The 72,089-nt window shown below is 40.1% G+C and overlaps 4 protein-coding genes and 2 pseudogenes across 9 annotated transcripts; 2 read left to right on the forward strand and 4 right to left on the reverse strand.

The window, feature by feature from the left end:
- The first annotated feature begins 6,334 nt into the window (after window positions 1-6,334).
- Window positions 6,335-6,974, forward strand: LOC130135910 (uncharacterized). Its single transcript, XM_056305773.1, has 2 exons — window positions 6,335-6,550; window positions 6,711-6,974. Exons 1-2 carry the CDS (start codon window positions 6,335-6,337, stop codon window positions 6,972-6,974), a joined length of 480 nt encoding a protein of 159 aa, XP_056161748.1.
- Window positions 6,975-15,350: 8,376 nt separating this feature from the next.
- Window positions 15,351-18,548, reverse strand: LOC130135924 (uncharacterized). Of its 6 annotated transcripts, none has more exons than XM_056305813.1 (6): window positions 18,437-18,541; window positions 17,639-17,709; window positions 17,258-17,343; window positions 16,654-16,779; window positions 16,115-16,216; window positions 15,351-16,044 (listed from the first exon to the last, which is right to left on the reverse strand). In XM_056305813.1, the coding sequence occupies exons 5-6, from the start codon at window positions 16,184-16,186 to the stop codon at window positions 15,577-15,579; spliced, it is 540 nt and encodes a 179-aa protein (XP_056161788.1). In that variant the 5' UTR covers window positions 16,187-16,216; window positions 16,654-16,779; window positions 17,258-17,343; window positions 17,639-17,709; window positions 18,437-18,541; the 3' UTR covers window positions 15,351-15,576. The 6 variants fall into 6 exon arrangements, 5 of the variants coding, with proteins under 5 accessions (XP_056161788.1, XP_056161785.1, XP_056161786.1 ...); XM_056305810.1 differs by having other exon boundaries at window positions 16,891-17,343; XM_056305811.1 differs by lacking the exons at window positions 17,258-17,343; window positions 17,639-17,709 and adding an exon at window positions 16,891-17,173 and having other exon boundaries at window positions 18,437-18,546.
- A 1,457-nt stretch (window positions 18,549-20,005) lies between these two features.
- On the reverse strand, window positions 20,006-21,519 carry LOC130135923 (uncharacterized). Its single transcript, XM_056305809.1, has 2 exons — window positions 20,446-21,519; window positions 20,006-20,366 (listed from the first exon to the last, which is right to left on the reverse strand). Exons 1-2 carry the CDS (start codon window positions 21,507-21,509, stop codon window positions 20,051-20,053), a joined length of 1,380 nt encoding a protein of 459 aa, XP_056161784.1. The 5' UTR covers window positions 21,510-21,519; the 3' UTR covers window positions 20,006-20,050.
- Window positions 21,520-35,960: 14,441 nt separating this feature from the next.
- On the reverse strand, window positions 35,961-37,182 carry LOC130135925 (vacuolar iron transporter homolog 2-like). The gene has a single exon (XM_056305816.1). The coding sequence runs from the start codon at window positions 36,613-36,615 to the stop codon at window positions 36,199-36,201; it is 417 nt and encodes a 138-aa protein (XP_056161791.1). The 5' UTR covers window positions 36,616-37,182; the 3' UTR covers window positions 35,961-36,198.
- A 344-nt stretch (window positions 37,183-37,526) lies between these two features.
- On the forward strand, window positions 37,527-38,208 carry LOC115668490 (vacuolar iron transporter homolog 4-like; annotated as a pseudogene).
- Window positions 38,209-49,725: 11,517 nt separating this feature from the next.
- On the reverse strand, window positions 49,726-57,596 carry LOC115665671 ((-)-germacrene D synthase-like; annotated as a pseudogene).
- Between the last annotated feature and the right edge of the window lie 14,493 nt (window positions 57,597-72,089).

The raw sequence follows: 72,089 nt of genomic DNA on the forward strand, positions 1-72,089 counted from the left end.
CTCCCATTTCTATTCTGGTATTCCCAGCGGCTGCAGCAATCGACCAGGCTTACAATGCTGGGCCTTCACCTGTTGACACGTTAAATATCTAGCCACATGCTTGGCAATATCTCCCTTCATGCCATTTCACCAATAATATTGGCACAGATTCTGATAAATCTTTGTGCTGCCTAGATGGATACTATAGTTACTGCGATAAGTTTCTGCTAAAATTTCCTCCTTAAGTCTTTCATCATTGGGCACGTACAATCGTCGACGAAACTTTAAGATTCCATCCTTAGATACTTGAAAGTCAGGTTTTCTTTTGGTTGCATCCATTTGCAGAATCTTTTGAAGTTTAGGATCCGAAGATTGCGTTGCTTTAATCCTGATTTGCATTTTGGGCTCAATTCTAAGAGTAGCCATTAAATTCGAGAGGTGACTTACCTCGAACTTGAAATCCAAGTCTCGAATTTCTTCAAGTAAAATCCATTCTTGAACCATCATATGCGCAATCGAAGACTTCCGACTTAATGCATCGGCCACCTTGTTAGCCTTACCAGGATAGTACGGAATCTCATAGTCATAATCTTTAAGCCGCTCCATCCATCTGCGTTGCCTCATGTTTAATTCCTTTTACGAGAACAAATACTTGAGACTCTGATGATCCGTATAAATATGAAACCTTTCCCTGCACAAATAATGTCTCCAGATCTTTAGCGCGAAAATGATCGCTGCTAATTCCAAGTCGTGCGTCGGCTAGTTCAATTTGTGCGGTCTTAATTGTCGGGACGCATATGCCACAACTCTCCCATGCTGCATTAAAACACATCCCAATCCTTTGTATGACGCTTTGCTGTAAATCTCATACCCTCCTGAACCAGATGATAACGTTAACATAGGCGCAGTAGTTAGCTTTTGCTTAAGCTCTTGAAAACTAAGCTCACACTTATCCGTCCATTCAAACTTTGTGTCCTTTTTTAGCAAGCGTGTCAAGGGCATGGCTATAGCAGAAAATTTTTCCACGAACTTCCTATAATAGCCATCCAATCCCAAGAAACTTCGAACTTCAGTTACCGTCGTTGGTTTAGGCCAATTCATAACCACTTCAATCTTAGTCGAATCTACTGAAATTCCTTCCCCATAAATCACGTGTCCAAGAAAAGCTACTTGAGTTAACCAAACTCGCACTTGCTAAACTTGGCATACAACTTGTGGTCTCGAAGGGTTTGCAACATTGTCCTCAAGTGTTGTTTGTGTTCCTCATTACTCCTCGAATACACTAGAATGTCATCAATGAACACGATTACGAACTTATCCAAATACTCCTTGAACACCCTGTTCATCAAGTCCATAAAAGCTGCAAGCGCATTTGTCAGACCAAACGGCATCACGGTAAATTCATAGTGTCCATAGCGCGTTCGAAATACCGTCTTCGATATATCTTTCTTTCTAATCCTCAATTGGTGATAACCTGTCCTTAGGTCTATCTTCGAGAATACCGAAGTTCCTTGAAGTTGGTCAAACAAATCATCTATCCTTGGTAACGGATACTTATTCTTAACCGTCGCCTGATTGAGTTGCCGATAGTCGATGCAAAGGCGCAACGACCCGTCCTTCTTCCTTACAAATAGAACCGGCACTCCCTAAGTTGATGCACTAGGACGAATAAATCCTTTGTCCAACAACTCCTGCATCTAAACCTTTAACTCCTTCAATTCCGATAACGCCATTCTGTAAGGTGCCTTAGAAATCGGCTCCATACCAGGGACTAACTCAATCACGAATTCTACTTCTCTTTCTGGGGGCAACCCAGGTAATTCCTCAGGAAAAACATCCGAGAACTCTCATACTATAGCTATGTCTTGCACCTTCGATTCCTCTACCAGAGTGTCAACTACAGTTGCCAAATAACATTGGCAACCTTCATCCAACAATCGAGTAACTTCAAGTGATGCGATCAAAGGAATTGATGGTCCTCCTCGATTTCCGACAAACTCAAACCCAACACTCCCTAAAGGCTCAAATTGAATCGTCTTACGATAACAATTTACTGTGGCTGGTTGCTTGGTGAGCCAATCCATTCCAATAAGCACATTGAAGTCAAATATCGTCAAGATAATGAAATCTATGCTGTCCTCACGACCACCAATAGATAATTTACAATCAGCACATCCTACTGCAGACACTACGCTATCCTTTAAAGGGGTAGAAATACTATAGACCACTCTTAGCGGTTTCGGACTTAACCCCACTGGCTCCACAAATTACTTAGCCACAAACGAATACGTAGCTCCAGAATCAAACAAAGTATAAGCAGCATGGTCGTGTAATGAGACCGTACCTATAATTATGGCGGGCGAGTCCTCCACCTCCTTCCTTCTGACAGCATAGACCCTTCCTTGTACTTGGGGTCGGTTCAATTGGTTCGGTGGGGTGTTCCTCGCAGGTTGTCCTACCTGCTGCGCTGATCCTTGCGCTCCCGCGGCTTGGCATGGACAGTCCTTCATGTGGTGACCGTGCTGACCACATCCAAAGTAAGCTCCCGTTCTCACAGGACACGGGGTTGATCTATGGTTCATACGGCAAAAGTGGCATGTACTATTTTGATTGGGTGTCGGCTTCTTCACGCCACCTTTCCTGTTAGGAGGGACAGGGAACTTACTTCTTGTCATTGGTTTCTTCCCAAACCGATGATTATCCTTACTTGGAACAAACCGCGATCAAGACGCGGCTGTCGTGTCCACCAAGTTCCTCTCAATCAACTGTGCCCTCTCATACAACTCATCATAATCCTTCAGATTCAGAGGCACCACTTGATCCTTAATCTCAGGCTTCAGCCCATCCCTAAACCTCCTTGCCTTATCAACTCGATCTTTAACCAACCTCGGCGCATATTTGGACAATTCCACAAACTTAGCCTCGTACTGGTCTACGGACAATTGATTCTACTAGAGACGTTGAAACTCGTTCATCTTTTGTTCCCTGGTGCAGTATGAGAAATACTTGTTGTAAAAAGCTTCCACAAAGGTACCCCACACCTGGGCCGTACCACCGGGGAACATCCTCCTTTGGGTAGCTTCCCACCAAGTACTGGCGTTTTCTTGCAACTGGTAGATAGCCAGCGTCACCTTGTCTTCGTCCAAACATCTCAGCAAAGCGAACACTTTCTCTAACTCCCCCGATCTAGAGGGTTGTAGCCTCGGGATCACCCGCACTGATGAACTTGGGCGGTTTGAACTTCGAAATTGCCCCACCAACTTATGCATGGGTTGATTCCCATTTCCATTCCCAGCTAAAGAAATATCTACAGGTATAGGTACAGGTGCAGGTGCAGGCATAACGGCAGCGACGGTGCCGGCGGCAGCAGCTTGATTATGAGCTTGCTGTCCTACCAGGGTCTCTAAGGCCTCAAGGATCCGGTCTAATCTAGGATCCTTTGGTGCTCTCCTTCCGGCACCGGGCCTCCGACCTGGTTCGACTCTCCTCCTGGGCCCTCGGGTCGGGATTTCTCATCTTACTGGGATCTTTGGAGAAACCTGCTTTCTAATTCCAACAAGGAATTAGAAATCGTGAACAACCTGCTTAAGAACGAGAAATCTAACAATCAAACACAGGCACAAAGTGTTTTCCTAACTCACTATCCCAAAACCCATCGCACCTTATCACTCCAGGTCTTGACCAAATTTGGATCGAGCTGACCTTGCTCTGATACCAATTCAATGAGGATGTCAGGCCCCGAACCCTATGGACACGCAACATCCCGCTATGGTCGTTATGATGCGACGTCCCAGGACTCGTCGCCGACCCTTTCATTTTTATCTTTCTTTTTATTACGCATGCGGAAGCAATAACAACAAACACCTAGACAACAATCAACACCTAGACAACAATAATAAATAGGGATAGGTAGGAAAGCGATTCACAACAAACAAACAACAGCACCATTTTAATATTCACTTGATTAACCCCTGGGAAACTTTTCTTTACAAGCCCACTTCGGGCACTTCCACAAAAAGCCTATAAAAAGATACCAGGCTGGGGTCAATCTACTTCACCATCAGTGGGTCAGTCAAAAAGTCAGCTTTCAGTCAGGTCTCTCATGAGCTATCCATATAGAGGGTTGGTGAGTCAAAGTAGGATGAATCAGGGTCGTGCTCCGATGGCTTAAAATCCGACAGATCCTCGGGAACAGGGTCGGGCTCAGGCTCAGGATCTTCTACTAACCCATTAGGTGGGTCGATCTTCATAGGATCCCATATCTCGTACCCAGGACCCTCTTCCGGAGGACCGTCAAACTCCTTGATAGGTCCAAACAGATCCTCACCATCCCTAACAAACCAGGCCTGGAACTGGTGGGGAGCCCGATGATTCAGGCCCTCATCCACCCAAACTATCGTCCGATGGCGCTAAAAAACATATGGTTGGTCAGGGAACACGTGCGTAGAAACAACAGTCTCCATGTCCTGAGGTACCCCGAACCGAACCGGGTGCATCGACATGCTAAGGGCCTGAATATGTTTAACAATGACAAATGAGATAAAATCTCAGTAAGTTAACGGCCTAAACCCCGCTTAGGAGGCCAACTCGCCTCGAGGTTCCTAGTCAGGCAACCACACATCATATACTGATCAATCACATGCCGAATAACAATCGCAAGCATCTTTACCTCGCCTTGGCATACATGGCATGCATAACATTAGTCAACAAACATCACAACCATGCACACAGCATAACACGTACTCGGAACACATAAAGAGATTTCCCATGCATCATGCATCCACACTCGTGTGTGTCTCGATTATAATATAAAACCACTTGGGCACGACCCATACCATGCCTAGCAGTATTCAACCCATAATCAAACACTATGCAACATGCGTGTTCCATTTATCACGATCCCTCTGGGCCACTACTGTCACACCCCGAACCCTGACCGGCTCGCGACACCCCTTCGATGGCCGTATTGAACGCGACAACCCAGGATGCGTCGCCGACCCAAACGAAACACCCAACGATAAAGGCAAGCGGAAGCGAAATAAAAACGACCCAGATAATAAACAATGACAACGGGATAGCATAGGCACAAATCAACAAACGCACTTCATAAAACTGACAGTCACTTACAACATTCAATCTAGGCTACTAACTTCAAGCCACATTTATCAAAAGGGGGCGATGGTTAGGTATTCTACTTCACTAAACAAAAGAGGAGGGCATCCAAAGATGAAACAAAGCATCAAATGCCCAAGGTCACTCCCGGTCTCTGAACCGCACGTGATGACTATCCGTCACTCCAAACCTGAAAATGTTTAACAACAGGGGATGAGATAAATCTCAATAAGCAGACAACCTATACCCCACCTAGGCCAATGCGTACCCAGACGAGTCTAACATGCAATCTAACCACCGATATAGCAAACTTGCCAATTCACATTTACCTCGCACCGATTCACACGCCAGCTCTGCACAATAGATAATTCACCATAAAGCAATAATAATTCAAGAACATAACATCACCACTCAAACGCCATAACCACATATATTCAATCAATTTAATCACACTCAATTCGCATTCGTGGCCGAGCAACTTTCCACGACCCGGGTCAACACCCCACACATCAGCCCTCCGATCAATCCAGGCTCCGTCCCTCACTAGACCTTTCACACTTTCTCATGACCCGCGTAAACACACCTCAGGTCAGCCCTCCGATCAATCCGGGCTCCGTCCCTCACTGGACATTTCACACTTTCACATGACCCGCGTAAACACGCCTCAGGTCAGCCCTCCGATCAATCCAGGTTCCGTCCCTCACCGGACATTTCACACTTTCTCACGACTCGCGTAAACACGCCTCAGGTTAGCCCTTCGATCAATCCGGGCTCCGTCCCTCACTGGACATTTCACACTTTCTCACGACCCGCGAAAACACGCCTCAGGTCAGCCCTCCGATCAATCCGGGCTCCGCCCCTCACTGAACATTTCACATGCACATACACCACATCACAATTCGCCATCTCACACGTCACACGAATCCAATTCAAATCACAAACTCATCACACTAGTCCACCAATCCGACACTCAAGTCGGCCCAATCAAACATCAATTTCACCCACAAACACCACGACAATCCGGTCATTGTACCCACATAAACCAGCCACTAATCATGCCACATAATCATCACAACTTAATCTATCAATTAACCACATTCACATATTGATCCTAATCCAAGCTTAGCCACTAACCCGATACTAATTAATCCCTAAACAAGTCTAATAATACCCATAATACTAGGTAAGGTTTAGGGAGTCGCTTACCTAAATTTGGCCTGGGAAAAATCGGCACGGGCCCAAAATGGCCCGGGTGAACAATAACGGCTCGGCATGGGCCAGGGCGCGACGGGCAAGGGGCTCGGCCACGGCTCGGCACACCCTCGGCCACGGCCCGAGGCTCTCGACCACAACCGGGCGAGCAGCTAGGCGCGGGCACGGGCACGGTGGAGATGGGCAGCGGCTGGGATGGTTGAGCAACGGGCTAGGCGAGCTCGGGCACGGCCTGAGCAACGGCCAGGCAAGCTCGGCCATGGCCTAGGGTGAGTTGAACGAGCGGCCGACGGCGACGGTGATTGGACGATGAAGGCTCAGCCACGGCCGGGACAGTCTGGCCAAGGCTGAGCTGGGGTGGCGTTGGGCTATCCAGGTGAGCACGGCGGCTGCAAGTGGCTGGACAGGGTTGCTGGGAGCTAGGTGGTGGCGGATGGAGCAGCGGCGGAGGCCGGAACGGCGGCGCGCGGTGGCTGGACAAGGCGGAGCCGGGGAGAGCTCAAAACAGGGGAGAGGCTGGGGAAGAGAGAAACAGGGGGAAAGGGAGGTCGCGCAGCGGCCTGAGGAGACATGGCGGCGTTACGGGTGGCCGGGCGACGGAGGACAGGCCGGCGAGCGACTGGGCAGCGCTGGACTGCGGCGGACGCAATGGCGAGTTGTTGCTCGCGTGAAGTATGGGCAGGCCGACGACAGGCGGTTGCGGGCGACGAATGGCGGCGCGGCTCAGTCGGGGCAACGGTGGCGCGAGGCGGACAGCGAAGGGCGATCGGCAATGACTGGTCGAGCGAGCAGAAGCAGAAGCAAAAACAGTCGGGGCGGAAGAGAAAACCAGAGAAGAAGAAGAAGAGAGGAAGAAGAAGAAAAAGGACGAGAGAGGGGTGGGAGGGGACGTGCATGGGGAAAGGGAGGAGTGGACGGGCGCAATGGGGAGGGGACGCGGCAGAAGGGGGGAGAGAGAGAGAGAGTCAAAAGTCAACGCAATGATTGCGCGATCCAATGGCCCACGTTCAAACCAAAAATCGATCTAATGGTCCACGAAAAAACCTAATTATAAATTAGGAAAAAGGCTAGAAGATATTAATTAAAACACACTACGAGGGAGATGTACTAATCCAAATTTGCACCCAGTCCAAATTTCACTTTTCACTTATCTCGAGCAATATTGACGCTGGCCACAATAATATCGATACCGTTCAATTAAATTTATCACGAAACTTCAATAAATTCGACACCAAAGTTCGGGCTCTAAATAACGGCCAAATTCGATCGAGTGCGATTCTAGCGAAATCTCTAATTTAAAAATAACCCAAGAGTGATTAGTTCCGGGCGAGATTTTATTATAAGCGCACTGACGAAATACACGTTTTATAAATCCCAAAAATGGGCCGAAATTCGGAATGTCACAACTACACATCAAGCGATACGCAGCGAGATGGTAGTTTTCCGGCATGACCGGGTATCGTCCCGCCTCGTCGGGCACAGCAACGTCAAACGATCTATAGAATGACGACATTCCAATACGGCAACATCAAATGATCTATAGCAAGTGGTATCCCGTAAGGAGCATTGAATCCGCCATCGGGGGCCACGATTCGGCATTCGGAGTATCGGCTATCCAGATAATCTCCAAGCATTAGATAAAATCGAGCGCGATCTACAACAGACCTCAATAAATTGAGCATCGTCATGCGATCTACGGCAAGACGGCTTCGACATGGGACCACACGAACACACAAGCATTCAAGCCAATTCATATATTTTCAATTAGCCAATGCAAACATGAATTGTGCTCGAATTAATGCCACATAACCAATTTCTCGTGACCACATGTGCCAACAGTCACTCAATTTTGTAAATCATCATTTCGAAACACGCTTTTCATTCTCAAGCCTCAAATTCCTTTCTCGAACATAATAATAAAATAATTTATTTTTAAAGATTCAAAATATTTTCTCGAATCATAATCATTCAAATCATTTGTCCATATACGCCAACTTATACGGCGAAATCCAACATTGGTATTACAATCCAAGCATAAAACAATCACAATTCGGTACTAAAAATTATTTGAAAATAAGAATATTTGATTTTCGGAATTTGAATATTTTATTAATAAATAATTTTTGTAAGAATAAAATATTATTATTTAATTTCGAAAATTAATTTATTTAATAAAATAAATATCAATAATAAATTAATAGATAACTTATCGTCAAAATAGCGATAACTTATCGCGAACACAACAATAGCCTATCACACAAATAATCATAGCTTATTGAACATACCGATAACCTATCGCTAAAATTTACCAGTAACTTATCATTTAAACACCGATAACCTATCACCACATCCAATAATAACTTATTATCTGCCGATAACTTATCATCAACAATTATCTAATAATCTAATGTAACCTATCACCTAATCCCACTTAACTAGTCAATAAATTAATATAAACTAACCTAAGCAAGTTTAACACCCTAAACACGGGATTAGGGGTTAACTTACTCATCTAACTACTTTTACCGCGATTACACGAGGACGGCGGCGGCGGCGCGGTTATTTGCGGTGGTTTCCGGTTCAAGCTCGGCGGGAGGCGACCGGCGGCAAACGAGCGTGACAAAGAGAGCGGCTGCCAGGGGCTGTTCGGTGGCTATTTGGGGTTGAGTCAGGGATGGGATGCTGGCTGGTGATGGCGTCTTGCTGGCTAAAACGGCGGCGGCAAGTGGCGGAGGCGGATGGCAGCTGAACCGGCGAGAGGCGCAACTCGCCTTGGCTGGAATAGCTAGCGACGGGCTGTTCCGGGGCAGCAGAGGCGGTGCTGCGTGGCCAGGGGAAGAGTAGGGGTGGCGGTGGGGTGACGGTGGGGTGGAGCGGTCCTCGGTGATGGCTGGTTCTGCGAGGAAAAAGGCTGGTCGCTGGCTGAAAATAAGAAGCATAACAAGAAGCAAAAGCGAAGAAGAAGCAGCAGCAGCGAAGTAGGAGTAGAAGCGGCGAGGAAGGACGGTGCACGGTGGTGGTTGGTCCAGAACGCTGGTCCAGTCGGCGGTGGCAGCAAGAAGAAACAGAACGAGGAAGCAAAAGTAGAAGCATGAAGCAGCAGCAACAACGGTGATGCAGAAGCAGAAGTAGCAGCGGTAAAGCAGAAGCAGAAGGAGCAGCGGTGAAGCAAAAGTAGCAGCAGCGAAGGAAAAGTCAAGAAGAATAGGAAAAGAAGAAGAAAAGGAAGAAAAAGAAGAAGAGAAGAGAGAGAGAAAGGAGTTGGTGGAGTCGGTGGAGGGTGCAGCAGAAAATGGGGGAGTCAGCGGCGGGAGTCAGCCGGAGGAGGGAGGGGAGAGAGAGGGAGAGAGAGAAAGGGGAGGGTTGGGTTCATCATTACCCAAAAAATAAAGATCTTCCAAATTTCCTTTTTGAAATTTTCTTAAATTTTGTCCCCCAAAATCCATTTTGTCCTCGACCCGAGTATCGAATTACAGGCCAACTCATTCTTATGAGGTCTTGATGGCTGGGCCCCTCGGGCGCGAGGCCCAACAGGCTTTGCTCGGTTCACTTCCGTTTCTCGTGTCGAATTTCCGAATCTTCAATCCTTTTCCGAAATTGAAATTTTATACGGAAAACTCGTAAAATTATGAGACGACATCCTAAGGTTCGAGTGTGAAATTCTTGAGCATTCGACACTCAATATCAGATCATAATTCATGGCCGAAATCCATCAATCCCAACTATAGTTCATCTCGAACTAACGGGGTGGTTGTTAGAAATAAATTATTCGATAGCCTTTTCCATTTGATTAGTATTCCCTGAGTGATTAGGTCAGGGCGAGAAATAACTAATAGAGCGTCGACGAAATCACCATATGATAAATCACCAAATTGGGTCGAATTTTTAGGATATAACAACCAACCAATCACCATTTCGTCCCTAGTTTAGCCCTCAAGCCGCGCCGAACAGCCGCCCATAGCCGGCTAGTTTCTGCTGGAATGCTAGCTTCGTCGCTCACCGAACACGTCCGCTGCTGCAGCTGCTGGTCCACCACTGTCCGGCCACCTAGCTAACACCACAAGCCGCCATTTCACACTAGGAACAGCCCTGAGCAGCCTCCGAATAGCCCCACAGCAGCCGCTGCCTTAGCCGCCCTCATTTGCCGCCGTCCGTTGAGCCCAAATAGGAAACCACCGTCGACAGTCGCGTCGTCGCCGTTGTTCTCGCATAATCGCCGTAGTTAGACGAGTAAGTTAACCCCTAATCCCGTGTTTAGGGTGTTAAACTTGCTTACGGTAGTTTAATTTAGTTTTAGATTAAGTTAATGGTTGTTTAAATAGAATTAGTGGATAAGTTATCGACGAATTATTTGATAATCATGGATGATAGGTTATCGTTGGACTCATAAGTTATCATTGGAAATCGGTGATAGGTTATCGGTGAAATTGACGATAGGTTATCGGTGATATCGTGAAAGGTTATTGTTGTGTTCGCGATAAGTTATCGCTATTTTGACGATAAGTTATCTATTATTTTATTATTATTTATTTTATTAAATAAATTAATTTTCGAAATTAAATAATAATATTTTATTCTTAAAAATATATATTTATTAATAAAATATTTAAATTCGGAAAATTAAATATTAGTATTTTCGAATAATTTTTAGTACCAAATTGTGATTGTTTTATACTTGGATTGTAATGCCAATGTTAGAAATCGCCATATAAATTTAACTTATATAGCTAAATAAATTGCTTGATTATTTTCAAGAAAAGATTTTGTATCTTTGAAAATAAATTATTTTATAGTTATGTTGAATAAATGATTTTGATGCCTTGAGAAGGAAAGCATGTTTTGAAATGATGTTTTTACAAAGTCAAGCGACTGTTTGCATATGTGATCACGTGAAATTGTATGTGGCATTGATTCGAGCACGATCCATGTTTGCATTGGCTAATTGAAAAGATAAGAATTGGCCTGAATGCTTGTGTGTTCGTGTGGTCACATGTCGAAGCCGTCTTGCTGTAAATCGCTTGACGATGCTCGATTTATCGAGGTTTGTTGTAGATCGCGCTCGATTTTATCTGATGCCTGGAGATTATCTGGATTGCCGATACTTCGGATGCTGAATCGCGGCCTGATGGCGAATTTGATGCTTGTTATGGGATACCATCTTACTGTAGATTATTTGATGTTGCCATATTGGAATGACGTCATCTTGTACATCGTTTGACGTTGCCGTGCCCGACTGGGCGGGACGATGCCCGGTCATGCCGGAAGACTACCATCTTGCTGTGTATCGCTTGATGTGTAGTGGCCCAGAGGGGTCGTGATAAATGAAACACGCATGTTGCATAGTGCTTGATTATGGGGTGAAAACTACTAGGCATGATATGGGACGTGTCCAAGCGGTTTTTACTTTATAATCGAGACATGCGCGAGTGTGGATGCATGATGCATGGGAAATTTCTTTGTGTTCCGAGTACGTGTTATGCTAGATGCATTATTGTGATGTTTGATGACTACGATCATGCATGACACATGTGCCAAGGCGAGGTAAGGATGCTTGTGATTGTTAAACGGTATGTGGTTGATCCGTATTCTATGTGTGGTTGCCTATCTAGGAACCCCGAGGCGAGTTGGCCTCCTAAACGGGGCTTAGGCCGTTAACTTATTGAGACTTTCGTCTCATTTGGTGTTGTTAACATCTTTCAGGACCTTCGCATGTCGATGCCCTCAGTATGGTTCGGGGTGCCTAGAAGCTGGCTTTTTGGACTGACCTATTGATGAAGTAGATTGACCCCCAGCCTGGTATCGTTTTGTAGGCTCGTGTGAAAATGCCTGAAGTGGGCTTGTAAAGAAAATGTTTCCTAGGGGTTAATCAAGTAATTTTTAAAATGGTGTTGTTGTTTGATTGTTGTGAATCATTTTCCTACCTATCCCTATTTATGGTGGTTGTCTGGGTGTTGGTTGTTACCACTTCCGCATGTGTAATAAAAAGAACAATAAAAAATGAAAGGGTTGGCGACAAGTCTTGGGACATTGCATCATAACGACCATAGTGGGATGTTGCGTGCTCGTAGGGTTCGGGGCGTGACAACGCTGGTTGTCGCCTTTGGTCAGTTGTTTATGAATTGAAGGTAACGTAGAATTAATAAGCACATGCTCACTACTTAAAAAATTCATCTTAGGGTGTATTTGTTTCGAGGAAAATTTCATAATAAAAGAAAATGTTTTCCCCTTTTCCTATTAGGGAATTTATTCTCCTAACTTTAAGCCTACATATTTTCTTTTTCCTGCAAATAGTTTCCATTGACTAATCATTTTCAACAAACCAGACACGTGAAAAAGTCTAGAAATCAATTTGTGGAAACTTATTTCACTCAAACAAACATACCCTTAGAATATAGAGCTTAGAATATAGAGCATGTGACTTAGTACTTAACGACGCCATCAAAGGAGATATGTGATCAAGAAAAGAACACAGCTGCACAGCATCACTCAACGGAACCCCCTTTCTCTTTCCAGCTTGTGTTGTCCTTTAGTTCATGTATGTTCTTTCTTTCTAATTTATTTTCCTCTTTTGTTTGTCTTTTTTTTTACAATTTTTGTTGATTTGGCACTCACGTGTAAAAACACATCAACAAACACGAGTCCCATGACGAAGTTGGATTGCCATGTCAGATGCCAATCTTACCAAATCAAATTGAAGGAATAAATTGGCCCATTGAAAGAACATAAGGACCAAATTGAACATTGAAGAAAAGTACATGAACAAATTATGGCATTGTCCCTTTAATTTCCAACCATTAGCTTATCAATTAGTCTTTAAGTCTCTTTGATTTTTTAAAGAGCAAGGAAAATCTTTGAACAAAATTTTAGGTGCCAACAATAGCCAATACTTGTCGCTTTGATTTTACAAATTATGGTCTCTCATTGAAAAAAAAAAAGAAGAAAGTTATACTTTGCTACCTTCTTCATAATGGCAAGTATAGAAACCTAGACAATCTCGCTTCAATTCGAAACACAAACAGTCCAATTCATTATGGGTTCAATCACAAGAAAGGGCAAAAGGACACTATAAGTGCCATAACTTGTGTACGGCGCTCACTTTGGTGCCATAACTTTTTTTCGGATCACTTTGGTGCCAAGTCGGAGGAAAAACGATCACTTAAGTGTCATAACTTTTTTTTGGATCATTTCAGTGCTAAAATTTTTGAAAAACAATCACTTATGTGCTAAAATTTTTGAAAAACGATCATTTAAGTGTTAAAATTTTTGAAAAACGATCACTTAAGTGCCAATCTCCGGCGAGACTCCGGCGAGCCACGTCAGCTTCAGAAATTAATAAAAAAAATGCCACGTCAGATTTCCGGCGAAAAATTGTGTACGGCACCGGAGTTGGCACTTAAGTGATCGTTTTTCAAAAATTTTAGCACTTAAGTGATCGTTTTTTAAAAATTTTAGCACTAAAGTGATCCAAAAAAAAGTTATGGCACTAAAGTGAGCGCCGTACACAAGTTATGGCACTTGTAGTGTTCTTTTGCCCACAAGAAAGTGTACAAAACAAAGAAAAGTGCCACAAAAAGCAGACCCTAGACCAAACCCATCACCCCCACCATCATAGCTAGAGATACTGCTGTGATACAGTTTAGAGCTGCCAACGTATGTTGGGAAGTTGAGAGAGGGAAAGAAGGTGGTATGAAAAAACTTCCAATTTTTTAATGCTATGATTACTCTCGCGTTATGTATAATCACTACTTTTGGAGATTGAATTAATTGCCATATCAATTATATTTAACACAAGTATGCCAAGAGCACTCACTTTAAAATGACCCCAAAAACGTATATTATACGTTTGGCTAGAGTTACTATTGTTATCAGGGGAGGAAGTCCCTTCAATGTCACATCAATTTTCCTATATGTAAACATTTTCGATTTCATGTTCGGATTCTAGAAAATTCCTGGACAATTTTACTTCTGACATCGTTGCAGTTCATTCTCGTGTGAAGCACATTCACCGGCGTCGATTTTCACCAGAGAGACTTCCAGGACTTCCTCTTGATCGAAGAAAGAGCAAACCCAACACTACAAAAAAAGCCGGGTTTAGCGACGGAAAAAAATTTGTCGCTAATAGGCAGTCGCAAAATTTTGCCACGGAAAATTTTAATTTTCGTGGCTAATTTGTGACGAAAAAAATTCGTCGCAAAATTCGTCGCTAATTATTCGTGGCAAAATTCGTGGCTAATTTGCCATGAACATTATTCGTGGTAAACTTCCGTCTCTAATTTGCCACGAACATTATTCGTGCCAAAATTCGTCGCTAATTACTCGTGGCAAACTTCGGCTAAATATTCTTGGCAAAATTCGTCGGTAATTTGCCACTAGATCTATTCGTGGCAAAAGTCGTCGCTATTATTTTGATTATTTTTTTTGTTGGTCGCGAAATTGCGACAAAATATTTCGTGGCAAAAATCGTTGCTAATTATCCGTGGCAAAATTTCTCGCATTTCGTGGCAAAATTCGTGGCTAATTTGCCAAAAAAAAATTTCATTTTTTTTCGAAGAATTTATTCGTGGCAAAAGTTGTGGCTAATTTGCCACAAATTTTTTTTTTCAATTATTTGCGACGAACTTATTCGTGGCAAAATTCGTGGGTAATTTGCCACGAACACATTTAGTGGCAAAATTCGTGGCTAATTTGCGAGCAAAATTTATTTTTGAATTATCTGCGACGAAATTCTTCGTGCCTAAAATTCGTGGCTAATTTGCCACAAACAAAATTCGTGGCTAATTTGGGACCATATATATTTTTTTGTCGGTTTTTTGCGACGAACTTATTCGTTGCAAAATTCGTGGCTAATTTGCCAAAAAAAAAATTTTTGGTCATTATTTTGCCACGAAAAATTTTGACTTTTGCGACAAACATTATTCGAAAACGAATTTGGCGACGAATTTTAATGAATAATTTAGGGACGAATGTTGTTTAGGGACGATTTCGATTTGAAATCTAATTAACATTGATAGAAAATCACAGTCAAGACAAGAAGAAACCCAAAAAGGAAGAAATGAAACAAAGTTCTAAATTAGCCAGTTCACAAACTGTTGTGGCAAACTGTTGATCTTGCCAAGAAGTTCTTTCACGTTGTCTATAGTGTTCTCCAAGAATCGAAGTCCTGTCCATCTGCAGCGCAAACATCACAATATCAAACTCCTAACCCCTGTTTATTTTTTCACATCTATTCAACAGCAGAAGCATAAAGATATAAGTACCTCTTGGAAATTTAAACTAGCAAGGATCATCATCATCATCAGCATCATCATCAGGAATCTCATTATCATCATCACTGTGGCCATCACCTACTGGATTAGTAGGAGGTACAGGAGGAACGTCATCAACTTCGAGGTTGAGGTGTCGCATGATCAATTGCAAACGTTGTTTCACTCCTATCATTTCTTCGTCCTTCTGTACAAGTAATTGTCTCAGGCGGTTCAATGCTTGGTCCTGTCGCTCCTCGTGTTGTGCCCTTAAAAAAGCCGCACTAGAGGATGAAGTTCCAGCAGCCGGCGTTCTGTACATCCTTGACAAGGATCCCATCCCAAATATTTGACCTATTCTCATTCCACCCGATGCCTCCATCCATAATGCCATACTGTCAACCGATGGCTCGGACGCAGCAACACCATCACCATCACCATCACCATCACCATCACCACTAGCAGCAGCCGTGCTCATTACAAGTTCATCATATTTGTCCTACATTAACAATATAGATAAAAATAAAAAAAACTTAATATATATAAATACAAAATATAACCTTACATACCGTAATAGCTTTTGCTCGATTGCCAGTCCATGTCTTATCTTTTTTCTGAAAGGTGCGTTCAAATGTAGCCATAAATGTTGGTTCCGTCCCCAATTCATCTGCCTACAAAATATAGACATAATTACGACATAATTATTGATTTAACTTACAACATGATTAAAAGACTAACCATTCTTTTTCTACGCTCCTCGATGTTGATAGAGCCCCAGCATATGTGGCAGACCCTTCACTAGAACTAGAAGCTCGATTCTTCTTATTAATTTCACTGATTTGCTTATGCTTTTCATTGTCCCAAGTTCTCATAATTTCCGCCCAATTGTCAGCTGTAATAAAATCCGGCTTTTCTTGCTTTCTCTTTGCTTTATTCATCACATTTCGCATGTGATCACCAGCTTTCTTCTTAAAAATTCTTTTAACTTCTTTCTCTTCCGCTTCATCCCACCTGAACTTCCGCTGCATGCAATCAATAGAAAAATAATTGTACACTCAATATGCTAAATCGAACTTAGTTTGTGAGGAAATAGAAGGACAAAACTTACCTTGAACTCATTCCACCACAATTCCTTTACTTCTTTTGGAGCGGTGGTCCAACTACTATACTGCCCATCCAATAGTTATTGATTATTTTATTAAGTCTCCTCACAACATGCGTAGCATCCGTGAATCTGCAAACGGGTTATAACTTATTTCAACATACGTAGCATCCGTGAAGCATACGGACAATTCAGTTGACATCCATAAGAATTCACATATACTTAAAAAAATGAAATACTTACGAATCTCCAAATGGGGCTATCATGAATCGGGTATCTTCTTCATAATTCGAGTGTTGCGTTGAAGAAGAAGGTGGAACCGAAGGCGATGGAACTGAAGTAAATTCAGTTCGCATTTGAGGGTCGGAGGAAGGGCCAATGTGTCCATGTACTAGTTGAGGGTTAGATGAAGGGGCAGGGCAGGGGCAGGGGAAATGGAAAGGGACGGGGACGAGGATGAGGAAGTGGAAAGGCCTGGTCTTCTTTGTGAAGCATCACCACGACGCATGTGACCTCCACGTTTATACTAAAAGTTGCAAGGTTAGACAAAAATGTAAAAAATTATGAACATGTATTAAGGACACATAATGACGTATGTCGTGAAGCTTACCATTTTGTTATTGAGAGCAAGAGAGAAACGTGGCCCCTGAAAAAAAGGAAGCTGTCCGGAAATGTCTACGAGCTAAATTTCTAGTCCTACAACAGTAAAAAAGGGAGAACTCATCTAGCTGGTCAGGGTCATCAAATTTTCAGTTAATTGCTGTAATTCGACTTGTTTTAAAATTTAATTGCATGTTTTGAAAGCCTTAGAACTTAATAAGTTACACTTTCACAACAAATTTTATGATGCAAGGAAATCAGTAAGTTCTGTTCAACAAATTTTAATAAGTTTTGATTGCATGTTTTATGGTGCACATATCCCTTTAAAATGAATATATCAACTTCAACAAAGAAATCAATAAGTTTTGAACAAGTAATTATAAGGCTTTACCCCGAAGGGAGCCATTCCAGAAAACCCAAATGTCACGGAAATAGTTTTACCCCGATGGCCAAAGCTTCAACCTATGCCAAAGAAGGTTTGGAAATAGTTTTCAAAACCCATCTAAACGACTCCGAAAAGAAAAAAAAAACGCAAATGTCACGAAAAACACTATTCACCAGAATCGTTTTTTGCCAAAAAACCCATCTAAACGACTCCAAAAAGCCAAAAAACGACTTGCGACACGGCCATAGGCGGTGATTTTGGATCAGCGGGCCGTTTCCACTTGACCGACCAAATTTCAGCTCATTTCGACCACATTTCACCTCATTCCGACCAAATTTCAAATGAATTTCAACTAAATTTCAACCCAAATTTGACCAAATTTCAGCTCATTCCGACCAAATTTTAACCTAAATCCGACCAAATTTCAACTTAAATATGAGGAATTTGATTACGTTTCGTGGGCGAAACAGTTGGGTCTGTTTCGCCCACGACAGAATCAAATTCGTGGGCGAAACAAAGTCTGTTTCACCCACGAACGAACGAAGCGAGCGGACCCAACACGAAGCGAAGCGGACCCAACACGAAGCGAAGCACGAAGCGCCCACGAAACATAACTGTTTCGCCCACGAACAGAACGAAGCAGAAGCAGACCCAACACAGAAGCCAGTCAACACAGAAGCAGAAGCACAGAAGCATAAGCAGAAGCAGACCCAATCGTAGACCCAACACAAATATCAGAACAGAAGCATAAGCAGACGCAATCGCCTAGAAATAACGCCGAAAAGCAAACCCAAGCAAACGTACCTCTCGCTTCCCAACAGAAGCAGACCGAACACTCCCGGACGCCGCCGAAGAACCCAACAGAAGCAGACCGCGCGCTGGGTGTCCTCGCTTCCCAGCGTCCGCCGCCGAAGAAAGCGACAAAAATTCGTGGGATTTTTGTGGGATTTTTTTTACGAAATTCGTGGCTAAAATCCGTGGCAAATTTGCCACGAATTTCGTAAAAAAGCCGAAAATTATTCATGTTTGTGGATTTTTTTTACGAAATTCGTGGCTAAAATCCGTGGCAATTTGCCACGGATTTTAGCCACGAATTTCGTAAAAAGCCCAAAATTATTCATGTTTGTGGGATTTTTTTCAAGAAATTCGTGGCAAAAATCCGTGGCAAATTTGCCACGGATTTTTGCCACGAATTTCATTTCTACTATCCCACACCCGCGTAATTCATTTTTTTTTCCAGACAATAACGTTTCATTAACAATAATAGCAATAATAATATTCAACAACAATTACAATAATAACAACAACAACAACAACAATACTAATAATTACGACAACAACAATAAACTTTTGTCATAATAATAATAATAATAATAATAATAATTACAACATAATTAGTAAAAAGTCTCAAAAATCTAAATCTTGATCTTGATCTTGATCTTGATCTTCTTCTTGAGCATCATCGTCATCGTCGTCATCATCGTCGTCATCATCATCATCCTCATCATCCTCATCATCCTCTGTCTCAAAATCAGATTATGCAACACCTTCTAAATTTGATTCGCGAATTTCAGTTAGATCTACATCTATCATTGCTCCACATGGATCTCGTAAAGTAGGAATGTTATATTCCTCGGTTTGAACGCGTTACAAACTTCCTCTTGTTGATATCTTTGTATCCTTCCGGTGTTCCTCGATTTTTCTTCGTGCTTTGGTTTTACATACAGCCCACCAATCAGCTTTGTCACGTTTCAAACTAGGATATGATGCATAATATACTTGAATTGCTTGTTGTGCCAACACAAATGGTTCATATTTCTTATACATTTTCTTGTAATTTATTTCAACCAAATTAAACTTCGTATGCACCTTTATTCCTTTGACGGTGTCGAACCACATGCACTTAAATAACACAACCCGCATTAATGGTCCGGGGTACTCTATCTCAATGATTTCATCCAACAAGCCATAAAAATCATCTTTTGAACTACCACAATTGGATGACCGAACACACACACCACTATTCATTGTGGCTTTTCCCATTTCATATTCTTGAGTGTGAAAATTATACCCGTTTATGAAATAGGCTGGCCAAGTTCGTATGCTTGACTGTGGACCCCATGACAAATAATATAGCAATCCTTGCTCTTCAACTTGATCATGATTACTGTGAACCTAAGATTACACACGCAAAGTCAATAATATATATTTAAATGATGTATAAAATATTAATAACTTGGTTTTGGTCTATAGGCAACTTACATATGTTTTGAACCATGCTGCAAATTATTCATCGCACAAACGGTCGAACTCATTTAGCAGTAGTCCATACATTGAATTTTGAAAAATCCTATTAACATTTACATTTATATATTAGTAAATATTTGACACGCAATACATATATTTTCAAATATACACTTACTGGAAGTATGGCTCCACTTCTGGACAGTTCAGTAAAATATAGGTATGGCCTGCCTGCCGTTCTTCGCCTGTTAAGCAACGAAACTGACATGCGCCGCTTGGTCGATCAAGATAATTGAAAATAGAGAATGATTTGCAATTGGGATCGATGGGACCTTTATCATTTCTTCCTGCTCTCCGCCTCTTGCACTGCACGTGCGGCTCAAAATAGTATGATGCAAATATTGTCACTTCTTCCACAATATATGCATTACAAATTGAAGCTTCAACACATGCCTTATTCTTCACTTTTTTCTTCAAATGATATAAGAACCTTGTTGCAATAGAAAGAAGTTTATCATAACATAATATATAATAAAGTATTTTGAAATTTATTTTGAAAATTTTTTTACCTCTCAAATGGATACATCCATCGAAATTGGACGGAACCTGCAACTTTGGCCTCATAAGGCAAGTGAACTAAGAGATGCTCCATTGAATAAAAAAACGATGGAGGAAATATCCTTTCTAAATTGCAAAGAATAATTGGAATGTCTCTCTCCAGTTTCTCCATGTGTGATGCTTTTAACACTGTTGAGCAAATATCATGAAGGAAATTACTTAACTCTGTAATGGCGCCCCATACAAAGTTTGGTAGAAGTTCCTTCAAAGCTATTGGAATTAGTCTTTTCATAAATATGTGACAATCATGACTCTTTAATCCTGTCAACTTGCATTCGTTCAAATCAACACATCTCCCGATGTTCGAAGCATATCCATCAGGAAACCGCACAGATTTCAACCATTGACAAACGACTCGTCTATGCTCCTTATCCAATGTATAAACTGCTTTTGGTTTTGGTCCCCTGCTGCTTGCATCCACATCTAATGTTGGCCGATCACAAATATTTCTCATATCTTTTCTTACATTCAAGTTGTCTTTTATTTTTCCCGTGACATCCATCACAGTATTTATGACATTGTCGAAAACATTCTTTTCAATGTGCATGACGTCAAGATTATGATGAATAAGATGTGCCTTCCAATATGGTAGATCCCAAAATATACTGCGTTTAGTCCACTTATGTACACTTCCGTACGCAATAGTTGTGCCAGGAGGGTTTTCAACAACAGTTGGAAAGTCATGCACTTGCTCCCATATTTGATCACCGGTCAACCTCAATGGTGGAGGAGTTCTTTCAATCCTATTCTTGATGAACTCTTTTTTATTCCTTCTGAATGTATGATTCATCGGCAAAAATTGTCTGTGACAGTCAAAATAGCAGGGCTTCTTACCATGTCTTAATCTGAATGACTTCGATCTCTGCAAACATATCGAGCATCCTAAGATCCCAGCTATACTCCATCCAGATAACATTCCATATGCTGGATAGTCATTTATCGTCCAAAGAAGAGCAGCCTTCATTACAAATATTTGATTAGTAGAAACATCATACGTAACGAACCTTCGTTCCATAGCCGTTGTAACTCTTCAATCAATGGTTGCATATAAACATCTATCAACTTTTTCGGATTTTGCGGGCCGGTCACGATCAATGTCAAAAACATATAAGGTGTCTTCATGCACATACCGGGTGGAAGATTGTACGGAGTTAAGATAACTTGCCAACATGAATAACTTTTCCCTGATTTTCCAAATGGGGCAAATCCATCATCACAGAGACCTAACATGATGTTTCGAGGCTCTATCGCAAACTCAGGGTATGTTCTATCAAAATGTTTTCATGCCTCTGCATCTAAAGGATGACACATTAGACCCTCTTCTGTTTCATGATTTGCATGCCAAGTCATGTGTTCAGCAGTGGCTTGAGACGCATAAAGCCTTTGCAATCTGGGGATTAAGGGTAGATAAAACATTTGCTTGCATGGTCTACGCTTCTGATTACGACCATGCCTCCTGTTTATCTTGTACCTAAGTTGGCTACAGAATTTGCAAGATTCTGCATTTTCATCATCTCTCCAATATAACATACAACCCCTACTACATATATCAATCATTTCAACTGGAAGACCTAAGTTATCCACTAACTTCTTCATATCGTAAAAATCACTTGGCATGATGTTATCACGAGGCATTGTTTCTCGCATTACTTCAACAAAAGAGTTAAAACAATTTTCAGACACATTATGCTTTGCCTTGATATTTAACAATCTTGCTGTCACTGATAACTGAGTATGGTTGTCACAACCTGCCCATAAAGGTTCATCTGCTGCTTTCAACACTTCCCAGAACTGATTAGATGGAAACGTTTCATTACACACATTCTCATCAAAACCCGTTACTCCTATCTCTTCCAATTGTTCAAGTGTAGGAGTAAAACTAGTACTTGTACTTGCATGGTTCGGATCTGAAACAACATTCTGACCAGCTGCATCAATCACCATCCTCTGGTATGGGTTTAATTGATCATAATAGCTACATTCTTTCCTAACTGAAAATTGACCACTTATTCGCAAACCTTCATCAGATATAAATGGTTCACCATGACAAGTCCAATTATAGTAGTTCGGAGTAAACCCAAATCTACAAAGATGTTCTCTAACTGTATCACACACATGAAATTTACCATTACTGCACTTTCTACACGGACACCTTTACTTATTTCCATCCATCAACTCATATTTACTACTAGCAAAGTCCAAAAATAGTTCCAACCCAGTACGAAACTCATCGGTCAATCCCCAGGTAAGTTCTTATTATACCAAAATCTCGTAAAATATTAAAACCAAAAAATTTTCTTAATTAAAACCATAAAATTCTAAAAATTAAAATTTTGTTTTTGCCGAAACAATTACTTTGAAATTGAAAAAAATAAAACAATTACCATGTCAAGAAGACTTACCCAAGTATTTGATTGAAATCTTTGTAGTAGAAAGTCCTCAATTTGATGAGAATTGCAACGTTCACTTCATCTGCGAGACTTTCAAACGGATAAGTACCTACCAAAAAAAAATTGACTTCAGATTTTATTTTTTTATAATAATTTTTTTTCCCGAAATTTTTTTTAAATAAATTTTTTTTTCGAATTTTTTTTTCCCGAATTCTTTTTTCCTACATATTTTTCTCCGGTCGCCGGTCCGGCGACCTGCTGAGGCCGGCGAGTTGGACCTCGCCGACCATGGGCGAGGTCACTTCGCCGGCCAAATCTGGGCGGCGAGGTCGAGCTTGGGCCTCGCCATGGCCGCCGTTGGACCTCGCGGTGAGGCCAGCGGCGGCCATGTTGGACCTCTGCGGCGAGGTCGAGCAGCGGCCATGGCGAGGCCGAGCGGCCTCGCCCAGATCTAGGCGAGGTCCAGCAGCCCCGCCCATGGCCGGCGAGGTCTCACCGGTCGCCGGTCGCCGGTTGCCGGACTGGTGACCGGCGACGAAGTCAAAAAAAAAAAAAGAGAAGAAACAAAACTTAATAAAATAACAAAAATTCGACAATAGTTTTGCAACGAACCGTCTTCGTCGCAAATTAGTCACGCCACTTACCGGTAGAAAAGGTTTACCGAGACAGATTTTTGCGCATGCGGAGAGATTTATCGAGAGAAATGAAAGAGGGAGAGGAAGGGAGAACAGCGAAGAGGGATAAGAGGAATTAGCAGGGAGAGAGAGAAATTGGGTCTACAAGTAGCACGGACAATTAGCGACGAAAAAAAATCCGTTGCTAACTCCCTCGCAAATTAGCTACGAATTTTTTTTCGTCTCCAATTCCGTTGCAAATTAGCGACGGATTTTTTTCGTGGCAAATCCCTTCACAAATTAGCGACGAAATTTTTTTTCGTTGCAAATTAACAACGGAAAAAAAATTCGTCATTAATTCCGTCGCAAATTCGCCACGAATTTTTTTTCGTGGCAAATTCCGTCGCAAATTAGCGACGACATTTTTTTTTGTCGCAAATTAGAAACGGAAAAAAATTCGTCGCTAATTTCGTCGCAAATTTGCCACGAATTTATTTTCGTGGCAAATTCCGTCGCAAATTAGCCACGAATTTTTTTTCGTGGCAAATTCCGTTGCAAATTAGCCATGGATTTTTTTTTGTCGCAAAATTCGTCGGAAATTTGTGACGAATTCTTTTTTCGTCGCTAATTTGCGACGAATTCTTTTTTCGTCGCTAATTTGCGACGAATAATTTTTCGTGCCTAATTTGCTACGGAAAAAAAATTCGTCGCAAATTCCGTCGCAAATTTCTGTGGCTAAATCCTTGTTTTTTTGTAGTGCAAGATTTTGCCAACAGCTCGCACAACTCTTCCTTGTCGACTAACTGCGGGAGGCTCGAACTCTCTAGATCTGGCGAGGTCGAGCCTCCCCGCCTCGCCCAGCCACTGACAAATGTGTAATAAGTTTATAACTTTTTTGATAATTTCTCCTCTGAATAGATCCGGATAAAAACTCAAATAATTTATTCAGGCATTAAGGTAGGATATGATGCATAAATTAAATATGCAAAGGAAAAGTCGGAGAACGGCTTTGTCTATTCTTCTTAGTGCCCTACAGCAGGAGTTGTGCTGCCTTGTTCGGTGCACCTCTTAAATTTAGTCGTGTGATTTCTCTGTCTCTCTCTATGTTAAGGCTGTCGAAACTTAGACCGAAGCTACTGTAGTAGTCGTTGTCGACTATGTTGACCACAACAGGGCCATGTTAGTTAGGGTTTCTTATATTCATTTGACCATTTTGAGTTATCAATAAATTTCCTCGCTCTTGGATTCACGTAAATTCAACATTCCATCCCGCCCCTGTCGGTGCATTTTGTGGTCGAGCGTGAACCATGGAGCAATCTCGATCACTCTCCAATTGTTTTTGGTTCGGATAAGAGTTTTCGTTAACAATAGTAAATTAGTATTGATGCAAATAGATTTTCTATTGTATAATCTCGGACCAATATCCTAGAAAACTTTCTCCCTTTGGTATATTTTTCCACAATCCCCAGCATGTACATATTATGGTTAAATAATATTACCTCAATGGACAAAAATTCGGGTACTTATAGTGTTATTACCCCAATGGCAGAGCATAAACAGAATTTACTGGGATGAATTTCCAAGTAAATACACTAATCTAATAATTGAACTACAACTCGCACCACCGCAAGGTAGCGAATGATAACCATTCTGTTCCGGAATGAGTTCCTGAACCAGAAATAGATTTTTCTATTTCTGGTTCCTGGATGAGTTTCTGAGAAAAAAAACCCGTTTGATAATGAAAAAAAATTTCTATTTCTAGAACAGAAACCCGTTTGATAACAGCACAAAATTTTTATTTCCTGAAATAAAAACCCGTTTGATAAACAACAGAAAATTCTATTTTCAGGAACAAAAATCCATTTTTTTAGAAATGGAATAAAAATAATAAAAAATCCGAAAAATTCATAAAAATCTTTAAAAAAATTCAGAAAATCCCAAAAAATTGAAAAATTCCAGAAAAAATCATTAAAATGTCGAAAAAATAAAAAAATTTAGATTTCGGGAAAATAGGAAATTTCTTGAATTTTTTCAAAAAAAATCAAGAAATCAAAAATTTCAAAACTTCACAGAATTGCTTAGAATACCTGTGGCCACCCACTTTTAGTGAAATTTAAATTTTTTTAGGTGCCCGAAAAAAATAAAAAAATCAAAAATTTCAAAACTTCACAGAATAGTTTAGAATATATGTGGCCACCCACTTTGAGTGAAATTTAAATTTTTTAAGGTGCCCAAAAAAATTCAAAAACTCAAAAATTTCAAAACTTTACAGAATGGCTTAGAATACCTGTGGCCACCCACTTTGAGTGAAATTTTAATTTTTGGAGGTGAAAAAAAAGCAAAAAATCAAAAATTTCAAAACTTCACAGGATGACTTAGAATACATGTGGCATCCACTTTGAGTGAAATTTAAATTTTTTTAGGTGAAAAAAAACATAAAAAATCAAAAATTTCAAAACTTCACAGAATGACTTACAATACCTCTAGCCACCCACTTTGAGTAAAATTTAATTTTTTTTACATGCCCAAATGGTATTTTTTTTTTCTTGGTTCCTAAAGAAAATTAAATTTTACTCAAAGTGAATGGCCACATGTATCCTAAGCTACTCTGTGAAGTTTTGAAAATTTTTCTTTTTTGCTTATTTTTATTTTTTTTCGACACCTAAAAAAAATTAAATTTCACTCAAAGTGGGTGGCCACATGTATTCTAAGCAATTATGTGAAGTTTTTTATTTTTTATTTTTTTATTTTTTTCGGCAACTAAAAAATTTAAATTTTTAAAGTGGATGGCACAGTATTCTAAGCCATTTTGTGAAGTTTTGAAATTTTTTTTTTTTTTTTTTTTTTAAATTTTTTCGGCACCTAAAAAAATAAAATTTCGCTCAAAGTGGGTGGCCACAGGTATTTTAAGCCATTCTGTAAAGTTTTGAAATTTTTACTTTTTTGCTTATTTTTATTTTTTTTTGCATATAAAAAAATTAAAATTTCACTCAAAGTGGGTGGCCACAGGTATTTTAAGTTATTCTGTGAAGTTTTGAAATTTTTTATTTTTTTTATTTTTTTCGGCACCTAAAAAAATTTAAATTTCACTCAAAGTGGATGGCCACAAGTATTCTAAGTCATTCTGTGAAGTTTTGAAATTTTTGATTTTTTTGATTTTTTTCGGCACCTAAAAAAATAAAATTTCGCTTAAATTGGGTGGCCACAGGTATTCTAAGATATTCTGTGAAGTTTTTAAATTTTAGAATTTTTTATTCTTTTTGGCAAGTAAAAAAATTAAATTTTGCTCAAAGTGGGTGGCCATAGATTTTCTAAGCCATTTTGTGAAATTTTGAAATTTTTTATTTTTATTTATTTTTTTCGGTACCTAAAAATATTTAAATTTCACTGAAAAGTGGGTAGCCACAGATTCTAAACCATTCTGTTAAGTTTTGAAATTTTTGATTTTTTGCTTTTTTTTCTCACCTCAAAGATCGTGACTTCCATATGAATATGTGTGTTGAAGAAAATGAATTCCTCAGAAATGATTCTCACTTTTGTTCCAGAAATGAAAAACCAACTTTTTTTGTTCTCATTTCTGGTTTCAGAATCAGTTTTGGAAGCAAACTTATCCCGGAAATAAAAAAATGAAATTACGTTACCAAACGGGTTTCTGGTCCAAAACTGATTCTGGGAACAAAAAATCAGTTCTGGACAGAACCAGAATGGTTTTCATGCAGCACCAAGTTTAACCATTGCCGACAAGCTCTATCTTTGCTTTCCCAAGGGTTGTTGTAATTTTTTATTATACAGAGACATGAGGGCAAAGATGTGCGACCTAAAGAAGCATTTGCTATTGGATAATCAAATCATTTAATTTATTGTAAGCCACCCTATAAGGTTCGATCAGAAAATCATGGGGATAAGTACACTAGGAGTATCATAACTTTCGTACAACGCTCACTTGAGTGTCATAACGTATTTTTTTTCGCTCACTTAAGTGCCACAAATTTGAAAAATCGATCGCTTGAGTGCCATCGGCGATTTGCCAACTTGAAAGAATTGACAAAAAGCGGAGTCAACAATATTGGATGCAACCGTAAAAAGAGCAACCGTCAACGTAGTGAAATCGAAGAAACCATCGACATAGTGGAGTCAACGTAACCATTGATAACCGTTCGGTAACCATTCATAACCTCTATTTGTAACTTCTTTTTGTAACCTTTATTTGTAACTTCTTGTAGCCGTTAGAAAGTTATTTATTTTTTAGTAACCGTGTGTAACCTCCATTGATAACTGTTGATTGTAGGCTTTAAATAGCTACATTGTACTCTTCAGATAAGACCCCCGATAGATCAACCAAAATGTTATCTTTTAATTATCTTTACTTTCCTTTACTGCACTTGTCACGCCCCGGACCCTACGGACATACAACATCCCGCTATGGTCGTTAAGATGCGACGACCTAGGACTTGTCGCCGACCCAGGACTCGTCGCCGACCCTTTTCTTTTTATCTTTGAATTACACAAGTGGAAACGATAACCAACACGACAAACCCCAGACAATAATCAAATCTGGGATAGCAGAGGAAAACTAGTCATAACAAAAGCCATTTTTTTTTATCGATTAACCCTGGGAACATACTTACAAGCCCACTTCGGGCGTTTACACAAAAAGCCAGCAAAAGATAAAGGCTAGGGTTAATCTACTCCATCCAAAAGATCAGCTTCCAGGCCTAACCCTCAAGGACCAACCAAAAGCTACGGTACTCCAAACTGCATAGGGAGCAACGACATGCTAAGGTCCTGAAAAATGTTTAACAACAACAAATGAGATAAAATCTCAATAAGTTAACGGCCTAAGCCCCGCTTAGGAGGCCTACTCGCCTCGGGGGTCCCTAACTAGGCAATATAGCATCAACAACAACATCATTAAACAACCACATGCATCCTTACCTCGCCTTGATACACTCGTTGATGAAATGAACATGTCACATACTCGAAGCATTTAAATAGATTTCCCATGCATCAATGCATCACAGGCGCGCGTGTCTCGATTATAAGACAGAATCCACTTGGGCACGTCCCATACCATGCCTAGCAGTTTCTATCACATAATCAGGCACTATGCATCACACGTATTCCAATTATTATGCCCCCTCGGGGCCACCACACATCAAGCGATCTGCAGCAAGATGGCAGTCTTCCGGCATAACCGGGCTTCGTCTCGCCCCGTCGGGCACGGTTACGTCAAACGATCTACAGTAAGACGGCATTCCAATACAGTAACATCAAACGATCTACAGTAAGATGGTATCCCGTAAGGAGCATCGAATCCGCCATCAGGCCGCGATTCGGCATCCGGAGTATCGGCTATCCAGATAATCTCCAGGCATCCGATAAAATCGAGTGCGATCTGCAGCAGACCTCGATAAATCGGGCATCGTCAAGCGATCTACAGCAAGACGGCTCCGACGTGTGACCACACGAGCACGCAAGCATTCCGGCCAATTATTATCTCTTCAATTAGCCCATGCGTCCATGAATAGTGCTCACACAATGCCGCATAACAAACCAAGTGGTCACACATGCAAACGGTCAATCAATTTGTAAATCTCATTTCAAACATGCTTTCTTTCTCAAGACATCAAATTCATTTTGTAGACATAGCGATGACAAATATTCATTTTCGAAAACTCGAAATCCTTTCTTGAAAATAGTTATTATAATCATTTAGCTATACTAATTAATTAACACAATAATTCTTAGCATAAGCATCATAATTCAAGCATAAAAATCGCAATTTGCTATTAAAAATCATTCAAATATGCATATTTAATTTTCGGAAATAAATTATTTTTAATAGTATTTTTAATAGTATTTTTTTAATAATAAAATATTAATATTTAATTCCGAAAATTAATATATTTAATAAAATAATCAATAATAATAAAATAATTGATAACTTATCAACAAATACGCAATAGCTTATCGCAAACCCAACAATAGCCTATCACACAAATAATCATAGCTTATCGAACTTTCTGATAACCTATCGCATAATCCCACTTAACTAGCCATAAACTTAAACTAAACTGCCCTAAGCAAGTTTAACACCCTAAACGAGGGATTAGGGGTTAACTTACTCGTTTAACGATGGCGTTAACATGAGAATGACGGCGACGACGCGAGCTCGCTTATGGCGGCTCCGGTTTTGCGTTACGAGTGACGAACGGCGGCGATCCAGGAGCGGTGAAGGAGCGGTTGCTGTGGTGGCTGGTCGGGGCTGCTTGGGGGCTGATCTAGGCGTGAACGGCAGCTGGCGACGGCGGCTAGGTGGCCTGGACAGCAGCGGACCAGCAGCTGCAGCGACGAGGACGAACGGCGAGCAAGAACGGCGGTGGATGGCGCGACGGAGGAGCAGCTGTAGGTGGCTGTTCGAGTCGACTCGGGGGCTGATCTGAGGACGTAATGGCAGCTGGTGGTGGTGGTTTGGGGTGCCGGACAGTGGCGGCAAGCGGCGGAGGCGGACGGAGGGTGAGACCGGCGAGAGGTGCACTCGCCTTGGCTGGAAAGCAGGCCGGCGACGGGAGGTTCTGGGGGACCGGGGGCGGTGCTACACGGTCCGAGATGGAGTTGGGGTGGCAGTGGCTCGACGGTGGAGAGGAGCAGCGAACGGCGATGGCTGGTCCGATGAGGACAGGCCGGCGGTGAGCAGCAAAAATGGAGGAGCCGAGCGGAAAGGAGAAAGAACGAAGAAGAAGAAAGAAAAGAAGAAGAAGAAGAAGTGGGGGAAATGATGGGGAGTTGGTGGGGCTGGTCAGCAGGCGTGGAGTGTCAGCGGGGGAAGGGGGAAGAGAGAGAGGAGAAAGAGGGAGAGAGAAAGTGGGTCTAATTATTACCCCACAAAAATATCTCCCATTTTCTATTTTCTTTTGCAATTTCTCTAATTTTTATCCCCCAAAATTACAATCTTGACTTCGATCCGTGTACCAATTTACGGGCCGATTAAACTTTATCGGGTCTTGATGGCCAGCCTTTCTCAGCCGTGAGGCCCAACAGGCGTTGCTCGGTTCACTTTCATTTTTCGCATCGAATTTCCGATTCTTCGATCCTTTTCCAAAATTGGAATTTTCAATGGCCAATTCGTAAAAATTATGAGGCGATGTTCTATGGTTCGAGTGTGAAATCCTTGAGCATTCGACACTCAAAATCGGATCATACTTCGTGGCCGATCGATCAATCGCATCTATAGTACATCTCAAACTAACGGGCGGCTGTTAGAAGTAAATACCTCGATAGCCTTTCCCCTTTGGTTAGTATTCTCTGGGTGATCAGGCCAGAGTAAGAATTACTAATAGAGCAATCGATGAAATCACCATTTTATATATCACCAAAATGTGTCGAATTTTCGAGATATTATAGCACTTCATTTTCCCTTAGCTATAGCTTTCCGATTTGCATCGTCGATTAAATTCCGGCGCATATCTCTATCCCGGGTGTCGCGTATTTAATTAAATTCGAGCGTTACATCTTTGCATATTCTCAAGCTTTGTCGTCAATTAAATTCCATCATGGTTTGTACATACAGTTCGGTTCAAAGTTCAAAGTAAAAGTTTGCAATTATTTCTTGTATGCCCAGATATTTCCTGTCCGGAATCGCCACACAACCCGTCTCCGCTCATTAAAAGTCGAAGAGCGGCTTTCAGTGAAAGATATTTCATTATGGGAGCAATTTTGGCAAAACATCTTTTTGGCACGCCCAATGGGACCATTGTGGTTTATTTGAGGAGATACAATGGTGAGAACAACGAAAAAACTTGATCCTGATAATGCTGGTGGTAACAACTTGTCACCACAACTTGGAAATGACAGAGTGGGATGTTTTGAGTCATCGACTGCATAACCGATGGCAGAACAAGAGGAAGGTGGAGATGTCGACATCTTGAGACAACTCGCCGATGAGTAGAGAATGCAGTTAGAGCAAAGTCCTGTGATGTTGGTTACTATGAGGAGGATTCTCGACGAACACTAGAAAGAAATGACTAACTGCACTAGGTTAAACTCCCCATTTCCTGGGGAAACCAGATTAAGCCAACGAGCCACCTTTATCAGGTCGTTTGATGGGGCAAATCTTATCCCCATTTCCTGGGAAAATCAGATTAAACTCTGGCACTAGGTTAAACTCCGACTGGACAGCGACAGTCCAGAAATCTGTTAAGAGAAGTACCCTATGTCGTTTACTTATTATCTTCCTATACTTTTCTTTATGAATTTTTTAGTATGAGGGTTGTAAAACTGATAAAATGAAAATATAAAATATCAGCAGCTATGCACCATTGTGTAGATTAGTATCCAGAAAAAAACAATGAAACCTCTGACCTTCTTTTTTATTGCTGCGACTTCTGAACATTTAACTATCAAAACACCGGCCAAAATTCAAATGCAGCCGTTATGCACCTGATCAAGAGAAACAACTAAATTCAATGTCATTTGTGTTGAAACATTATAAGTAATTTGTGAATTGAATGGAATATGACATGATTCATATTCAAAGATCCTGCTGGTATAAACAAATTGAAAGAAAAATGCAGAAAGAAAACGTTTCTGAGGATCCTCTGAAAATGCAATAAAAGTTTCGGGCCATTTGGACTACTTCTCTTTCGAAAGCAAATCAATCAAATATTCAATGGGCAACGTCGATGAGATGAACTTATACATACCAGTTATAGGCTCGGGCTCTGGATACTGTGAGACATCATATCCAGGATGACGAGCGTCCATATCAGGAGGTGACCGGCTCCTATCTCTACAATGAGATTCTCAGGAAGTGCTTCTCTCCTCTCCATGACCACCCGTTGCACGTCGGTGGTCTTGTTCATAGTCGTGGTGGCAATAACGCCGATCTCTATTCTAGTTTCTTGCTCCCCTCTTCCGATACCGATTGCGTTCTCTACATCGGTTTCCACATCTGTCCATGATGGGGTCAAGAACGGTTATGCGATTTGAGGTCGGAATGCTTTTATAACCTGAGAGACACGACTGTATGTCAGGAACGAAAAGAGAGGGAGATGAAGAAAGGCGAGCGATGTGCGACAAGATAGGTTAACCCAGTGCAAAAGAGAGAGGTTTCGGATTATTGGAATTTTAGCGGCGGTGCGAGCGAGAGAGGTTGAGCCGCTTTAAGGAAAAGGGCCGGGACAATTACGGAAGAATGGACGAGTATTTTGGCGTGCTTTCATTACTGGAAAAATAAAACTAAAGACAAACAAATTGGTGTCTGTCGCTAAGAAAATCAGTTAATTAAATCTTGACGATCTTGACGTGTTTGCATCTGTTATTTTTTTCCTTTTTGTTGCCGAAGGCGCGGTTTGTGTCGTAGCCAAAATAAGATATCCTGAAAAATAGAAATGAAAGCAAACTCCAAACTCGGAAATGTTGTTATTACATTGTCTATTAGTAAATTGTCCAACTCTGGTGGGTTGACATGCATGAACCAGTAGTATATACAGCAAATCTAACATGGCAAGTACATTTAATTGGAGATATCTACCCTGAGGCCCCAAAGATTGGAAAGAAAGATCCAGGAACAAAACCAATAGAGAGAGAGAGAGAGAGAGAGAGAGAGAGAGAGAGAGAGAGAGAGAGAGAGAGAGAGAGAGAGAGAGAGAGAGAGAGATGGGATGAATCTACCAAACAGAGAGAAACTGGGGATGTCTGATAAAAGACATACTAAGTCATGCCTTGTTTTGTTGACAGGAACAGGGAAATAGGAAATGAAACAGAAAAGAATCTGAACAAATGATGAGAAATGGAATGTAAGATCTGGGATATGATTGCGAGTTACTATAAATCTAAGTCAATGGATGAACTTACCGAATATAGAATTACCATATCGAATTGTCTATTGTATAGAAAGATACATGGAGGAAGCGTTGGTTATTGGTTTATTCATGGAGTTGACACGATTGTTAGATTTGATTCATTCGTTCTTATCCATTGCGCTGATTTTCATGACTTTTTTTAGAGAAGTAATTCCCAAAAAAGATCTCTCCTAAATCGATTTCCCAAACTAGAATTCTTATTATCAAATGATCCTTAAAATAACCTAGTCTCTTCACCATTTTTCATCCTCATCATTTTTACGTCTCTCGCAAAGTTATTAAACTTTCTAACATTTTGCAAAGTCTTGCATTTTATAACTATTCTCTAACATATAATCAAAATCGAGGAGTACATTGCACCCAATCAATATCAATTGTTAATTTATCGATTGGTTACTCCACAATTGTGATCTCTCGTTGAGCTTAAACAAAATATACTACTAAAAGATATTATGAAATGCATTTTAAAGTTATATTGCCTATTCAGAATTTTTTTTGAGAAGTATGATAACACAAATCAATTTAATTTATCCTTACCAAAAAAAAATCAATTTAATTTACAATTGAATCAAGTTAACATATTTTTATCAACCAATTAAATTTTATAAAACGCGTAAATTTATAATTGGATGACAACAAAAATATATGACATTTAAATTTACAAATGGAAAGAAACCAAATATAATGGAAGTTAATATATATAAATCCATGACATCCCAAGTTAGAGTAGAATTTAAAAATTAAATAACTAATAATCTATCTTATCAATTAAAGAAAACTTTTATAATTTTAAGTATGACATTATTTTCATTCAACACAAAAGTTGATGATGAAAATTTATCAGGAAAGAAAGTGTTCATCAACAAAGACAATAGTAATGAAGGTTTATCAACAAAAACAACGGTAAGCCTCTATTTCTTTATATGTAATGAACATCACATATAACATTTCCTTCATGATATTAATGACCGGTAATAACATTTACATATTGTATCTCAGGTTGTAATTAACTAAGTCCTCTTGCTTACTTTGCAAAGAACTCATTCTAGCTTGGGCATATGAGGAGGCATGAATGAGCACAACTTCAACTCCTTCCATGGATCATTTCGAGATTTTCAGCCTTGCTAGGAGTTTGTTTTGCAAGCTATCAATATGAGTAAGTACATTATTACTAAACCCTAAGGGCCCCCATAAGCATAGACATGAGTTAACTACAATAGATACTGAGTGTGTGTGGGATTGGGAGACTGCCACACTGTTCGTAAAATTCTAAATGTGTTAATGAACAAGTAATATAATGATAAGAAAAGTATCATTCCACAGAGATTGATGATTAATAAACCAATTAAATATTAAAAATTGACTAATTTTAAAATTTATCTAACAGATCAAAATAGAATTGAGAATAAATGAAAATTGACAATCTTAGAAACAAAATTTCGGAACTAAAGGCAAATAATCAATCAAATAAAATATGTTATATCGTCTGATTTCTCCACAACCACTAGATATGAATTTCATATCATTATGCATACAAAAACAATATCAAACATATGATAGCGAAATTTTCTAATCTATTTACTATCATATCTGTAGGTATAACAAACCTACTCATTTTACCAATCCACTATATCTCTATGTGAATTTAAATGAACATAAGCGCATTAAAATCTGTAAATATTCCCGATTTACAATGAATCTTGTAGACCACCTTATCACAAAAAGCTATACAAATAACATGGTATACATCTATCCACATTTATTTTATGGTTATATATTATAAAGAGTAATTGCATATTATCATTTTTCAGTCTTAAATATTCACATCAAATCATTCAAATGGTGGCCAATCACTTAAATGCATTAAGCATAATAATATATAACTCACATAAATGAAATCACTTGCAAAACATAAAAAGAATAAATTCATATCATCATGGTCAGGCTACATCGTAGCCCTAACAAAAGAAAAATAGAACATAATTAGAGCAAAAACAAAAATATAAATTAAACCAAACATCTTGAATCAAAAAACAAGAATTCTGTCACCACTTTTTGTCTTCTTTTCAAAATATTTGAAAAACTCCCAAAACGGTGAAAACAAAGACGATAAAAAAAAAAACCTAGTTGTCCCCCCAAGCTCTCAATTTTATCCTATAAATAGAATAACATCTAAGACTCCTATCACAAGGCAATTGCTTCTTTTTTGCATAAAACGAGGGAATAAATCACGGATTCCCGATTTGGTATCACTTTCTAAATTTTTCTAGGTAGCATATTCTTTTTTTGGTAAAGCTAGGTAGCATATTCATTTCCTTCTTTTTGCCATTTTTTCCTCATTTTCTCCATATCTTATTATTCTGCATAAACAAGAAAAATTTGAGTAAATAGATGGAAATCCAAAAATTTTCTCACAAATATTGCATTATTTGTTGCATTATTTGTTGCCTAAAGTAGGTAAAATAACTCTATTTTTATAGAGTTATCACACGCCTAATGCACGGCCGATGCACGGCCGATGCACGCCCCATGCACGGCCAATGCACGCCCCGTGCACGCCTATGAAACCTGATAAACATGTATTTTTTTATTAAATAATAGCATACATACCCCATGGACTCTGGCCTCTTGTTTTCAACCCAAATTGTGTAGTCCGATAAGATTACATCCATGTAAAACACACCATGAGAAAAAAGATCTCGAGAATCAAAGGAAACACTATTTATGCTCGATTTACTGTAGACCATTAATCATCTTGGTCACACCGTAGGTAATGCCCATAGCCAACCAACCTCCGAGCAGTGCCCCAGAAGCGGACTTCACCACCGGCACTTTCCTCACTTTGCGCTCAAAGCGCCAAACCCAAGCAACGCTATGCTTACCGCCACTATCAGCGTCCGCAGCCTCAACTTGTAATCATCAATGAACGCAGCTGCTAGGAGCGGTACCAACAGCCCCACTGCAGAGGTCAGTGCGGATGCCCCCGCCATCTGCCATGGGCTTGGTAGCTTCTCCTTGCTCGCATCCCTCTCCTCAGCTCCTATGGTTCTGTTCATGTCCTCTCTTTGAATCCGGGCCACCTCGATATCGTACTGGGAGTAAACCGATACGAGCTCCCCGAAGACCATGGTGCAGGCCCAACAATCAGCCCCTAGCGCTCTAGATATTGCCATAATCCCGCTGTCCTTGTTGATGGTGCTGACGCCCATCCTGAGCGACACCATTGCGATCACGCCATCATTCGCACCCATCATGGCAGTGCGGAGCCACTAAGCTCACTTCGAGAAGTAGACGACCTCCGCCTTGGAGGGAGGAGGATGAGGAGGAGGCAATGGTTGTGTTGATGTTTCAATTTCGAGGTGGACTTGGAGGGGAGGAGGAGGAGGCAGTGGTTGAGTTGATGGTTTGACCTCTTGCTCCAGAGGGACTGAGGCAATGGTTGAGTTGATGGTTCGACCTCTTGCTCGAGGGACTAAGGCAATAATTGAGTTGATGGTTCAACTACAATAGATACTAAGTGTGTGCAAATGGAACCCACGCCTAATGCACGGCCAATGCACAGCCGATGCACGGCCAATGCACGCCCCGTGCTCTCCATTGCAAAAAAAAAAAAAAAAAATTAGTACATGTTGTCCTGCCATTTCGGGAGGAAGCCTAATGAGATTTCATCAACATTACAACAACATTCAGCACACTTATGAAGACACCTATTAGAAGATCTTACAAATTGTGAAATGTGAACACATGAGATTTCATTATCCCAAATTTCCTATAAGAAGCAAGATAATTCTCATTTACGTGGAAAGCTTGTCCCTCGACTAACTTGTTAACTTATTTGAGCTACTGAAATTGGGTTGCATTCCATTAAAAAGAAATGGAAAGAGTGCTGAGATTCAAGTGTAGACTTTGTGTTTCACAAGTTAAGGTGTTCACCTTCTACTCAACGAAATAAACCAACTCAAGTGTGAACACATGAGATTCCACCAACAATACAAAACCATGTTATACAAAATTACGTTCTTGGTTGTTATTTTATAATGCACATTTTTCTCTCTATATAGCTTCTCTCAGGGTGTGTAACCTCCTCACGCCCTTGTATCTTCCTCTCTAATATCCCATTCATTTCTTGAGCTTCCTCATATTAACCTTCTCTCTCCATCTATCCATGGCAACACCACCATCAACTCAACCACAAGACCTCCTACAATTGCCGCCTCCTCCTCCTCCTCTCAAAGTTGACCTCAAGGTTAAACCAAGAAATCCCTCGAACAAGACGTTAAGGTCGTCTACTTCTCGAAGCAAGCTCAGTGGCTCCGTGCCGCCATGCTAGGTGCAAAGGATGGCTTGCTCTTGACAGTCTCGCTCATGATGGGCGTCGATCCTGTCCGCAAGGACGTCAAGACCATGGCGATATTCGAGGTGGCAGGGCTCATCCCGGGGCCTACAACCATTGGGGAGCTCGTATCTGTGTACTCGCAGTACAACATTGAGGAGGTGACCGAGATGAAGAGAGAGGGTAGGAACTAAACCCTAGAAGTCAACAAGATGGATGTGATGAAGGAGAAACTGCCAAGCTCACGGTAGGCGCTGGGTGCATTGAGATTGGCCTTTACGATGGGGGCACTGATGCCACTCCTAGCGGCTATGTTCATATAAAGGAGTACAAGGTGAAACTAGCGGTGGTGATAGAGGCGGTAAGCGTGGCATTGGTCGAGTTTAGCGAGCTGGGTGCGATGCTGGAGAACACGCTAGTGGTGAAGTGGACTTCTAGGGTGCTCCTTGGAGGGTGGTTGGCCATGGTCATCACCTTTGGTTTGACCAAGCTAATTGGCTCTACTGGTCCATAATAACTTGAGCATCATATATAGTGTTTCCTTGATGGTATTAATGACAAGTAATATTTACATATTTGTAACTTAAGTCATAATTAATTAATAACTCTTGCTTGCTCTGCTAGCTAGGGCACATGATGAGCATAACTTTTCTTTTCTTTTCTTTTCTATGAGTTGTAAGAGCTTAAGCTTGTTAGGATCTGCCTATCCTTTATCATGCATTGTTGTAGATCTGTTTGCGTAAAATGGCGATCGATGATGAATTGATAATTCCATACCCTTAAATTTTGCTCCTATTCTCTTCCTCGCTGCCCCTCCCCTAATTTCTCTTTCATCTTTTAGTATTTCCTTTGATTCTCGAGATCTCTTTTATGGTGTATTTTGCATGGATTGTAAGAAAATACAATTGAGTTGAAAACAAGAGGCCAAAGTCGATCGTGTATGCTGTTATTTAATGGTAAAAAGGCATTAAAAACCCCAAACTATATCTACTATGACACATTTACTCTGAACTATTTTTTGGAACATCAAAAACTCCAAACTATGCCCACTATGACGCATTCACCCTAAACTTTTTCTTGTGATATAAAAAATATCGAACTTGTACCTATATGATAAATTTACTTTTCGTTAAGGTTCCGTCAAATAATTTTTCAGACAAAACCTCGTTTAACATTCCAATTTTATCAGATGTCTCTGAACTGATCATATCACTAGTAAAGGTTTAGCCAACAACTTTATGGAGTAGACTTTTTAAAGGACTTTATTTCCCCCAACGAAATTTCTGGAATGCTGAGAAGGAAGCTAGACCGTCTTGGGGGTGGCAAAGCATACTTATGGGAAGAGATAATATTTCCCCTCATATAATGTGGTGAAATGGTGACAATATTAAAATCAGGGAGGACAAATGGCTAAAAAGAGGAATTTTGGGGGGTCCTGCCACTAGAAATGAACCAAAAACAGTTGCTGAACTGATCATCAGGGAAGAGAACTGCTGGAATGAACCATCGCTAAGAAGCCTCTTTGAGGATCAAACGGTTTCAGAAATCCTCACAATCCCAATAAGGTCTCAGTTAGTACAAGATAAGCTAGTCTGGACGGGAGCAAAATCTGGTACCCACTCAGTTAAAAGTGGGTATCACGGAATTAGAGAGAGAGAAGATAAACTAATTCTAAATCAAGCATCCTCCTCATTTCAGCCCTCTCGCGCTCTATGGAGTAAACTATGGGGAATGCAAACTACTCCTAAAGTGCGAATTTTTCTCTGGAATGTAAGCCAAAATGCATTAGCCACAAAGGAGAACCTCTACAAAAGGAGAATCATACCTGATCCTACCTGTTCGATCTGCAAAAGAGAAGTGGAAACCACGGAACACTTGTTCCTTCTCTGCCCATGGACACAAGAGGTTTGGTCTAACCCTGCAGTACAAATCCATATCACTAGTAAAGGTTTAGCCAGAATTGATGCGTGGCTCTTCCAACATAGAAATGGAACAACAAACTCCCCTGGAATTGAAGTAATTGCATCTATTTTCTGGGCCATTTGGAAGACACGAAATTGCTATGTCTTTCGACATAAGGATCCTGACCCAGGCGAAACACTGGCCTCTGCTTTTCTCATGTTGAATACTGTGAAGAATTGGAGCCAGAAAAAAGAAAATCTCAAGGAATGATACCAGCCCAGTGAGCGAACCCCCAAATTCCTCTCAGTTTTGGATCCCACCGAAACAAGGAACCCTGAAGATTAATTTTGATGGATCGTTCTTGCCCGGAGAGATGGAAGGATCCATAGCGGCTGTCTGTCGTGACTCGTCGGGACTCCTCATCGATGGTTTTGGAAGGACGGTTCGAGCTTCTTCGGCCGCGCAGACGGACACCCTGGCTCTGCTCCTCTCTCTTCAATATTTCCAGTCCCGAAAGAACGAAGCAATCGTGTTTGAAGGAGATAACTTTCATCTGATAAGACCAGTGCAGTTAAAGAGCTCGTATCAGTTCACTTGGGAAGTTCGAGCTCTTATCACTGAGCGTAGCGAGCTGTCGTCCCAATTTTCAAAAATCCGGATAGCCCATTGTTTCAGAGAAGCTAAGGTAGACATGACCATGGGCCGGTTTCGGCCCGGGTCAAATCTGGGACCAGACCGTTGACCGGGTTCGCAGTTCGAAACCGGCCCGTGGCCTATGAGCCCGGTTACATGACCAAAAAAAAAATCTGCTCAAAAAAAGATAAGTGGAGAGAAACTTTTTTTTTCTCAAATTTGATTACAATGTACATTTTGATTATATTTTATATTGAATAATTCATTATTTCATAATTTGATAATTCACTATTTTTTTATTTCATAATTTATTTTTGTAATTTTTACCGGCCGGTTCCGAACCGGGCTGGAACCGGAACCGACCCAGAACTGTCGGTTCCGGTTCATACATGGCCACAAACCGGAACTGCTGGTTCCGAACCGTGGCCATGTCTAAGCTAAGGGCGCAAATAATAACCATTCTATTTCTTTCAAAAACTAGTTTTCTATTCCCGGAAACAGGTTTGGAACAGAAACCTGTTTGGTAACGCAATTCCATTTTTCTATTTATGGAACAATTTTTTGTTCCAAAACTAGTTTTGGACCAAAAATCAGAACAAAAAAAAAGTAGGTTTTTTATTTCTGGACGAGAAATGAAAATCATTTCTAAAAGAATCTGTTTTCTCTCTTCAAAACACATCTCTTCTTAAATTTGGCCCCAGTCTGACCTAGTTAGATCGATTTGAATCGATTCAGTCCGGTTCATTCCCAACGGGAAAATAAAAAAAATTCTAAAAAAAATTAGAAAAATTAGAAAAAATAAAAAAATTCAGGAAATTCATAAAAAAATTTAGAAAATCCAGAAAATTTCTACAAATCTCAAAATTTTTTTTTCAGAAAATCCATAAAAATTGAAAAATTCTAGAAAAATTCATAAAAATTTCCAGAAAATAAAAAAAGTCAGATTTCGGGAAAATAAGAAATTTGGTGAATTTTTTCAAAAAAAAATCAAAAAATCAAAAATTTCAAAACTTCACAAGATGGCTTAGAATACATGTGGCCACTCACTTTGAGTGAAATTTAATTTTTTTGAGGTGCCCAAATGGTATTTTTGAAAACTCCTTAGTTTAGAGATTTAAAATGGGTTTTAACCCTTAAAAAACCCTAAAAGGGGTTTAACCCCCAAAAGGGTATCTAAAAAAATGGATTTCTATTCCAGGAAATAGAAATTTATGTTGTTATCAAACGGGTTCATGTTTCAGGAAATAGAAATTTTATGCTGTTATCAAACGGATTTCTGTTTTAGAAATAGAAATTTTTTGTTGTTATCAAACAGGTTTTTTTTCTCAGAAACTCGTTCTGGGAACATAAATAGAAAAAATTATTTTTGTTTTAGGAATTATTTCTAGAACATAATGGTTGTCATTCGCACCCTAATGCAATTGCAGATTGGGTTGCTATAGAGAAAAAGCCTTGCCAAGTTATTGGTTATCTTCCCCCCTAAGGTCCTTTTGGATCTTTTATGTAATTATGCCCACTCTATGGGATCTCCTCTTTCCAAATATTATCAATAAAGAATTATTTCGATAAAAAAAAAAACATGGTGGATGTACATGTGCCACCAACTTCAAGAACCGAAGAATTCTCAAGTATTTTGTGGCCTCCACCAACTGCAATCAATTAATTATGACAGATTAACTTCTCTAGATGCGTATTAATCGCATTTTCATCGTTCTTTTCTTCACCATTATCAAGCAAACTGTGTCGGTCCCGCTCACCACCCCATTTCATTGAGGGTATGAATGCTAAATGGATCTAACGGCATCCCGTCAACCAAAGAAATTAGCCTGCAATTGAAAAGTTTTATCACCTGGTGCAGAAAAAATTTAAACCAACATAGAAAGTAAGTAGCGCAGCCAATCCTAACTCTTAGGAATGTTCTTCCCCACAATCTTGGCGGGTGCTATCCGCAAAAGATTTCCGGGCTTTCCAGGAACGGCGCCTTTGGCCATGACCACATTCAGATCTTTATCGATTTTAACAATCTTAAGCTTCCCAATCTATCTTTTTGATCCTCCCATCCTACCAGGCATCATCTTCTTCCCCTTATATACACGACCAGGCGTTGTTCCCGCACCAATCGAACCCAACTGCCTGTGGCTCTTGGACCCGTGTGTCACTAGACCTCTTTTGAAGTTATGCCGCTTGATCCCACCTGTCAGGAAAAACATAAATACTCAAGATCAGCCCGTCTGAGATATTTAATAAAAAAAAATGCAATGATGAAGCATTTCCGTGTTTCCTTGAGCTGAATAAGGAGGAGCCCATAACTTTACCACAAGAATAAAGAAAGAGAACCATCCCCTCGATTAATCAACTCCATATTAGCAAGAATTGAGAAATTAAGAACCAAAGAAAGGCAACATACTAATTCAACAGCTAAAGACATCACGCACAAAAGTTTTCATGATCTGAAGCCTAGAAAAAAGTCAAGACAGATGATGCCATTTCAGAAGTCTATCCCATTATTTAGATGCTCTCCCCACATGCAAAGGGTAAAAGTTCATTGATGTCAAAAGCTCGCACCCTAGCTCAAGGTATTCTATTCATCATGAGTCTGATGTGTCGTTACAGAAAGGAGGATGTATTTTCCTTTTGATAGCCGGACAAGAACACCTATGCCTAAGAGAGCCGCTTAAAATTGCTGAATCTGATTGTAAGGCATAAAATCATCAACAGACCTGTGGAGTACAGATATCAACCACTGTAAACTACTTCCATTGCACCTCAACAAACTTGAATGGTACAAAAAAAACCCCAAGCTTCCACACTTCAGCAAACAGTCCGCGTGCTTTTGCACAAAAGACTAGATCCACATCGGTGAAATCCATGGAGCATCCAATTCATTTCCCCATGTACAATCACATTAGCTGACAACAAAACAGGAAAAGTAACAAAAGAACATACAAGAGTTTAAAAATTAAAAAATTATGAGATTCAAAACAAAAGCGCAAAAATTGTCAATGTCAGCGTTGGCCGTACCACGTAAGATAGCTAATGTCTATGTTGGCAATTTTCGGCCAGAATGACTATATTGAGAAATCATTAAAAGATTTAGGATTACTTTAGCCAAAATGGAAAGTTTAAGACTAAATTGATATATGTATAATAGGTTTATGACTTTTCGGGTAATTATCCTTATGACTGGATATAAGAAATACAAGGGAATTTTTTATCCAATCCTAATCTATTGCATCCGACTTCTTCAGTTCTTGACGACCAAACTCAATGTGAGCTGTTGTCGATGCGCCGACATATTATCACTATCTGCATTACTTACCTTATTTCTGATCAGACGTGAGAAAGAGGGAGAAAAACAAAATACAAAAAATACCTATGTCAACCATAGGTGAGAAGCAAACGCCATGGTCACTTTCTTTGGTTCGTATTTAGAAGATCTTCTTTAGCTCTCATTCCGAGCACTGTCGGGTTTTACTACATCGAGTTCACCAGTGAGGTCGAGTTTAGGTAAATCCACTCATAAAATACCTTATCAACCTCATTCAAGCGTGAAATTTGCATCGTGCTTAGCCTCAAGTGGATGTAATTAGAATCCAATTGCCACTTGTTTATGACATTGAAGGGAACGTAGAATTAACTAACATATGCTCACTACTTTAAAAATTCATCTTAGAATGTGTTTATTTCGGGAAAAAAATTTCATGATAAAGGAAATGCTTTCCAGAAAATCATTTTTCAAGAAAGTATTTTTCCCTTTTCTTGTTAGAAAATTCATTTTTCTAACTTTAAACTCGCATATTTTCATTGACCGTAAATGGTTTTCCGTTAACTAATCCTTTTCAACAAACCTGACGCATGTAAAAGTCTAGAAAATTAATTTGCATAAACTTATTTCACTCAAACAAACACACCCTTGGAGTATAGAGCATGTGACTTAGTACTTAATGACGCCCGTCAAAGGAGATATGCGATCAAGAAAAGAGCACAGCCGCACAACATCACTCAATGGAACCCCCTCTCTCTTTCCAGTTCGTGTTGTTTTCTTCAGTTCATGTATGTTCTTTTTTTCTAATTTATTTTCCTGTTTTGGTTCTGTCTTTAATTTTTACAGTTTTTGTTGATTTGGCAATGACTTGTACAACCACATCAACAAACACAATTCCGATGACTAAGTTGAATTGCCATGTCAGATGCCGATCTTACCGAATCGAATTAAAGGAATAATTTGGTCATATTGAAAGAACATAAGGACCAAATTATACTGTGCTACCTTCTTCGTAATTGCAAGTATAGAAACCTAGACGATCTGGCTTTATTTCAAAACACAAACTTTCCTCTTTATTATGGGTTCAATCACAAGAAATTGTACAAAACAAAGAAAAGTATCACAAAAAGCAGAGACCCTAGACCAAACCCAGCACCCCCACCATCATATGTTATTTGAAGTTTAGAGCTGTGTTGGAGTTTAGAGCTGCCAACGTATGTTATTTGAACTTTTATTTTTCGCATAATGATGATGATAATAATAATAATAATAAAATGAAATAAAGAACATACATAATAAATTACAAAAAACCAATAAATAACAAATAAAGAAAAAGAGAAAAAAAAGGGCGGGCTTCAATTCGTTCTATACGAAATGGGCCTGACACTTTGGGCCTGGTTCAATTAACGTAGCCCACTAATCCAAATCCGTGGCCTGTTAGCCCAGTTCATTTCAGCTTCAGTGAACTTGGCCTGTGAATCAGTTCTCTCTCTCTCTCTCTCTACGAAGCATTTCAGATAGAAGTAGAGGTCACGCGGATGGAGGTGACCAACGGATTCGTGATTCCCATATAAAAAAAAAATATCAAACGGATTTCACGTCCGAATTCTAGAAAATTCCTGGACGATTTTACTTCTAACATCGTTGCAATTCATTCTCGTGTGAAGCACCTTCGCCCGTGTTGATTTTCACTGGAGAGACTTCCGGGACTTCCTCTTGATCGAAGAAAGAGCAAACCCAAGATTTTGCCAACAGCTCGCACAACTCTTCCTTGTCGATATGGCTGCGCGAGGTTCGAACTCTCCAGATCTATTGAGGTCGAGCCTCCTAGCCTCGGGCAAGCCTCGCCCCAGCCACTGACGAATGTGCAATAAGTTTGTAACTTTTGGATAATTTCCCCTTCGAACAGATATGGATAAAAACTCAAATAATTTATTCAAGCATTAAGGTAGGATATGATGCATAAATTAAATATGAAAAGGAAAAGTCAGAGAACGGCTGTGTCTATTCTTCTTAGTGCCCTACAGCAGTAGTTGTGCTGCCTTGTTCGGTGCACCTCTTAAATTTGGTCGTGTGATCTCTCTGTCTCTCTCTGTGTTAAGGCTGTCGAAACTTAGACCGAAGCTATTGTGGTAGTCGTTGTCGACTATGTTGATCACAACAGGGCCATGTTAGTTAGGGTTTCTTATATTCATTTGACCATTTTAAGTTATCATTAAATTTCCTCGCTCTTGGATTCACGTAAATTCAACATTCCATCCCGCCCCCGTCCGTGCATTTTGTGGTCGAGCGTGGAACCATGGAGCAATCTCGATCACTCTCCAATCATTTTTAGTTCGGATAAGAGTTTTCGTCAACAATAGTAAACTAGTATTGATGCAAATAGATTTTCTATTGTATAATCTCGGACCAATATCCTAGAAAATTTTCTCCCTTTTGGTATATTTTTCCACAATCCCCAGCACGTACATATTATGGTTAAATAATATTACCTCAATGGACAAAAATTCGGGTACTTATAGTGTTATTACCCCAATGGCAGAGCATAAACATAATTTACTGGGATGAATTTCCAAGTAAATACACTAATCTAATAATTGAACTACAACTCGCACCACCGCAAGGTTTCAATAAGTTTAACCATTGCCAACAAGGTCTATCTTTGCTTTCACAATGGTTCTTGTAATTTTTTATAATACAGAGACATGAGCGCAAAGATGTGCGACCTAAAGAAGCATTTGCTATTGGATAATCAAATCATTTAATTTATTGTAAGCCACCCTATAAGGTTCGATCAGAAAATCATGGGGATAAGTACACTATGAGTATCATAACTTTTATACAGCGCTCACTTGAGTGTCATAACATATTTTTTTTCACTTACTTGAGTGCTACAAATTTAAAAAATCGATCACTTGAGTGCCATCGGTGATTTGCCAACTTGAAAGAATTGACAAAAAGCAGAGTCAACAATATCGAATGCAACCGTAAAAAGAGCAACCGTCAACGTAGTGAAATCGAAGAAACCATCGACATAGTGGAGTCAACGTAACCATCGATAACCGTTCGGTAACCATTCATAACCTCTGTTTATAACTTCTTTTTGTAACCTTTCTTTGTAACTTCTTGTAACCGTTAGGAAGTTATTTCTTTTTTAGTAACCGTGTGCAACCTCCTTTGTAACCTCCGTTGTAACCTCCGTTGATAACTGTCGATTGTAGGCTTTAAATAGTCACATTCTACTCTTCGGAGAGAAACCCCGACAGATCAACCAAAATGTTATTTTTTAATTATCTTTACTTTCCTTTACTGCACTTCATTTTTCCTTAGCTACAGCTTTCCTATTTGCATCGTCGATTAAATTCCGACACGTATCTCTATCCCGGGTGTCGCGTCATCGATTAAATTCCAGCATTACATCTTTGTACATTCTCAAGCTTTATCATTAATTAAATTCCATCATGGTTTGTACATAAAATTCGGTTCGAAGTTCAGAGTAAAAGTTTGCAATTATTTCTTGTCTGCCTGGATATTTCCTATTCGGAATCACCACAAAACCCATCTCCTCTCATTAAAAACTAAAGAACGGCTTTCGGTGAAAGATAATTCGTCGCGGGAGCAATTTTGGCAAAACATCTTTTTGGCACGCCCGATGGGACCATTGTGGTTTGTTTGAGGAGATACAATGGTGAGAACAAGGAAAAAACTTGATCCTGATAATGCTGGTGGTAACAACTTGTCAACACAACTTGGAAATGACAGAGTGGGATGTTTTGAGTCATCGACTACATAATTAGTGGCAGAACAAGAGCAAGGTGGAGATGTTGATATCTTGAGACAACTTACTGATGAGTAGAGAATGTACTTAGAGCAAAGTCTTGTGATGTTGGTTACTATGAGGAGGATTCTCGACGAACACTAGAAGGAAACGACTAACTGCATATGAAATGTGTCATTGACATAATTAAGCCCATAATTGTCAACACCTTCCATAAAGTCATGCACAGCCCTGAAACATCAAGTCGTTCAATTCAAGTGCAGGCGAGTCCTAATAATCCTGCATTTTTTGGGCTTAACGTTGTCATCGACAACCAAGGAAGACCACTATCTAGGAGGCAAGAATGACAAAGGCTTGTGGTAGAAGCAATGGGGATGCCCAATCCAGTCTATTCGCCTCGAGGACCACATATTGTGGTCGACAAACAAGTTAGACCACCACCTTTGCCTGGAAGACAACTTGCTCTACTGATCCCTAGTCAAGACAACTTGCTCTACTGATCCCTAGTCAAGATCTCCAACAGGTCCAGATAATACTAGACCAAGCGATGCAACGAATGGAATATGATCTAGTGAATACTAGAGCCCTATACAAAAAATCATATCCAAAGTGGATGGACACAGTTCCACATCCAAGAGGCTTTGAAATGCCTAATTTCAACCTTTTTTCTGGTGAAGATGATCAATCTACAATAGAGCATGTTAGTCGATTTAGTGCACAATATAGTGATGCATCTCATGTTGATTGTTGGAAGTTAGGGTTGTTTCCCTTGTCATTAACTAAGATAGCCTTCACGTGGTATACATCTTTATTGGACAATTCTATACATTCCTAGAAGCAAATGGAGACACAATTCTATAGCCAGTTCTACAGGTCAATTCCCGATGAGTCTATTGCTGCTATTAAGCAACATAATTATGAGTTGGTGGACCAGTTCATTGCCAAATTCAAGAGGGTTAGAAATAGATGCCTTACTTCACTCCCAGATAAAGATTTTGCAAATTTGGCTTTCGGTGGATTGAAATTCATTCTTAGAGAAAAATTCGAAGGCCTAAATTTTGCCGATTTATTCCAATCGGTAACGAGAGTGTCTAAGTATGAACAATTAATTAAGGACATAGATAGAGGACCACATAAAAACTCCACAAATTGCGTTCCTTTCGTGGAAAAGTATGAGTCATATAATGATACTGAGCAAGATTAAATTCAGCCAAAAAAAAAATCAAATTTGCCGATGACAAGGGGGCACATGAAAACTCTTGATTACCTAATTTAAAAGAATTGAATGATCGATGAATCATTCAATTCTTTTAAAATGGGGCATATGTTTACACCAAAAAATGACCAATTTTTGTTATTATCAACAAGTGATGGGCTTAGTCAATAAGAGTAGAGTTTTGTGGTCTTTCTGATGTAGCCTAATGTGTCAACTACTCGAGCACTAGGATCGGAAGAGTGACTTGCACACATAGAGACTCCATCACAAAACGAGCAGAAAATTTCAATTCTGTGCTAATTTGGGAAAATGGTCATAACTTTGTCAATACAGATCGGATTGACCTGATTCCAAAGCCAAAATAACGAAGACTCCTGGAACGATAACTTTGAATTTTCGATTTCAAAAGGAAATAGACAATCGTGACTGGTTAGGATGCGGAAAAAGGAAAGGAACTTCAGTGAAGAATGGCCAACTTGAAGGAATTGATAAAAAGCAAAGTCGATAATATCGGATGCAATCATCAAAAAAGCAACCGTGAACGTAGTGGAATCGAAGAAACCGTCGACGTAGTGGAGTCTACTTAACCATCGATAACCGTTCGGTAACCATTCATAACCTCTGTTTGTAACTTCTTTTTGTAATCTCTCTTTGTAACTTTTTGTATCTGTTAGGTAGTTATTTCTTTTTTAGTAACCGTTTGTAACCTCCTTTGTAAGCTTTGTTGATAACGGTCAATTGTAGATTTTAAATGGCCACATTCTACTCTTTGGAGAGACCCCTCGACAAATCAACCAAAATGTTATCTTTCAATTATTTTTACTTTCCTGTGCTGCACCTATTTTTCCTTAGCTGTAGCTTTCCAATTCGCGTCATCGATTAAATTCCGGCATTACATCTTTACACATTCTCAAGTTTTGTCGTTGATTAAATTCCAACATGGTTTGTACTTATAGTTCGGTTCGAAGTTCAAAGTAAAAGTTTGCAGTTATTTCTTGTTTGCCTAGATATTTCTTGTTTGAAATCACTACAAAACCCGTCTCTTCTCATTAAAAGCCGAAGAATGGCTTTCAGTAAAAGATATTTCATCGCAAGAGCAATTTTGGCAAAACAATTACGAACCATGAAACTCAGAGAAACGTACTACCATAAATGAACTTATGTCCTCTAAATAAAAGTTACAAAGAATAGTTAATAGATAAGATATTATATGTGAGGATAATTACGGGATGAAGTATTACGAATCATAAGATCCATAGAATATAAGACGAGAAAAGGGAAATTATGAGTTTTATCATGCAAATCAATTTTGAAAGTACATACTAGTAACGATATTTTCCCTCATGCATCCAAGAAAAATAGAGAGTTCAGAGGCATGGTTGATAGACCCTTTATTTTCAAAACCACATCGGTGTGACGATGTTTAGTTCAAACTTCACATTGGCAGGGGACTAACATAGAGCGATATGATATGATCTTTGACCTTGGTCTTCGAATGGGTGTAATGATCTCCGTTGGTGTATAACACATCGATCACATCCGAGAGATTGAGAATTCGCATGAGAACCGGTGCTGGGACCGCGGTCGAACGAAGAAACTCCTCATTGATGTCCTTCCACGCATCAACAACTCGTTTATGGAGTTCCTCCACAGCTTCCTGCTCCGAGATGCCATTTTCTTTCATCAACGCCCCTCTTTTGCTCCAACTGTATATCAACAAAATTGGTGTGACTAAGTCAAAAGCGTTTCCGATTGAGTAGTGATCGATCTAATTTCATTAGATTATTGGAGGATAATTACGTTTCTATTATACCTGGCAAGAAGCAATGTCATCCATGAACCTACGTATGATTTCTGAAACCTTCAAAATCTTGCAGTCACCGAGCAACCATTCAAAAGCATCTCTTGTGACCACATCGCCCATTCCGACAAGCGATGTGATCGCTATCTCTTCATAGCCTGTCGTTAATAATGCAAGGGGCATGTATTCCTCCATCGTTGGTGTGTAGCTGGTATGGAACCATTTGGCTTTGTGACAATACCCTCTTGCTTGCTTCTTCATCTGAGAAATTAAACGTAAACAAGAATGTTTGGTTCCTGAGAAAAATTGCATTGGGTGCATATAAAGGGTACCAATGATGCTTACGGCTTCTTTTGCATAGTTGAGGCGGTACGATCTTCCTTTTGTGGCCAGTTCATCCCCAATTTCATCATAGAGATCGAGAAGCACCTTATAACAATCTTGCATATGCTTTGGCAGTCCATCCATGGCATCAACACTCCACCTGAATTTGAGTCCTTGAAATTACACACTTACTCTACACATACTTGATCGAATTCAGAAGTTTGAGAAAGAGAATGCGGATTACGTACTTCTCAATTGCTTCGATGAAGGATACGAGTTCTTCTAATGTGCCATAGACGTCATAGATATCGTCGAGAATGGAAAGTAGGGCGATCACTCTGGTTAGTATATGTCACACCCTGAACCTTACGAGCGTGCGATCATCCCTCCGAGGTCTATTCAGTGCGACGTCCCAGGACGCGTCGTCGACCCAAAACCCAAACAGAGAACAATGCACAAGCGGAAGCAACGATTCACCTGAACAATAAAACACATGACCAAGGATAGCCATCGAACAACAACCATCATAAACATACTTGCATTAATGACAGGGATTTACAATATCCATTACACCAGAACTATACGTGTAAACCACAATGGGTCAACGGCCACTAATATATACTTCCCTGTTCCAACCGGGGTACTCGGTCACCAAACGGTCTATCCGGTCCCGGATCCCAAAACGAATCGGCACACCTGCCATCCTCAAGGCTAGGGTTATGAAAAGTGGGGTTTAAACAACAGTGAGAATAAATCTCAGCGAGTAGGCCCCCTAATCCGAAACTAGGCTAACATGCACCTCCCGGACAAGCATCAACTAAACACACAGTTGATCAATCACACGACTTAGGCCCTCGGGCCCAAATCAATCATATAGTGACCCTGCAGGTTAGGCACATAATAATAATAATACTATGCCCAGCAATGCACATACACATGTCAATTGGCCACTGTCACATGCCACACACATGTTTGCACTCGTTGATGCACTCTTCGCACACTTGCCAATGTCATGCTTATGCTTGCACAATTCAATGCACACTTGCACACTTGCACACGTGCCAACTTTCCATTTATTCACCGACCCATATTAAACGCATCAGGTCTGACCCGCGTAACACACATCAGGTCCATCAATATCCAACACTTCCTGGCCCTTATAAACGCATCAGGCCCAGTGTCTCTAGCCCACGTAAACGCATCAGGCGCAACACCGATCTCTATATACGGACCACACCCGTGTAAACGCATCAGGTTGGCCGTCTTTCGGCAATCCGGGCATCGTCCCACGTAAACCCATCAGGACGGGTTCAATACCTAGCGTAAACGCATCAGGGCTTTATGTGATCACACATGCACATCCACCAGTTATTATCTGAACCCCGCGTAAACGACGCCTCAGGGCGATTTAGGCGATCACATGCTCATGCCAATCGTGCATACTCACATAATGCACATGCTATGCCAATGCTCAATATGCACACTCATGGCCATAACGATCACACTCGGGCACTCAATTTAAATTAGCCACAAGCTCAATTTATGCCACGACATGCTTAATTCACCTCTTAGCACGCCCAATGAATCAATGAATTCAAAACAGCCATCTCACATACTGGGCACCCGAATTCATGCGATTAATCAATATAGTCGAGCACACACAAGGCCCGCCATGCCCCTTAATTCTCGGTCACACTAGCACTTAACATGGCATTGTATAATCAAGCACAATTCAATCCCCAATTCAGCCACCACATGGTCCAACCAATCACACATGGAAATTCACGAACAAATCACATATTAGTTGCACAAGGCCCAATTAAACCATCAATGGGCAGCCACCAATCAGTCCGAGAGAGAGAAAAACCGAGAATATACAAAATCGGGTCCAAACTGGGTGGTTGCACAGTGACAGAAATCCATTTGGAATAAATAGTAAATCAATTCCAAAAATTATGAGATTTGGATATGTTGTATAAAACATCTTGATGAACATTTTTCATGAAGAACACAAAATCCATTTCTGTCTAGAACCACCTCTTTTTGTCATCCAAAGTCGGACATAAAATATTTCATTCGAACTGGCCATCCGGCTTTCAAAATGCATTTCAAGCAGTAACCAAATCTCCTTAGAAAGATTTGAAATTTTTATATGCCATAGCCACAAATGTTCCCAACAAGTTTTATGAAGGAAGTATTTTGAAAATAGGTCTATAAAAATTTATAAAAATTCGAACAGACCCGAAGGTCGGAGGAATAATGTTTCCGGCAGACTTTCTTCGGTCCAAAAGATGGACTTCCGAATGGCCTCAAATGATTTCCAAAAATTCCCAAATTAAACTATTTCAAAATTCAAGATGTTATGAACAACTCTCATGAAGAATGCTTCCTCAAATTCGGCCCACACAAGTCACACCAAAAATAGCAAAATCCAGCGACGCAGCAGCAACCTTACCGGAAATCAACCAACATGCACCACCAAACAAACCAAGCACAACCAGCCACTAAGCCAATTATCCACAGCCCTTAAATCATCCCTAAATCATCACATTAGGCCATTAAAATCACCACAAAATCAGCACACTAATTAACCCCTAAAATACCCTAATAACCCCTAAAACTTGTCTAAAGTGCACATAAGCCTAATTAAGGGTTAGGGTTTCCACTCACTAGGTTTAAGGCTTCAAATGTGGGCCGGACAAGGAGAGAAACGGGCTGAACAGCGGCGGCATGACGCCGGACCAGCAGTGGTGAGCGGCGGCTCACGGCGGAGTCGGGTGGAGATGGGGGCTGAACGGCGGTGCTGGTCGGGCTGAAATGGAGGGCGAGAAGTAGCAGAAACCAGAGGAAGCAGAATGAAGAAGCAAGTAGCAGCGAAGCAGCAGAAGAAAATGAAGAAGAAGAAGCAGCAGCAGCGGCCAAGAAGTAGCGGTGAAGCAGAAGCCACGAAGGAGCAAAAATCCATCATGGAGAGGAGTGGGTGGAGTCAGCAACGTGGAGGAGTCCATCATGGAAAGTCAGCAACAACAGCAGCAGAGGCGTGGGCAGCAGTGGAAAGTCAGCAGAACAGTATGGTCAGCAGTCAACAGCAGGGCAGAAACGTGGGGAGTCAGCGGGCGTGAAGGAAGAGAGGAAGTCAGCGGCAGCAGAAACAGCAGGGAGGGAAGCAGCACGTGAAGGTCAGCAAGCGTCGGGTGATCGGCGGGGAAAGAGGAGGAAGTCAGCGGCGTGGGCAGCGGCGACGTGGGGGAGGAGGAGAAGAGAGAGAGAGAGACCAAAGTCAACATATCAATCAAGTGTAATCCGAGGGTTCACAATTGGTCTTGTTGGGCAAGCTAGATCCAAGGGCCACAATTCATTCTTACACAAATTATCTAGGGGCACTTAGGGAATTGAGCAAGAGTGATGGGGGCACCAATGTCCAATATTTTCGGCACTATTAGGGGCTGAATAAAATAAATTAAACCTCTAAAATTCGGAACCCATGAGTAGGCTTAGGGGCAATTTGGTAATTTTCCATTCCCGGTCCGAAATTCCATTTTTCGACTATACCGATCCCAAATATAATTGGCCACATAAATACGACGTTGTCCTTGCAAAATAGTCGCGTACGTCCATGAAATTCGACACTCAAGTCCGGACTCAATTCCACGATCAATTTCGCTCAAATGCGATTTTAGCGTCTCTCACTAACGGGCGGCTGTTTAGGGGTTACGCGTATCGACTTAGGATTATTCGAGTCGTGACGGTTTCGATTTCCAAGATAACGCGAGGATTATCGCTAGTTCCGGGGGTCGCGATTGTTCGGAATAAGTTCGGGATCGTTCGCCACACGCACTCTCGGTCGTGCGGAATCACCCGTGTTCCGATCGTACGTCGTTGACCAAATTAAATCCGTCACTCTCCTTGGATCGGCCCTCATTGGTACAAAATATTCCCTCGTCGTTTCTCGGAATCGGGACTCGATTCACGGTCGAGTTCTTAGGTCCACGTACCGTTTTTCTAGTTAGCCATTCCCTAATGGTCACTATCCCGAGAAGGATCCGTTCCGGGCGAGACTTACTAAAATGAAATGAGAAATACACATCTATTTCATTGATCACGAAAGTGGATCGAATTCAGGATGTTACAGTATATATCTGGCCTCGGCAAACTCCGGCTGGAAACATGCTCCCGATATCCAGAAGAACAACTCCACAATCCGGTCTCTAGAGAATGGGAACTTCCTCGCAACATCTATATCCTTCCACCACCTATGATAAAACAAAGATGAGCGTTATTGAAAGTATCGTTAGCCCGATGAATTCGCATGGTTCAAACTCACTTTTCACTTGTAAAGGACTTTCAAAAGCACTAATTAGCAGGGTAAATTGAAACTAGACAAGTAAACCTTTGGAAAACACAATCTATAAGCTAATTTTAGATTATACTATCACGTGAAGTTAGTTGACCTTGTAATCCTGCCGAGTTCCTTTTGGTGTTGCTCTTGCAGTATGTTGAAATCTAGTTTAGCCAAGGCGAGCAAGACGTCGTCATGTGAAGGCTCTTCTTGGTAGATTGATATATAATGCCTTGCCTCGAGTCTCGGCAGCCCCTTGCAAAGTGGCTGATCGAGGGCACAACTCACTTGTTTCGCAAGATTATTGCTTACTTTCATTTCATCAATCGATTCAAGTTGAGTTATAGCAAAAGGAAGTGCTTCCTCCAAAATATCATCGCCATGGCACCTTAAATGGCAAGCTTCATATAGGGTCAATAATCCGCGCACATCTGTGATGAGCGATTCCCTGAATTTGCCTTCACTGTCCTTCAATTTGTTAAAGACCTCTGTGCAACCATCCAACATGGGACAAAAGACGTAATTGATTAGAAATTAGGAAGGCGATACACGTCATTAATGTTGTAGATTTTCTTGCACTTTTTTCTCCTAAAATTCGAATGAGCAATAGTAAATTTTGCGGCATTAATTTTCCAAAGAAGGAATTTTATATGCATATTATCGAATTGGTTCACTAAGTTTAAGACTTACCTGATGAGATATTGAAACCTTGTTGTCGCAGCAATCGAAACATAAGAGTAACCATGTGAAGGTCATCTCCCATAAAACCTCCATGATCGAGTTGAGAGTAACTTTTGTTGATATGTTCTAATTGCTCATCTATTTCTCGTTCAAAATGGTAGTCAATTCCCAAGCGTTGAATTTAATCAATCAAGTGAAGCATTTGTGAAGGCTTATCCGCGACATCAGTCAGCATCTTCCTCACCACTCCTTTCAATTCCTCGACTTGTTCCTCCACTCTTCCAAGGAATTTGAACTTCTGCAAATATGTAACACGCTATTTTGAATAAAAGCAAGCATGTGAAATATATATATATATTATATAAAAAAAAAACAAACTCAAAGGAAAGCGAAGTTACTGTGAAAAATAATAATCATGCTTTCTTGGTTGCAAACCCATAGAAAGAAAATATGAAAACAAGGCAAGTTGTAATTTCTGATAACTCATTACGACGAGCATATATTCTCAGAAAAGTGAATTAATGATAAAGGCCAAATCATTTCATTTTGAAACTTTCAAAGAGACGAAATCTAACATTATTCTCTAAAATTGAATAATCGATGACCAAATCATTTCATTTAGGTGGAGTAGTACAGTTGATGTTTTCGAAGGAGGGACTGTAGCATACGTCGGGTGCATACAATATAGTCTAAACTTGTTAAACATGACCCTGTTTGATAGAGAAATTCATAGACCTAGGGGGATGGTCGAATTGATAAAGAGGATGGAGATCAAAACAAAAGCTGAATGCCCGAGAAAGCAAAGACAGATTCAAAAGTAAAATCCACCATGTACGATTGGTGATACTTCTCTTGAATGGACAGCAAAATTACGGTCGAAATGATAAAGCCAACCACATAGTTCTGCTACTAAGACTTAGTCCTAAACCAACGCAACTAGAACCATGTATCCCCATTCTCTTTCTCCCGGATCGAAAGGCTAAGAGAAAAAGGTAAACGAGGAAGAAAACTTTTTTCTCGCTCAATCCCTTCATTGTTCTACCACTTCTTACTAGCAGTTCTTTCTTTACACTTGAAGACAACCCATTATTTTTCATAAACATGAAGAGTCAAAGAGTTCACAAATGTTGAGGGCTTTCAGGCAGAAGAAGAGCTGAAAGCGGTCCTTAGCAGCCCTACTTTCACCATATTTTCCCTACGTTCACATTGGTGTAATTGGTAACTTCACAACATGTAAATATACCATTTTCCATTCAAGTGCAATTGCAAAAGTTTTCTGGTTATACATTTTTTTTACCTGGAACATGAATAATGGGTGACTTACATAGTGATGGAGGATGAGAGTTCTCCGATATGTAACCAATTTATCAAGCAACATTGAGATCGATGCTGCCCAATAATCTAAGAATTATGGTGCATGTGTGTTACTGAAAACTTTATGATAAAGGAAAATATATTCCATGTAAATCATTTCTAAGGAAAATAGTTAGTTTTCATTTATTTTGTGGTTTAGGGAAAATAATTTCCTTATTGCTAGAAGGGGAAATTATTTTTCCCCAATTTAAGCTTATTGTTTTCGGTCCATGGAAAACGCGTTTTCATAGATCGATTAGTTTTCCGTCATCCAAATACCGGAAAGTCGGAAAATAATTCCTAGGAAACAATTGTCCTTTAAACAAATGGACCTTAGTTCTTTGATGCCATCAATTATCGTGAACACAAGGACTTTTATTAATTCTACAAAACGCAGTTACACGAAAACAAAGGAAGAAGATAAGAGAAGAATTACTAACCGTTGAGTTGGAGGGAGAAGCATATTTGAGGAAGTAATCACCCCATACGCTCTTGTGATATCCTGCCGACCGGCGTTCGACCCCGCCGCTTCTTCCTTTACTAGAAGAAGAAGATGGAATTGCCGAAACCGGAACCGACATGCTCCCCACTATTTTCGTGCTTCGTTTGCGGATATTGGACGACTACGCGAATCGAAGACTGGGGAGAGGCTTTCGCTGCGTTGCAGAACATCAACACTTGATGGGTATTTATAGGCAACATGTTCGTAGCCACCTCGTTACTTGGACTTAATTTTTCGGGGCAAACCAATCACATTTTAATGAATAATAATAACACGAGTGAGAATATTTCGTATGAAAAGAAGATATTCTCCTCATAACATTATCGATCCTATCCATCCCGCCTTCATACAACAACCCATATTAGTAAAATTCAGATGAAGTAAATATAGTTTTATTTTCTATCGAAATTACTCGCCAAAACTTATTTCTTATCGACTTATACTTCTCGGTTGGTGGTCGATTGGCTCAGCCAAGGTCTTTGATTCAGTTGCGCATTCCTCTATTTTTCTAAGGGGCTTGGGATTAGGTACTTCTTCTTCTTGTTGCGATATAGTGGAAAGAGTTCTGCCTATACCATATACGACTACTCAATTTAAAACTGTTTTCGAGAAATGATCTTCCGACATTCCCATGTTTGGATGACGGAAAACTAATCGATTTAGGGAAAAACATTTTCCATGGATTGAAAACGACAAACTTAGATTGGGGGAAAATGACTTCCCCTTCTGCTAAGAAGAAAATCACTTTTCCAAAATCACCAAACAAATTAAGACTAACTATTTTTCTTGAAAATGATTTTCATTGAAAAAATTTTCCTTTATCATGAAGTTTTCAGTAATACAAACGCACCCCAAGTTTAAGATTTACTTCATTGAAATAGTAAGAAGCAAGACAATAGACGTAATTTGAACCTTTTTTTCATTTCATTTTCATTTTTTATATTAGAAAATTGTCCAAAAAGTCTTACGTGGCACGGCTGGGGCTAACGTAGATAATTTTTAATAATATTTTTAATTATTCTTTTTTTTTCTTTCTTTCTTTTTCTTTTTCTTCTTCCAAATCCGGCAAGGGTCACCGGCCAACCCTTCACTAGATCTCGGTGAGGCCGGCCCTCGCTGGCCTCTAGCAAGGCTCAACCTCGGCCGCAGCCAATGATCTAGGACTCAATTGGTCAAATTGAAAAGTTTAGGACTGAATTGGCACAAGTGTAATAGGTTTAGGATTTTTTTTTGTAATTTTCTCTCGATTAGAGAGTACAAAAATTTGAGAGCCACCATTTCTTGATTTAATCAAATGGCTAGATATACATGAATCGAATTTCAAGCGGAGATTAGAGCACCTACTAAGATCAGATGATGCTAAGACGATCCAATTTTTTTACATCAATGCGCTCATCAGCAAGCGTTCTATTAGAGATAACGAGTCTCTTAAAATTGTTATCTTGCAAAATAAAAATTTTGAACAAGAGGTTAGATTAAAATTGTCTGAGAATTGTAAACTATGTTAAAACTATTGAAATGTTTTAAGGTTCCTTCAAGCCATATCATGGTTCTGGAAAATTGTTGAAAATAGTAGTTAAAATTGATAAATATTAGTAGTTGATTTCATAGAAATCATTTGAAAGTCCATGAGAAGCTTGGGGAGGAATGGGGCTTTAACCGAACTTTGATTACATTCTACAAATTTCCAACTGAAAACTTAAGTCCAGCAACATTGCTTTTTACTTTATATTATGGTCTATCCTGTTTCCTTTTTTCAGTTTAATTTTTTTTGGTAAAGGAATACTTAAAGCTTTCATGTAATATGAAGCACTTGACACCCTTAAGAAATCCTATAATTAACATGCAAAGTTAATCCGGCATTTTATTTCACATCATTTTAGAACCTTCTGGAATGATCTTTTTTTTCAATTTTAAAATTTCCGAAGGGAAGGTAAAAGATATATTTTATTCTTTTATAACCCATACTGTAATTAAACTACCACAAACATACTGGCTATAAGGTGGTAAAACTGTGTATATAATAAGGTCTACACCAAGATTTAAGGTAAGTTCAACCGAAAAAGCAAGCGCTTCATCTAGAAACTCATCTCCATTTAACAACCTTCAATTTTGACTGGATTTCCAAACGAAATTTACAAAAATTTCGGCAACATTGATCTTTTTTGTGTTTCGCAGTAGTTTCATCGTGGCCAAATATAGCTTGTCTAGTCACACTCGATAATAAGACAATAAATACTGTCAAGCATGGCCATCGAATGATAATGGGGTCCCGCTATGTTCTATGAGGTCATATTTCGAACAATGTCTCCCAGTAATTAGCCTTACGGGTTTAGATCGTTACTACGGGCAATTCATGTTTTAGAATCTTGCCTACTAGCTATTATCTCGGGATAACTGATGCAGGATGTGAACAACTTTTCTGCTTTATACGTTCCTGCAAGATATTAACGATTCTCATGTGACGGAATCAGGAACCCCTTTCAATTCTAGTGGTCGTTGCATGATTTGTCAACAAAATAAGTACTTAAAACGATATGAAAAGGGCCTCCCATCACTGGCGTCGTCCTTGTGTTGCTTCAGAGCATGTCGCCATAGCAATGTGAAAAGGGGCAGCTCTCTCTCTCACTCTCTCCATTTGAAAAATGCAGGTGCTACTTGGCTAGCGAAATATTCAAACAAAGTAATACCTTTTGTAATACTTTCCCTGTGAGAATTGAAATTTTTTTATGTATGTTGTGCAAAGAGAGAACAACAACGATAAGGATACTTGGAGTTTTCACTAGAACCGTGTTTCGAGTGTTGAGATGAGACTGTATTTGATTGTTTAAATATATTCAAACGTCTCGTACTCTTTACCAGATGAGTTTGTTTGCAAGGGGGGATCCAAGGGGAGCCAGGGAAGCCTCGCCCCTCCAAACATCTCTGGGTCCAACCCCGTTTATTTGGACCGTCTGTAATTTCTCTCTACCTAACTTAGCTTTGGAGCACGAATTTCTTGTTAGACAAGTCAGGCCTGTATACAAAAAAAAATTTATTACATCCACTATTTTTAGCCGAACTGACCGATTTACCCCTATAAACTGACAGGTCAAAGCATTAATTGATATCCTCCGTTGGATCTTTAGGGTACTTATGGTAACATTTTTGTTCCCAGGAACAAATTTTGTTTAGAAATAGATTCTATTCTTATATCCTGGACGAGTTTTTGAGCAGAAGAATGTGTTTGGTAACTGCATAAAATTTCTATTCCCATAATAAAAAAAGAACATAAATGAGTTTGGGACGACCCTAAAAAATTTTATTCCCAATTATTTTTCATTTAATTATAAATATGTCAGTGGAGACTTTACAATTCATGTTTAGATGAAATTGGATTTTTGTAAGGACTTAACTGATCAAGATATTCTTAGATGGCCTTAGAAAATCCAATGTAATAGTTAGTTAAAGATGAATGGCTGGAAATGGCAGGAGAGACTTCTATTGAGTTATAACTCACAATATGAGGATGTTGAAAGTAAATCTTTGGGCATTACAATAAATAGGTGCATAGATCTTTTGAGCTTTAGAGTGTAGGGTGTGGGGTGTGGGGTTTAGGATTTAGGGTCTAGGGTCTGGGGTTTAGGGTGTAGGGTGTAGGGTGTAGGATATGTGGTTTAGGGTTTAGGACATAGAGTTTAAGTTACGCTGAGCTTGTTTCTCTAAAATGACATTGTTTTTCTTTTTGTTCTAGGAATCAAAAAAGTAAACTTTTTTTAATTTATGTTCCAAATCTATTCCCCGGCCACTGGTCTATTCTAGGGAATAGAAAAATTAACTAATGTACATATACATATATCTTTTCTTTTACTGTTCCGGAGAACAGAAAAATAGAAAAGTTACCAAACAGGCCCTTAGGGCGCGAATGGTAACCATTCTGCTCCAGAAATCAAATTCTTGCTAGAAATTGATTTCCGGAATTCTTGCTAGAAATTGATTTTTGGAGGAGAAATCTGTTTGATAAAACATGACTAATTCTGCTCCAGAAATTGATTTCTGGAACAGAAATCTATTTTGATTTGTTGATTTTTTTGCATCTAAAAAATTTAAATTTCACTCAAAGTGGGTGCCCAAATGTATTCTGCCCAAATGTATTCTAAGCCATTTTGTGAAGTTTTGAAATTTTTGATTTTTTTTTTTGGGCATCTCAAAAAATTAAATTTCACTCAAAGTGGGTGCCCAAAAGTATTCTAAGCCATTTTGTGAAGTTTTGAAATTTTTGATTTTTTGATTTTTTTGGGCACCTCAAAAAAATTAAATTTCACTCAAAGTGGGTGCCCAAAGGTATTCTAAGCCATTTTGTGAAGTTTTGAAATTTTTGATTTTTTGATTTTTTTGGGCACCTCAAAAAAATTAAATTTCACTCAAAGTGGGTCCCAAAGGTATTCTAAGCCATTTTGTGAAATTTTGAAATTTTTTATTTTTTTATATTTTTTGAAAAAAATTCACCAAATTTCCTATTTTCCCGAAATCTGATTTTTTTTTTATTTTCTGGAAATTTTTATGAATTTTTCTGGAATTTTTCAATTTTTATGGATTTTCTGAAAAAAAAAATTAGTGAGATCTCAAAATGTGTTGCAAAGGCCACGAAAATGAGAGAAAATAGGGAGAATGCATTCTGGAAGAGAGAAGCTACAAAAAATGGCTTCTCTTTTTCTTGCCCAAAACTCATTCCGGAATAAAAAATGCATTCTGGAATCAAGTATTTTTAACAAACGCATTTTTATTCCAGAATGTAAAAATTGCTCCAGAATGCATTCCGGAAATTTTTTAACAAACGCATTTCTGTTCCGGAATGCATTTTGGAGCAGAATTTCTACTCCAGAATGGATTCCATGCGCGCCCTTAGCCGCCATTTTCTGCAACTTACTCCCAATAATATTAACCAAATCCATTTATCTCTAAAACAACCAAGAAGTTGTCTAATTCAGCAAATGTGAGTATATACTTTCCCCATGAAGTTGCTTCATTATTTATTGTAATGAAAGAGGAAAAATCAAACTATTGAGTAGCTTTATGAGCACCTAAAATACATTATACGACTCCTCTAGAAAACGACTTCCCTTCGCGCCATAAATTTTGGAGTGTCGCTGTTGTCCATTTTTTTTTCTTTGAAGCGACGAATGGCTCGACTCTTTGGATGTATAGTAGATCTCTCAAAGGTGAGGTTTACCTAACCAATGCTTATTCCGCGGCGTTAGATGTTGATGTCTTATGATCTTTCGATGATAGCTTTGGGAAGGCAATTTAGTCAATGTGACTAACAATTCGTGGAAGTAGAGTTGCTATAAACAATTTATAGCATGTTTTGCAGGGATGATATAACTATAGAAGTCTGCACCATTCTTAATAAATGAAGTAGGGAAATTGAAAAGCCATACGAACGTCATACAAGCTGGTAAGGAAGAGTCGGACTACATTTTGTGTGTGCCTATCAGTTTGGCTGTAGACAATTTTAGCTGACAATTGCCGATGTGGACAATTTTTGTAAATTTTTTTTGAATTTTTTGAATTTTTTTATGATTTTCTTCTTTCTATTTTTTCCACTGTGAGTGTGCAAGGGTCGCTGACCTAGATTTCACAAGGAATTGGAAGAAGGAAGAAAAGAAAAATAAATAAATGCGAACCTGGGTAGCTCCCAGTGGAAAAAAAAAGGAAAATGAAGAAAAGAAATTCATAAAAAAACATTTAAATTTTTTTTAAAAATTACAAAGATTGTCCACGTTAGCATCGACCGTGCCATGTAAGATAGCCAACATCCACATCATCGATTTTTGGCCAAAATTGATCGGAATGACTACAATGGCAAATCGTCAAAAGATTTATGACTAAATTAGCTAATTAAAAGTTTAGAACTAAATCAACATTTGTATAATAGGTTTAGGACCTTATCCTAGAGACTGGGTATAAGAAATATGAGGGAATTTTTTATCCGATCCTATTCTATTGCATCCAACTTCGTTTCTTGACGACCAAACACAACATGAGCTTATATTGATCACAAAAACGAATAAGCAAAAAAATATTTCATTGTTCAAGAAAATGTTTGGACATTAATTGTTGTTCATAATAAAAATAATTTTCATTATTTAATTCTTTCAAGCGATACAAGCAATTATTTTTAGGAAAAAATTTCTAAATAATTCATTTTTCGGGAAACAAATGGAGCCTAGGCTCCGTTCGTTTGGCGGAAAATATTCTCCCGGAAAATATTTTCCGGGTTTTCCGGTGTTCGGGGGGCGGAAAATGTTTTCCGTGGAAAAATATTTTCCTTCCCCCCTCACAAAATAGCCTAAGTCTATGGAAAATTACTTCCGCTTTTTCAAAAGCGGAAATCATTTTCCGGAGCTTCTTCTTCTTCTTCTTCACTAAGGTCGCCGGCCGCCGCCGCCAATCGCCTGCCGCCACCGGACGCTGCCGCCGCTGGACGCCGGACGTTGGCCGACGGTTGCCGGCCGCCCGCCGCCGCTGGCGAAAAATATTTTCCGAAACTTTTTCATATTGGTCGCCGAACACCAGAAAATTATGTTCCGAGAAAATATTTTCCAAGAAAATAACTTTCGGGAAAATATTTTTCAAAAGGAAAATATTTTTCGCCAAACGAACGGAGCCTAAAACAACAAAAAAGTTGTCTGGTTCAATAAATATGAGTACATAATTTTCCCATGAAGTTTTGTTATCCATTGAGAGGAAAAATCAAACTATTGAGTAGTTTTATCTGCACACAAAATATATATGACTCCTCTAGAAAACGACACGCCGTAAATCCAGGAGTGCCATTGTTGTCCACACCCCCCCCCCCCCCCCCTCCCCCCCAAAGTTTTGAGTAATACAACGCACCCCAAGTTTAAAATTTACTTTATTGAAATAGTAAGAAGCTGCCGAACCGTCTTGCTAATATCGAGAAGGACCTGAAGCAAGCTCCACCATTCTTTGACAACTCTCGAAGCAAGCGGCACATCTATTAGATAGCCTCGAAAAACCCACCATGACCCCTCCTCTTCCTCAAGGACCAGGGGTGCTGATTCAAGCGGAGCCCTTCATTCTCGACCCAAATGGCGAAGCAGTCATATCCGGCAATATTCTTAAGTCCCCCGATCCTATGGAACCAAGCACCCTGCACCCAAAGTTCATGGAGCGTGAACAAGGTAAACTTGAAATACTCGTTCCAACATCGCTCCCCCAGCAAAGCAAAGCACATCTACTCTCTAGATGTCAAGACAACCCACCGAGACACCAGTTCTCTAATCGACGACGAGGCTCTAGAAGACAATTTACTCCTCTCCCTGAGTCTCTATCCCAAGTATAGACGATCCTCCGAAAGAAGGGCCTGCTTTCCACTGAGTCGAAGCGGCCTAATCCTAAGCGGTTCTCCGACTATGACCTGTCCAAGAAGTGCGACTACCACATGGGCGAAGTGGGGCATTCAACTGATGAGTGTTTCACCCTCAAGAAGCGAGTCCAAAAACTGTTGGATGCAAAAGCATTTCCTTTCGGACCGCTTAGCCAAATGTAGAAAACAATTCATTACCTGATCATACAGTGGGGGTGGCCGCCATCGAGGAAGGACCGCTAGAGGGAATGGGTACTGGCCCACAAGAGTAACATATTTACTTTTCGGCACATTCCCTTGCGTTGGAAATTTTACTGCTTTTTAGGATTTGCCCTATCTAGGGAGCTGCTTTTTAGGATTTTTTCCTTTTTAGGAATGAGTTGTCACAATTTTCATTCAATAAATGTAATTCATTTGGTGATAATCAATGAAATTACAAATTATTTTCATTTTTAAGGGCATGTTGAGATACATCAAACCAACCTGATGATGATATCCAACCGATAATAGAAAAAATATAGTCCAAGGAGAATTTTGTGGCCTAGGCTTCCTCATGCTTCTTCGTGTTACAACTTTTTGAAAAGAATTTCGAAAAATCACCAAAAAAATAATAATAACAATTTTAGAAAAAAATTCAAAAAAAATGCATTTTTAGCCCTGTTTATCCTTCTGAATCCCCTACTTTATGTTTCAGGGGCAATCTTGTGACACACGAGGGTATTTGAACGGTCCAATCCGATAAACTATGTGCCGTCGAGCTTGATCCCAATGACACCGACAAACTCAATGACTCCTCAAATATTCAGCGCGATTTAGAGCGTCGCAAAAGGCCCAAAGTTCTCACTTCAGACCAAACTGTCACTATTAACCTGAGTGATTCAGAGAAACCCAACGAGACGCTTGGTTCAACTGCTAAAGGATTACTAGGATGTCTTTGTCTGGTCATACGTTGATATGCTGGGTTTAGACCCTTCTATTGTGAAGCACAATCTGCCTACTAATCCGGGCGTCCCGCCTAAGAAACAGAGGCTACGGAGAACCAAGTTTGAACTTTCAAAGAAAATAGAGGAGGAGGTCATGAAGCTCTTGAAATTAAGGTTTATTGAAGTCACTCGATACTCCAACTGGGTGGCTAACATCGTGCCGGTCATGAAGAAGGATGGCTGAGTTCGAATTTGCATCGATTACCGCGACCTAAACAAGGCCAGCCCTAAAGATGACTTCCCATTGCCACACATAGACGTTTTGGTAAACAGTACTGCTGGGTTCAAGCTGTTTTCCTTCATGGATGGTTTCTTAGGTTATAATCAGATAAAAATGGGCAAAATGACACTATAAGTGCCATAACTTGTGTACGGAGATCACTTTGGTGCCATAACTTTTTTTCGGATCACTTTGGTGCCAAGTCGGAGGAAAAACGATCACTTAAGTGTCATAAGTTTTTTTTGGATCACTTCAGTGCTAAAATTTTTGAAAAACGATCACTTAAGTGCTAAAAATTTTTAAAAACGATCATTTAAGTGCTAAAATTTTTAAAAAACGATCACTTAAGTGCCAATCTCCGGCGACCCACGTCAGCTTCAGAAATTAATAAAAAAAATGCCACGTCGGATTTCCGGCGAAAAATTGTGTACGGGACCGGAGTTGGCACTTAAGTGATCGTTTTTCAAATTTTTTAGCACTTAAGTGATCGTTTTTCAAAAATTTTAGCGCTAAAGTGATCCAAAAAAAACTTATGGCACCAAAGTGAGCGTCGTACACAAGTTATGGCACTTGTAGTGTTCTTTTGCCAATAAAAATGAAAGACGGTGATAAGGAGAAAACGGCGTTCACTACCCTTTATGGGACATTCCACTACAAGGTCATGCCTTTTGGCCTTAAAAATGCGGGGGAAACATATCAACGAGCGATGGTAACCCTCTTCCATGACATGATGCATAAGGAGATCGAGGTCTATTTCGATGACATGATCGCCAAGTCACGACCTGGACAGAGTCATGTCAATACCGTAAAGAAATTTTTCGAGAGACTCCTTGAGTTCAAGCTCCGTCTTAACCTAGCAAAGTGCATATTCGGAGCAATCTCGAGCAAACTACTCGGGTTCATAGTAAACAGTAAAGACATTGAAGTTGACCCCTCCAAAGTGAAGGCTATATGTGAGTTGCAACCCGCATCAACCATGAAAGAAGTATGAAGCCTCCTGGGTAGATTGAACTACATGGCCCGCTTTATTTCTCAACTCTCTGAAACTGCTAAGCCATTCTTCAAACTTATAAAGAAGAATGCTTGAGTGGAGTGGGATGATGATTGTCAGGAGGCGTTTAACGAGCTAAAGTGGTACTTGATGAAACGACCAGTGCTAGTCCCATCAATGCCGGGGTAGCCTTTAATTCTTTACCTTACAATTCATAGTGAGTCTCTAGGTGCAATGCTAGCCCAAAAAGGGCCTGAGGATAGATAAGAGTGAGCCATTTATTGCCTGAGTAAGGAGTTCACCATCTCGGAGTTGAATTATCCTGAAGCTGAGAAGACTTGTGCCGCACTAATGTGGGTGCTCCATAGGCTGCGATAGTATACACTACATTACCAGACGTCTCTTATGACTGAGAATGATCCCATCAAGTATTTACTTGATCAACCGGCTTTGGTAGGAAAGTTGGCCAAATGGCAGATTTTAATTTTAGAGTTTAACATCTAGACGATGCCACAGAAGTCAGTTAAAAGCTGAGTAATTGTTGATGTGTTAGCCGAAAATCCTGGAGTCCTAGATGATGATAAATATTCTCCGGAAGATTGCATTTTGGTGATAAAGGAAGACACATGGACCATGTTTTTCGATGGAGCCATAAACTTGGCTAGTTCCAGCACTATGGCAGTTCTAATATCCCCAGATGGACAACATTATCCAGTAGCAGCAAAGTTAATATTCCCCTGTACCAACAACATAGCTGAGTACGAAACTTGCACCCTCGGACTCCAAGCCGTGGTTGAAATGGGAATAACCAAGTTGAAAGTATTCGGTGATTCCGCCCTGATCATTCTCCAAACTGTAGGGGAGTGGAAGATGAGGGACGCCAAACTAGTGACGTACCATGAATGCCTTGAAGAAATCATGGAGGAATTCGAGGGCATCTCCTTTGAGTACTTTTCGAGGTCTCACAATCAATTCGCTGATGCACTAGCTACGTTTTCATCCATGCTGCAAGTGACTGGTGGAGTGGAAGTAGAACCTCTGAAGATTGAAGTCCTGACGAAACTGGCCTACTGTATGGTCGTGACTGAAGAACCTGACGGAAAGCAATGGTACTACGACATCATGAGGTACATCCAAAGGCAAGAATTTCCCGAAGGAACCATCCCAGCCAACAGGAAGTACATAATGAAAATGGCTTCAAAACTCTTCCTTAGCGGTGAGAACCTATACAAAAGATCCTATGATTCAGTCCTGCTGAGGTGTATGGACGCGGCTAAAGCTATAAGAATCATGCAAGAAGTACACAAGAGAGTATGTGGTCCACACATGAATAGCCACATGTTAGCCAAGAAGATCACGAGGCTAGGCTACTATTGGCTCAGCCTTGAAAGTGACTGCATCCAACATGTCCGAAGATGTCATCGCTATCAAGTTCATGGGGATAAGATAAATGTCCCCCCGACTGAACTGCACCAGTTGTCCGAGCCATGGCCCTTTTCAATGTGGGGCATCGACATGATTGGCCCAATTAATTCCAAAGTATCAAATGGACACCGGTTTATCTTGGTCGCGATTAATTATTTCTCCAAGTGGATTGAAGTGGCGTCTTATGCAAACGTCACTGCAGGGAACGTTGTAAGATTCATCTGGCGAGACATAGTCGCTCGTTATGCCGTCCTCGAAGCTATTGTCACTGACAATGGGACAAATCTGAACAAGTTCATAGATTAGTTGTTCAACGAGTTCAAGATCCAGCACCTGGATTCGTCTCCTTATCGTCCACAAATGAATAGAGCGGTTGAAGCCGCTAACAAGAACATCAAGAAGATCTTGGCCAAAACGGCTGAAAACTATTGTGACTGACATGAAAGGTTGCCCTTTGCACTAATGGTGTATCGGACTTCGATCTGAACCTCTATTGGGGCAACCCTTTTTTCTTTGGTGTATAGCATAGAAGCAGTCCTTCCCGTTGAAGTAAAGATCCCTTCCCTACGAGTCTTGTCCCAAGTGGAGTTATCCGAGGCAGAATGGATGCGACAATGGCACGAGCAGTTGAACCTGATTAATGAGAAGCGATTGAAAGCCATTTGCCATGGTCAACCTATCAGCAGAGGATAGCTAGGTCCTTCAACTAAAAGGTACATCCAAGACACTTCGAGGTAAATGATTTAGTCCTGAGAAAAGTACTGCCAGTCTTTCCTATTCCCGGGAGCAAATTTGCCCCAACTTACATCGGTCCATATGTGGTTAAAAAGGTGCTTCCTGGAGGTACCCTGATTCTCGCAGAAATGAACGGTCGTGAGTTTGCCACTCCTGTTAATTCTGATGCTGTGAAGATGTATTATTCCTCATAGAATCTAACATTTTTCAGCAAAAGTTTTTGAGTGTCTAGTTTTATATTCTGAGTTGTAAACATTTCATTGATAAATAAATTGTTTCCATCAATTTCAAGTTGAGATGTGTGCATTGGCCTTAAATTCTACGTGATTATTTTGCCAATCTACATCATTGATTTCGAAAGGGGAATCTACTTGGACAATCTAATAACTCATGTGGAGTAAATTGAATGTGTTGAATGAGGTACATCAGGATGAAGAAAGGCAAAACACACCCCATACATAGTTTCATACATTAATTCCTAGTGAGTTGAGTGAAAAAATTCCATGTCAATAAGTTAAAGGGTTATCTCGTGAAAAGTACGGCAACCAAAATGACAAGAGGCATTTCATTTCTCTACCTTAAACACTACAAGTTGTCCATTGTTCCGCCACTTTGAGCCTAAACACTTGGAAAAGTTCTTTTAAATTACCCATGTCAAGAACTACCCCACATTGGGGCAAACTGGAGGTAAGTCGGCATTATAAGGTGAAAAATGGGTAGTTATTGTCCTGTTCTCACTTGCATCAATCTTCGAGTGTTGTTTTTTTAAATGAACTCGTACGAAGCTCAAGTGCCTGAGGATGACGAAAAGCATTTCTTTCTCTATCTTATACACGCTTTATCCTTTGCTAAGCCCAATTGAACCTGTAAATTCATTTCTTAAACCCAGTTAGTGATCATCCCCACACTGGGGCAAGGTAAAAGCCATCACCACCAAGCAGTATATTTGAAGGGTCGATAGAAGACAGAGACCCCTGAGAGTCCAAATGTCGAGTCATTCAGTCAAAACAAACCAAAGTGTGGTTGGCCAATGTATGCATTGTAGATAGTGCATGTCAAAAAAATTGAAACTAGGGGACATGAAAAAGCAATGTACCTAGTAAAAGCGAGGCCAATGCCCATAAATGTGAAAGTCAAAAAAAGGGAAAAGAAAAAGAGTCAAAAAAATGAAAAATGAAATAGGGGGCATGAAAAAGCAATGTGGCTGGTAAAAGTAAGGCCGATGCCCAATAGAAAATTAGGTGTGTTAGAATTATCCCCAATGGAGTAGTATACAAGGAATCGGAGTTGATGGTACATCTACAAAGACAGACCCTGACGGCAAAGAAGAAGACTAGTGACAATGTTGAGATGATCACCAACCTTCACCCATTTATACACCTTTTTGAGTCAAACGATCCTTTTGTTTCTCAACCCCTGAACCTTGCCTGCATTACGTCCCTTGCAAAGTCTATTCATATTAAGGCACTTGAACTCGCGTGGGGTTTCAGATGATTATAAGCTTAGCTCAAAAAAGTGCGAGCAGGTCCATTTCTATCTCATTTTGCAGGGTTCTTGACTTATAAACTCGGAGGCGATTGCCGAGTATTTTCTTTCAATAGCCTCAACTCGAAGAGTCCCCTTTTGCTAAGCCATTGACCAAGCCTGCATTATGGTCCTAACAAAGACCTCTCGGATTGGTAAGGTCGTACCGCTTGTGAGAATATTCGAACCCTTGTCGACATGATGATGGTGAGATAGAGCGATTCTCATAAATCAGCCTTTTTCAATGAGAGTGAGCGAAAGCCCTCTCGGATCGGAAGTCCCTCATTTGACATTTTCAAGACACTCGCTTGTGAGTTCGGATTGTCTTGCCATAGTTCTCCCCAGTGAAATTTTTGCAATGCTAATGTGACAAAATCGTCATGCATGAAAACCAGTTAAATTTATGGTGCATGAATATGTGTGTTCTTGATTGCCCATGAATGCATGTTGCACGTTGCCTATAACTATGTCTAGCAGGAGATGCGCCCTCAAGAGTCGAAGATATCATCAGGTAAGTACATCTTTACCCCTTCTAGATGCCCGCGATTATCCGGATATCCCCAACCTGTTCGAGCAATTGTCAAGCCCCCATATTCGATCATTTTGTTTTAGTCTTTAGACGCCTCTGACGATATCCAGGTGTCTATTGATCAAGCCTTTTCAGGTACCTCTGATGATATCCAAGTACTTTGTTAAGGAACCCCTGAGCATTCGGGCTAGCCTTTGGTCCACTCAATCGTTAAGTACCCACGACGATATCCAGGTATTTATCGATCAAGCACCTGTGACGATAACTAGGTGCAGTAGCCAAATCTTTACAAGTACCTATGATGATGTATATGTATTTCGTAAAGGTCGGAATATTCTCCCAATCTCGGGAAGGTTCCCCCGTGTTGCACCTACGATGATAACTAGATGTAGCGGCCAAATCTTTACGAGTACCTATGATGATATATAGGTATTTCGTAAAGGTCAGAATATTCTTCCAATCTATCCAGAGTTCTTCCATGTCGCACCTACGACAATAACTAGGTGCAGCGGCTAAATCTTTACGAGTACCTATGATGATGTATAGGTATCTCGTAAAGGCCGGAACATTCTCCTAACCTATTGAAGGTTCCCCCGTGTCACACCTATGACGATAACTGGGTGCAGCGGCTAAATCTTTACGATTACCTATAATGATAACTAGGTACTTCATAAAGGTCGAAACATTCGTGTGAATTAGACAAACTCCCCCGTTAAACACCTACGACGATATCTAGGTGCGGTGGCTAAACTTTAACGAATACCTCATATGATAATTGGGTATTTCGTTAAAGTCAGAACGAACTCCATTTTGTTAAATCCT

Source organism: Syzygium oleosum, unplaced genomic scaffold (genome assembly GCF_021117445.2).
Source record: "Syzygium oleosum isolate NSW1041296 unplaced genomic scaffold, Sole_v2.1 Sole_v2.39, whole genome shotgun sequence".
In the NCBI taxonomy this organism is placed as follows: domain Eukaryota; kingdom Viridiplantae; phylum Streptophyta; class Magnoliopsida; order Myrtales; family Myrtaceae; genus Syzygium; species Syzygium oleosum.

What these genes read in the sequence shown, in the direction of transcription:
- LOC130135910 (XM_056305773.1), top strand. Translation starts at nt 6,335, where the DNA reads ATGGCCCGGGTGAACAATAACGGCTCGGCATGGGCCAGGGCGCGACGG. An exon ending in ACGGCCTGAGCAACGGCCAG is followed by an intron (nt 6,551 to 6,710) that starts GCAAGCTCGGCC and finishes GTGGCTGGACAG; the next exon opens with GGTTGCTGGGAGCTAGGTGG.
- LOC130135924 (XM_056305811.1), bottom strand. Translation starts at nt 16,186, where the DNA reads ATGGCTACATTTGAACGCACCTTTCAGAAAAAAGATAAGACATGGACT. An exon ending in ATCGAGCAAAAGCTATTACG is followed by an intron (nt 16,045 to 16,114) that starts GTATGTAAGGTT and finishes TTGTTAATGTAG; the next exon opens with GACAAATATGATGAACTTGT.
- LOC130135923 (XM_056305809.1), bottom strand. Translation starts at nt 21,509, where the DNA reads ATGGAACGAAGGTTCGTTACGTATGATGTTTCTACTAATCAAATATTT. An exon ending in TGGATGTATCCATTTGAGAG is followed by an intron (nt 20,367 to 20,445) that starts GTAAAAAAATTT and finishes TATTGCAACAAG; the next exon opens with GTTCTTATATCATTTGAAGA.
- LOC130135925 (XM_056305816.1), bottom strand. Translation starts at nt 36,615, where the DNA reads ATGATGGGTGCGAATGATGGCGTGATCGCAATGGTGTCGCTCAGGATG.